Below are 72,089 nucleotides of genomic sequence, written 5' to 3'. Positions count from 1 at the left end.
ATTTGGATGTTGTCTCCTGCTTTGTTCTGTACTCCCAGCACTGCTCTATGGAAAAGAAGACAGGTGACCATATAACTCCTTTTGCTTCAGAGGATAGGCAGTAGTCACCGGATTCCTTCACTGTTTAATAAAAGAATACTTGGCTCTTTGGCAGTCAGAAATACCTATCAATTCAGTTACTCACTAAGTTCTAAAAGAAAATATACTTACCAAACAGTATAGAGTAAATTATATCAATTGAAGCTGATTCATAATTTGAACCATTCAGGTTTATTCCATTAGTTCCAGAAATCTCTGGGCCATCTTCATTCAACTCAATCTTTATTACATATTCATCATATTCATGTATCAAGACCATATAACAGTAAATGGCCATGGGATGGCAATATTATTCTCCAAACCAGCAGTATTTATATTATTTGTAAACAAAATGTTTTCTCTCTAAGTTATGACCAACTATCATACTGATAAAGTAGATACTAGTTAGGTTTATATTGTGAGGTGCTGAAGTCATCATTTCTAACAAGCCCCAAGAAGTTGTTAGTACCACTGTTTAGTGTGAAACACTTTGTTCCATTAAAAAAAATAACACACTGAAAAAAATTACATTAAATAAATAAACATCTACTTTGAAGGTTTAGACTCTTATGTTTGTGTTCTATGACCAATGTTAAATTTTTGTGGTTACCTGATGCCATACAAAGTTAAGGTAATATATCTGTTCACATTTATATTGACTTAATCGATAAATTAAATGTTTAGACTGATTATTTTTATGCTTTATTTTATTTTGTCAATCTAAAAGGTATTTTCCAGAAGAAAAAAAGAATATTATGATAATAATAAAAATAAACCTGGATTTCAAACCAGTGCCACTAAGTTCTGTCCTTCTGTAACAAACTTTAAGGTTTAAAGTACAGCAAAGTTTTAAAAAAATACACTTGGTAATTCCAGTAGCATACACTATAGTTCAGGAGCAGTCAAACTGGTATTTCACAACATATCTACCCTTTAAATAACACAGGTATAAAGGATTGGAGGAAGCATACAATATTAAAACTATGACAAGAAGAGAAGGGTGGCAGAGAAAGAAGTGTCAAATTGTAAAAATATGCTTGAGTTGAAAAGAAACATGTTCTCAGTAAGGGTACAACATGATGGAATCGTATTCAGCAACACAGATGAATAAGGGATGAGATGAAAGATCCTGCTCATAATTAATTGAACTTATGAACTCCTATTTTTTTCTTATTCAGCACATTGATACATTTTTAAAATAAAGAGTCCTGAAGGGGAGAACAAAAAACATACCCACAGCTATCATCCTTCCCTTGAACTGTGATTCTAAACCAAAAATGAGAGAGAAATGCCAAGTCAGTTGTGCTTGATTCCATTTGGTATGACAGGAAGAGGATTAAGTGACTGCCTCTCTTTTTAATTTTTCATCATAAAATAATTTTAGATTTTCTGTGAGCAAGGATAATATACAAGTTTGTTCTTAATGTATTTAGCTGCATTCCCTAAAGTTAATCTCTGACATAACCATGATGATTTTATCAAAAACTTAGAGTTGGTATTGGCACTCTACCCTGAGCAAATTTGCAAACAGCATTTGACTTTTACTAGGCTTTGTTGGAAAAATGAATATCCTGTCTCAGAATCTAATAGTTTGCCACACTGCACTAATTCATTACATTTCCTTAGTCTGTAATTTGTGGATGATTTTAAAACTTTCTCTTCATTCAACATCACTGGTTATTTTTAAGAGTACTGGCAAGGTATGGTACAGTGTATTTCTCAATGTGGTCTTTTACTTGTCAGTCTGATGTTAGGTAATTTTTAAAATAATGACTCAGGAGCGAAGATGCCTATTTAAGAACATAGCTCATTATTGCCTATGCTCAACTTCACAGCTTGCTACTGCTGCTTTCTGTCTCATTTCTCTGCTATGACATTATTTGTTAAAATATTTTTTCACTATTAACATAAATTATTTCCTGAAACTCAACCACTCCTTAAAAGAGGACAATTAATTAATATTCACATCTTGGTGTGAAGAGTACTATAACTGTTAGAATAATAAATATTTCTGTGCAGGTATTCATATTCACATCTCTATAACAAATGACTTTTTTTACCTATTGATGGTATGTCTCCTTTGCCTTTATTTTCTTTTTTTCATGTTTTTATAACTTTTTATTTAAAAAAATTTTCTTTCCTTTTACATACCAACCCCTGTTCCCCCTCCCTCCTCTTCTCCTGCTCCCCCACCTACCTACCCCCATCCCACTCCCATCCCCTCCTTAGAGAGTGTAAGGTCTCCCTTGGGTACTCAACAAAGGCTGGCATACCAAGTTGGGGCCAGACTTAGACTCTCTCCCCTGCATCAAGGCTGAGTAAGGCATTGCACCATAGGAAATGCTCTAAGAAGCCAGATGGTGTACCCGGGATAAGTCCTGATCCCATTACCAGGGTACCCACAAACACATCAAGCAAGACAACTTTCACCCACATTCAGAGGGTGTAGTTCAGTCCCATGGAGGCTCCCTAGCTGTCAGCCTAGTCCATGAGCTCCCACTAGAGTGGGTCAACTATTTCTGTGGGGTTTTTTCCCATTATTATCCTGACACCCCCCAAGACCCCAGTCTTCACTCAAGAATTTCTCCTAAGAATTATGGGGTTTTTGTTTTGGTTATTTTATTTTTAGGAATTATGAAGAATGGATCCAGGTAGAATTTTTGCCTTGACATTTCCCACAGCTGTTTTTGTTTTGGAGAGAGTTCTCTGAACATTATCCCAATTTTCTCAGTCATGGAATGGAAGATATTTTAAGCAGTCAACACATGAAATCTTCCCAATATATTTACCCTTGTATCATGAAGTAACGATTTGGTTTTGTTGCACCTTCTGATACTCTCCTAAAATTTATGATAAATTTTCTTTGTAACCTCAATTCCTTGTTTAATTAAAAAAATATTACTATAAACTTTGTCAAGAACCTATTCTTTATGAAAGACAATCAAGGACATGCTTTTCAGAATGTTGTCTTTGAGATAAATTATGTAGTTTTCATTTCATAAAAAAATACTGAATATGCCTTAAATTGCAAGTGTTCTTTGATACAATTTTATCATAATAGTGGGACTTGAAAAATACATGCTTCTTCTTCTTCCAAATACCTTCACTCCATTCCTATGGGATGTGCATTGATTGGTACAATACTGATATATATATATATATTATTAATATATATCCTATTAATAATATAGATTTAATATAAATATTATATAAATAATTATATCACATAAAACATTATATGTTAAATTATATATAATGTAAAATATTATATATTTTTCCTTAATAACGTAATAAGGACCTAAAAGGAAGATGGTTCAGTGAGTTAAATGCCTACTACACAGAAATGGAGATATAAGTTTGGATCATGAGTACTGATCTAAACATCTATTGGTGGGGGCACACCTTATAACCCCAGTGCTAGGTAGATGGATACAGGGCAATCTTACACCAGGGAGATGGAAACAAGTGGATCCCTGAAGGGTTCTTGTCTGAGAGTCTTTCTGAATTGATGAGCTCCAGGTTCAGTGAGAGGTCCTTCCTCAAAAATTAGGTAGGAAGTAACTGAAGAAAACAAAGACACTGATCTCTGCTTCTAGATGCTACACAAATGTATACCTACCACACACACACACACACACACACACACACACCCTTGCACACTTTAACACACTCTCACACATACACCAAGTACACATCAAATATGCACTCATATATCATATGCAAAAAAACATGTCAATGTGATAAATTTATCAAATGAATCTGTAGAAAAGATGCCTACTTTAATCCTAAAATACCTTCAAGTCTTCACAAATATATTCTGTAAATCAAACCAGTATTTTCAAATTAATTAGAGATATCTGAGATGTTATATGCAATCTCCAAACAAACACGTTGTTAAATTCTTCCAGTGCATTAAGTGCTATGAAAAGTACTGCTGGACTCATGTCTTCCATATTAAAAATGAATAGCCATTCCTGTTTTGATTGCCCTTTCTCCTTTTTTCTGGACATCCGAGATTCCACGGAGAGGTGATCTGTGGAATTTAAAATAGCCTATATTTGGTATCACTGAGATTTTGGACTTTCCTGGAAATTAAGTGGCTAGGCAATGTAACTAACTAACCATTACTATGGACATTTTTAAAAGTCAACCTAAAGTAGAATGATCCTGTGTTATGCATGTTATGAGAAATAGATAGAAAACACAAGAGTAACAAATAAAAGGGATTTTCTTCTGACTTTTGTAGATGTATCCAACAGTCTTATTAAATAAGAAACACAGAACCAATGTAAAAGAGAAAGCCGAGAGGTCAGAGCTCAGAGCTAAAATCTCACCCTTCCGCCTGCAGTGTCCCAGCTTTCCGAAAGAGAGCTATTTCCTGTGTGTAAGTCGATTTTCCAGTCATTCTGCCTTCTCATTGGTTGTAAACCCAAACACGTGACTGCCTCGTCACTGTCTGAATGTACAGCCCCCTAGGTCTTAAAGGCATATGTCTCCAATGCTGGCTGTATCCCTGAACACACAGAGATCTATGGGATTAAAGGCGTGTGCCACCACCACCACCACCACCACCACCACCACCACCACCACCACCACCACCACCACACTCTGTCTATGGCTCTAGTAGCTCTGACCCCCGGGCAACTTTATTTATTAACATACAATCAAAATCACATTTCAGTACAATTAGAATACCACCACAGACTTTCATTAGACCATTGTAGTCTTCTGACTAAAGAATAAACTTCAGCTATCCAAAAATACTGTGGCATCATTTTCACAAAACACTATGATAAGTTTTGTTACTGCCTGTTTTCCATTGTATTTCTCTGCCCTCAGTTTAGCTAGATTCTCCTGAGGTTTAGGTGCTTGGAATAAGAGAAGATAAATAATTAAAAGTTGGATACTAACAATTAAAATAAAATAATTAAATGTTGCATAATAATTAAAAATCAAATATCACAAGTAAATTGGGTTTAAAGCAGGATTAAGAAATATGTCAATGATTTTGTTTTGCTAAAGTTGAGAAGTTATTTAGTCACCTTAATTTTTTTCTATCAGAGAATCCAAAACATGGGCAGGTGATTATCCAATGATTAATTATTAATCACTTACAATTATAAAGTGTCTTTTAAGAGTCATCATTTATTTTCAGAAGTTTCTTAGAAATGTCAATTAACACAGTTTGCCAGGAAAAGGGAGACAATTTCCATATTCTCATTACTTTATTTAAACTCCTCATGGATTGTATTTTATGTTCACTTCTGAAGCATTTTGGTGATGGCATGTAGTCACACAGTCTTAAGAGACTTTTTTCTCCAAGTCCTAGCAACCTCTGCATTTGGCTGTGCAGAGTCTTCTATTGCTTTAAGGCTTCCAGATTTTGAATCAGAGATGCCTATGGCATGAAAATCATGGGTTGCCCTCCAGGGATTTGTCGTACTTTATTTAGCTCAAATGTGGAGTCAGAAACCTGGAAAATGGACTCTACTTGACAGCTTAGCACATTTTTTTTGCAAGTAGTAAAGTTCAGGCTATCAAAGAAGTTTTCAGTGTGACAATTATATAACACAATATTGTGACCTTTACAACAAAATTTAGAATGGGAAATCTATGCTGAGGGTTTCCCTTCAATGTTATCTGCTTCCCTTCTTTAGCACACAGTTAAAACAGAAAAACAGCCTGTTTATATGTCAAACAGATGTTTTGTATCATTGTATGTAGAATTTTAACATGACAAAAATATTAATGTGGGCTTACATTACCTGATAACTTGAAAGAATTATAGCTTAAAACATTCTCTTTATATAGAAATGGCAGCAATTAAAGATATATTCAGAATGACTATTACTAGGTGGATGGCTACTTTATTTTGACTATTACAGAGCAGGTGGGCTGACTTGTCCTATGAGAGATAAGAAACTAAGATACAAAAGGAATGTAGGCTCTACTAAATGAAGGAAGTCAGTCACCTCACTGCCTAATGAGAGACATGATTGATTAAGGATAGTTGGTCTAATCTTTCATAGGTAATATTTCAGTCAGATTTCATAAATATAAATTAAATGTACCAAATATTAAATATGGGTGTGTGTTGATTGCTAAGCAGTTTCTTTTCAGACTTTTAAATTTGTTTACTACTCTCTATTTTTATTTGGTTATTTTTTTCTAAGTACTTCTTTGAAACTTCACACAATATATTTTTTATCATAATTACCTTCTCCCTGCTCCTTCTAGATCCACCACCATTTCCCTAATCATTCAAATTCGGATCTCCTTTTATCTCCACCATATCAAATTTATGAAGTTCATGTATTTCTGGTATGAGGCCATTCACTTAAATATGATTGACTGACTAGGGCTATATCCTTAAGTAAAACTGATTTTTTCTCTCCTAGCAGCAATCAATTATCAATAGATCCTTAGTTAGTGGTCGGACTTTATAACTCCCTCCCATCTCCATGCTGAAATTACATTTGGCTGCTGTCACATCTGCTGCTGTGTTTATAAAGGAGGACATGGGAATAGTGGAACAAGAAGGATTAAATGGAGTAAATTGAAGAAGTGCGGTATAGAGAATGGAATACAGGGAGAGATAACTAACACCAACATCCCTTTGTAAAAGTCATATAGAAGCCTACTACTGTTAGAACCTTCCTCATATATATATATACTAACATATATAAACTGTCATGGGATGTCTTTCTTTGTGCTGTGAATATGTATTGCTCTCATTAGTTGATAAATAAAGGTGTTTGGTCAATGGCAAGTTAGAACAAGGCTAGGCTCTGCATTCAAACTGAAGCTGGAGATGAAGAAGGATGGAGTCAGCCTGATGCTTTGAGCTACTGCCAGGAGAAGCAAGATATAAGAAAACAGGTAATACCACAAAGCCACGTAGAAAAACATAGGTTAGGCCGGGCGGTGGTGGCGCACGCCTTTAATCCCAGCACTCGGGAGGCAGAGCCAGGCGGATCTCTGTGAGTTCGAGGCCAGCCTGGGCTACCAAGTGAGCCCCAGGAAAGGCGCAAAGCTACGCAGAGAAACCCTGTCTCGAAAAACCAAAAAAAAAAAAAAAAAAAAAAAAAAAAAAAAAAAAAAAAAAAAAAAAAAAGAAAAACATAGGTTAATAAGAATGGATGGAAATTAAGTTTAAAGGGATAGCTATTACAAACTGGAGCCATTGGCCATACACTCTGTAATTAATATAAGTCTCTGAGTGATTATTTTATAAGCGGCTGCAGGACTGTGGGTGGGAGAAATTTGTCCTGACCATGGGCCTGGGTGGGACCAAGAAACCTCCAGCTACAATAAACCAACTTTGAATGCAGTTACTCTACAATACAATAATGCCCCCATTAGATACAACATGATAGAAAATAAAAACAATTTTGTACCAAAAGTGATTTACTTATTTTGAAGTTGTTTTTTAGTGAGATCCCATAGACCCTCAAACATTACTGGATCTTGAACATGCTCTTAATGAACTTACAAAGCTTGACAGTAAGATCCTATTGCTGAAGACCTGAAGTCATGGATCATTGAGACTTTAAGCTTATGACTGACTTGGAAGCTTCATCCTTACTGGTGCTACAAGATACTATGCATGAAACCAGAGGAGAAAAGTGACAACCATTCTTACCCATCTGAACCTTGTAAGCTGCAATAACAGCTGGACAGGCAAGAGAGACCCAGCGGTGCGATAGTGCCAAGAAAACAATGGGAGCAACCAATGGCTTGTTGCTTGGATGTAAGCTCTGCTTCACAAAATGGAAACCATCCCTAGCATCATCGTTAATGCCAATAACCCATGGATAAACAGTTCATAGATCCTAGGGGAGAACCTCTTACTATTATTTTGTTGATAGGAAGTAGCAATACAATAATTCTTTATGACTTACCTTTTAATTGTAGATTAGCGCATCTCTTAACTCATTAGAGAGTCTTCTAGTTGTACTAGATGGTGATTAACACTTAGAAACACAGAAGTGGCCAAATTACAACTTATAAGTGAGCGTGATGCTTGTGAATTAAGTGTCTATATTATACCCTATCCTCCAAAGGCTCAGACATTATTGCAGAAAAGGTATTATAAAGACAGTAAATGCCAGATACTATGGGTTACTATAAGAAAATGGTGTTTTCTAAACACAACAGTTGGCAAAAACACATGGATTTTTTAGATGTTGAAATATTTTAATTAAAAAATTATATGTTTTTATATGAGTGAGGAGAAGATAATAACACACCATATTTCACATGTGGATGTCAGAAGACAGTCTTGTATGTCAGTTTTTGCCCCTTCACCTTGGTATGAGACAAGGAAACTCTTCTTCATTGGTGCAGATGCCAGGCTATCTGGTCCCCAAACTTGCAATGATTTTCCTACCTCTGCCTCCATGTCTTTGTACGGGCAACATGGGATTATAGCTATGTGAAAATGGATTTTGATTTTTCTGAGAGTTTGGAGTTCTAAAGTTGTGTCATCAGGCTTGGAGGACAAGTGCTGTACCCATGGAGACATCTCTCTGCCAACTTCATACTCTTTTTTGACTGTATGTCAATATCAACTAAAGAGTGACACTTGTTTATAATTTTTAGCCTTTATTAGGCTGAGGAATGATGTCTGTGGCTATTTTTCCTTAATATTATTTATCCAGAATGTCCTATGTGCAAGCATTTTATAAAAAAATATTTATTTTTGTGTATGTGGGTGTTTTGCATGTGTCTATGTCTATCCAACATGTGCAAGCCTCATACCTGCAGCAGCCAGAGAGATTGTCAAAGCCCCTGAAACTAGGCTTGCAGATGGTTATGAATCACTGTGTGGGAGCTGAGAATAGAATTTCAGTCCTCTGGAAGGACAACCAATGCTATTAACCACTGAGGCATCTCTCCAGTCCCTGAAGTGATATTCTAAGGTCACAATACATCACTGAAAAAATATTCAAAAACTCTATTTTTTTCCTTTTATTGTATAGTGTGTACCAGCTTGTTTTGTCTCTTAGTGGAACTCACAAATGATGACCATTTTTAACAATAAATAGCAAAAGAATCTAACAACTGTACACAGGAGTGGCTTCAGGGATGTTGAGGCCACGTGCATTGACAGCAGTGTAGAAGGAGTTCTGGGGGTTGCTTGCAGAATACTTCTCCTCCGTTCAGTCAAAGGCGACCCTGAGAGTCAAAAGTGAAAAAGTAAAGACAGGTGGTTTCTGTTCAATGAGCCGAGGGGTTTGTGGTTCACTCCTACAATTTGAGGTTCAATTGTATTGCACGCTGTAGCATTTTACAGAACCAGGGGTGATAGCAGAGTGACTCACAATAGAAGGTACCCGTTCTGAAAAATGTACTTTTTCTTCCTTTATCTTCTAGTCTTTGATTTTTTTTTCTGCTTTCAATTTCCATAGCCTTCCCCCTTGCAATAAAATTTGATTTTATTCTAAATGTTATTACATTTATTTGGTTTCTTGTAAAAATCAGGGAAAGGGAGACGATAATTAACTACAAACATACTTTGTTCAAAATGACACTGTGATACCTAGTATTTTGTATGCTAAGGTTAAAAGTAAAACAAATTTTAAAGTAATAAGTAGAAAAAAATTGATTTTGGTATGCCATAAAATACAAAAATAAAAATAAATACAAAAATCAAATTATAGGATGACTGCACTTAAGAATGTTTAATAAATGAACAGAGTTTCCATTCTAATTCTGAACATTATTATGTCATTAAAAATTAATGAGCCAATGGTGCATTGAACGTTTTGCTATGACAGCTGATTTAGTTGAAAAATTATACTGATATATTTCCATTCTAGTTCTAATAAAATAGAGATACCAATCCCTTTGTCAATTAACACGTGTCAACTACTCAGCATTTCTATCTCTCATAATGAATCAATATCTACAGAGAAACCGTTTTGACTTCAATATAAATATATCACCCCAAAAATCAAATTTATAATTTGTGGCATTTCTTTTTTAATTTAAGATTTTGAGAATTTTATACATAGGTACTGACTATTTGGATTTGGATAACTTGTCAGGGGTCTCTCCCTGGAGAAGACTGAATCTTCTATGCTCAGGAGTCATTAACTATCTGAAGCTTCTCATCTAGGAGGAGGGTCCTTTGAGATTTCTTCCATCACTCTTTACTTATCAAGTGACATTGTACTTGTTACTGGTGTTGTTATTGTTGTGATTTCATGTCTATAGCTTCTGTTGGCTCTCACTGGACACCCTTGGCCTCTGTCTCTTACAATCTCTCATTTGCTATCTCCCACAATGTTCCTGAAGGCTTACATGCTTGGGTTGTATTTTTTTTTTACGTCATTTTAGGTTGGGCACCCCACTAAAGTTTGTTCTCTGCATTTTGACAGTTGTTAATTTCTGTAATGGTCTCTGTTCACTGGAAAAACAAACTTCTTTGATGAGAGGTCAAAGCTACATTTATCTGTGCATAGAAGGCTTAAGTATTTAGAATGTAGTAAGAAATCATACTGTTTTAGGAAAGTGTGAGTAGTAGGTTTTTGTCTAGAGCCCATGATCTCACCTGCCATGTGTAGGCTAAGTTTCAGCAATGGACATTAAATCTTAACCTTGAGCATACCCTAATAGCAATTAGACAGTTATGGGTTATCCCCCAAACAGGAGTCTCTGTCGTACCTTTGAGAATATCTTCGAATTGTCGTTGTTGTGATTCACAAGCTTCACAGCTAAATACAGACAGTTGACTGTGCTTCTCACTTGGCAGCATGCATAGCATCTTCAGACACTATCAGGTCTATTTTCAGAGCAAGGGCTTCCAGGGTGTTTCCAGTTTGATTCCTACCAAGTTCTGTATTTGGAGATTGTTATATATTCAGCCATAGGTTGGTACCTCCAACTTCTGGGAAGAAATCGAGGACAAGAGCAACAGCCTGTATTGTATGGATGTCTCTTACATTCATTTGACCAACAAACCTAAGGGTAGTTTCTCTTGTCTGCACTGGGGATTTTGTTAGTCTTTGACTCCTGGAGGGAACTTTATAACCCAAAATGATGTAAAGTCATTTAAATTATATGTATGTATGTGTGTTATGTGTACATGCCTCTTTTAAGTACTACATGTATACATTTTATATAAACATAAAAGCATATGTTTTCCTAGGGATTTTTTAAAAAAATATCCTTATTATATGTTATTCTCCCCTTTTGTCCTACAGAATAGCTAGCTCCCCTCACTCTTCTCAAATTTCCCCAGCCATTTCTCATTTTTCCCCTTTCATGGCACCTGTGTTCTACTATGCACCTTTCTAGACCTCCTTCTTCTCTTTCTCCATGGTCCATGTTTACTTTCCTGGTGTGTGTGTGTGTGTGTGTGTGTGTGTGTGTGTGTGTGTGTGTGTGTGTGTGTGGTGTGTATGGTGGCTTCAGGTTATAACTCATGTCTAAAGATTCTGAGTTAAAATCCAGAGAGAACATGTGTCATTTGTTTTTCTGGGTCTTGTGTTTATACTTCCATATAATACTTTACAGTTCCATCTATTTATCTTCAAATTTCATTATTTCATTTTCCCTTTATAGCTGAATAGGGTTTCATTGTACATGTGTACTGCATTTTCATTATGCATTTTTATCAGTGGAAAGGAATTTGGGCTAATTCCACTTCATAGCTTTTGTGAACAGAGTGGAAATGAACATAGCTGAGTAGTATCTGTAAAGTAGAATATAGAGTATGTTGGGAATATGCCAAGGGATGGTGCTGCTGGTTTCTGTAGTAGCTTTAGTCTTAGATTTTGAGATGTCTCCACACCTATGACAGTAGTGACTGTACCAGTATGCATTCTCACTAACAGTGAAGGAGGGATCCCTTTTTCCTCACATCCTCATCAGCATTTGTTGTAACTTGACTTTTTAGATATTATTTTGGATGGGATAAAGCTAATTTCCATCTCTCTAATTGCTAAGGACATTGAACACTTCTAAAATATTTCTTAGTCATTTTGATTTTTTCTTTTCAAGACTCTATTTAAATCTCTAGCATATTTTAAATTGTTTGATTTTTTTATTGACTTTAACTTTTCAGCTCTTCACATGTTCTGGATAGTAGTAATTTATCAAGCATATATCTGACAAAGATTATCTCCTATTCCGTGACCTTTCTCTTTACTCAGTTTGATTGTTTCCATTGCAGCACAGAAGACTTTTGGTTTTATGAGGTCCCATTGCTAATCAGAATTAGGCAATTGGAATTAAGCTTAGAAATGGAAACCTATTTTGAACACCTTTCCTACTCCAAATATCATGTTGTGTATTGCTTATCTTTTATTCTAGAAGTTTAACATGATGTTCTTGATTATTAGAAGTTAATTTAAGGTGATAGGTCACAGTCTAACTTCATTCTATTGTTGGAGATTTTATCTTTTTATGTAGCATGCATGTTTGGCATTTTTATTAAATAAGTAGCTATAGTTTTGTGCACTTATATTTGGATCTTATAATTTTTCCATTGATCTCTATGTCTGTTTATATACCAGTGTCATGCTTTTTTTAAAAAAAATTACTGTAGCTCTGTAATATAGCTTGCAATCTGATGTGGTGATATTTTATTTGTACTAAAATGTTATTTGTATGTTAATAAATAAAGTTGCCCAGGAGTCAGAGCTATTAGCAAGCCATAGGAAAGCTGAGCGGTGGTGGTGCATGCCTTTAATCCCAGCACTTGGTAGTCAGAACTAGGTAGATATCTGTGTGTTCAAGGATAGAGCCAGCATTGGAGACACATGCCTTTAATCTCAATACCAACCATAGAAGACCTGGATGTCTATACAGACAGGCAGTGACTAGGAGGTCATGTGGTTGGGTTACAGCCAATGAGAAGGCAGGACAGAAACTCTATTAAAAAAAAATAGACACAGGAAGTAGCTCTCTTTCAGAGAGGTAGGACCACCACGAGAGGAAGGGTAAGGTTTTTAGCTCTTAGTTCTGACCTCTTGGCTTTCTTCTTTGCATTGGTTCTGTGCTTCTTATTTAATAAGACAGTTGGTTACATCTACAATCTGACACAGTAATGTTGCCAGCCTTGTGTTTTTAGCTCAATATTGCTTTGTATATTCTGAGTCTTCTTTACTTCCATAAAAATTTAAGATGCTTTTTTTTTTCTATTTCTTTGAAGAATGTGTCAGTATTTCTAAATATCTTAAAGAGTTCTTGGGTATATAATTGATAATGATATATTATTGAGATTCATCTGAACAATAAAACCTAATATTTATCCAACTGCAAAAAGTCATGTGTTAATAATAAATGAAACTGGGGACTTTCAAGAAAACTAATGGTAATGGTGTTTGTCTCTAAGCTTCTACACCAGAGGCCCTCACTTTGATCTGTGGAATCCGCATACAAGAAGATTAGAATTGACTCTTGGAAATTCTCTTATTTCCTCCACAAGTGAGCCATAGCAAATATACCTAAAAGCAAAGACACTCACACAGACACACACACACAGACACACACACACACACACACACACACACACACACACACACACATATGTACACACACACATAAATTTAAAAATCCAAACAGCAAATGAAGTTTATTTTATTTATTATTAACATTTTGATTAATAAAGTGAAGGCTTTCAGTTTTATGTCTGGATAAAGCACAAAAGTGATTTATTTAACATGGAATCTTCAGCTTGGCAGCATAGCTTCGCTTATTTTATAATATTTGTATTCTGAAAAAATAAGACCTACCAATGTTGTATTGCTTTTAAAAATCTCTAAGTATAGAATGGTACCTGAAATATGTCCCAGGTTGTCACATATGGCCACATATAGCCAAAAATATATAATCCTGTATTAACTTTAAATTGTGCAACAATTTTTAAAAAAATTAGGGACCCACCCTCAAGTGGACAATGTGCTGAGAGTGTGAGAACTTGGAAGAATTAGTCCTCTATGGGATGTCTTCATCTAACCTCTCCCCATCGGTATCAGGGATCTATCCCACATAGGAGAAAGAAGGAATGTAAGAACTGTAATTGAAGACACCGAGTAAAACTTCCTTTCAGGCACAACAGAACCGACAAGTCTTGCATGAACAAGATCTTTACAGGTCTAAGCTAAATGGGGTCCTAGTCCTGAGACAGGAAGCAGATATAAGGCCCCATCCCTAACTCAGAAGCTATCTTTACGTGTCAACCATTTGCAAAGGAAAAATTTATTTTTTCCAATGGAGTGTAACTGAATTCTTCATCAGACTTAAGGGAAGCCCCAAGCCCAGCAGTAGATAGCCAATACAAAACAAATTTAATCTAATTTCTAGGAGGTTTGTTTTCTCATAATGCTCTGGGCATTTTATTACTTTACTGATCTTTTGTTTATATATTATAGTTTTTTATTTTGTTTATTTCATGGTGTTTAAGTGTGTGTGAGTGTGTATGTGTGTGTTTCTTTTTTCTGTTTATTTTGTTTTAGTCTTGTTTGTTTGCTGTTTTATTTGCCTATTTGTTTTTTTTTAAAGAGAGAGAGAGAAGAAAGCATGACGTTGGATGGGTGAGGATGTGGGGAGGATCTGGGAGGAGATGAGGAATGGGAAACCCTGATTAGCTTATAGTGTATGGAAAATATAATTAAGAAAATGATGACAGTATTTTTTTTTTTTGTAAAATCTGCCTTTCAAGTTGTAATCAACTAAATGTGTATTTTCACAACAAAGTCTTAGATTTGTATGCAAAGAGGAATAATAGAGTCTGGCTAGCAGAAAATAGCCTATGCCAAAATTAAACCAATAACAAACTAAATATCCCCAAACCCAAACACAAGATGCATACATTATTGGATGAGATGAATCCTAAAAAGAACCTGGAGATAATGTGTGGGGAAAGATGTTGGTGTGGAATGCAAATTGTTTGCTAACATTTATCCTTTATTCTACTGTCACTGTTCTTGCCAAGATTTCAGATGTTGGAGATGACAATGTTTCCGAATCCTTTGATTATTATTTTGCATTTATTTCAATAATATGCATTTATTGGAATGTCTTTGGTTCCTTATTAAATCAAAGTATAAGAAGTAAGGAAGATGGAGATATCAAAGAGGTGACAAACAAATGCTTAGAATCTATCACTGCATTATTGAAGCCTTCCAACTGAAAAATAAGAAATGTACGGCAGGCATAGTATTAATTTATTTGACAAAATCAAGCTATTCTCTGATACTTAACATAAACTATTGAATATATATTTGCATGCAAATATTTACACACACACACACACACACACACACACACACACACTGAATTTTGATCTCTTTATTCTCACATTCGCTGTGCACACATTCAGTCCCTTTCGTCTTCTACTGAATTCCATGATCTCTAATACAGTGTATCTTAAAAACAAGGTAATTTAATTAATATTCAATAAACATCAATTACTCTTCTATCTATTGTTAAGTCTTATAATTGTATCTTTTGATTAGGGCATAGCAATCAATGCACACCAAAAACAAAATTATTATCAGAGCTAGAGAGTAATCCTTACAATGAATCTGGAACTTAGTAAATGAGTAAAATGAAATATTGTCAGCATTGAAGAGGGATATTCTGTAAGAGGACAGGAAATTATTTGATCTGGATCACCTAAAATGACTTGATAGACCTCCTTAAATTACAGTTTTTAAAGAGTATTTTGTGTGAAGATCCTGTTTCAATTCATTGATCAGTGGAAACAGACCCCTTAGGGCAGCTCTATGGGCTCTATTTTTGGACACTCTCACACAATTTAATAGTGGAGAGACATAGTGAAAGAGAAAGACTGGTTGTTCATGGGCTGCAATATAGAATCAATACTAACAGAGTTCCCTTAACAAATCTTACTGATGGATATTCAGATGTTACTAAGTATGGCTTTGTGTGACTTCCACCGTACCATAGTCCACAGCCTTAAAACACCAAAGATGTCAAGCACAATAAATATGTGCCCTAATGACATTGCTTGTTTTTTAAAGGTCTTAATATCTTTTTTAAATTTTATTTTATAATTTAATTTGATTTTACATGTCAGCCACAGATTCACTTCTACCCATCCTCCCATCTCCTCCACCCTCCATACTCCCCACCCCCTCCCACCTGCCTTCCTCCAAAGCACAGGGACAAATAGCCAAATGAATGGAAACCCATGAACTATGAACCAATAGCTGAGGAGCCCCCAACTGGATCAGGCCCTCTGGATAAGTGAGACAGTTGATTAGCTTGATGACATTGCTTTTGAGTAATAGCAGATATACACAATGATGTGAAATGTGGAGGTGATTGGGAGGGCTTCTGTTGTTTTTATGATAATACTGTACTTCACTACATGCCAACATATATATTGTTTAATAAACAATTTTGATAAAGATATTATATTTTACGCATTTAAGATTTAATTTCTTGAATATTTTGAAATATATATATATACATATATATATATTTCCTAAATTTCTTCTATATTATAAATATTTTTAAACCAAATATGAATACTCAATGGACCAAAAAAGTAACACAAAAATGATTCTTTGGTTTATATTTTATGTAAAGTCACATTGAATGCTGTTGCAGAAGGTTTGGAAACTACCACATATACCTCTTATTGAGAAGTAGATAAAGAATGTGCTAAATTATTAAATTGCAGTCTCCTTTACCTGAGTATTGATGTATATTGAGTAACTTGTGATGACTTGAGTGAAGATGTTCCCCAAAGTTTCTGGCATTTGAGTACTTGGTCTGCAGCTGGTGGTATTGTTAGGGAGGTTTAGGAGGTATGGCCTTGCTGGAAGAAGTATGTCATTAATGGTGAGCTTTGAGATTTCAAAGCCAGGAATCATTCTCAGTTATTTCTCTCTTTCTTGCTGTAGCTTGAGATGTGATATCTCAGCAGTCCCTGCCACAATGCCTGCCTGCTCCTATACTTTTCCACTGTGAGGTGATTGAATCTTAACACTACATAACCACAAGCCACATAAAACCTTCCTTCTATAAGTTTCCTTGATCACAACGTTTTGTTTCTGCAATAGCAAAGTAAATAATACAAACCTAGAGGAAGGTTAAATATTTTGTCTCTGTAAGACGAAGTTGTTCACAACTCATATAGTCTAGGATATAATACATTGCATTATAATATTTAGAAATGTTCTGGATGTTCCTTTATGTAAACTTGACTCAAGCTAAAGTCATCAGAGAGAAGGGAATCTCAATTAAGAAAAATGCCTTCCTAAAATCAGGCTGTAGGTAAGCCTGTAGTGCATTTTCCCTAGTTAGTGATTGATGGGAGATGTCAAGCCCATGTAGGTGGGACCATCCTGTTATTGGTGTTTCGAGCTTCTGTAAGCAAGCAGGCTGAGCATGTAAGGAGGAGCAAGCCAGTAAGCAGCACCCCTCCATGGCCTCTGCATCTCTCCTCTTTCCATGTTCCTGCCCTCTTCAAATCTCTGTCCTGAATTCCTTTGATGATGAACTATGATTTGGAATCAAAGCCAAGCTGAATAAATGTGGTGATGTTTATAATCTAAGAAATAAAGCTTGCTTGAAAATCAGAGAACAGAGCCACCCAGAGAGTTAAATACAGAGGTCAGGAAGTGGTGACACATGCATTTAATCCTAGCACTGGGGAGACAGAGATCCATGTGGATCTTTGTAAGTTCAAGGCCACACTGGGCTACACAAGATTGATCCAGTCTAGGAGAGAACAGAGCCAGGGAGTGGTGCTGCAGGCCTTTAACCCCAGTATTTGGAAGCACACTAGGAAGGTTGAGATAGGAAGTGAAATGGCTGGGCAGAGAAAGGCATACAAGGCATGAGGAGACAGGAACTGGAGACCCTTTCGGCTGAGGACTCAGGAGCCTTCAGTCTGAGAATTCATAGAGATCACCTGAGGAGTTGGCGAGGTGAGAAGTAGCTGTGGCTTGTTTCTCTCTGATCTTTCAGCATTTACCCCAATATCTGGCTCTGGTTTTTTATTATAAGACCAAAGTTGCTTTGGTCATTGTGCCTCATCATAGCAATAGTATCCCTAACTATGATAAGAAACCTCACCAATAAAGTTAGATCATTTACCTAACAGTTTTAAAAGATAACTGATAATGTTGGAAAAGATATTAGATTATAACTTTTAAAAAAAATGTTCCACTACACCTTATTTTTCTGACATCTTGAGTATAATTAAATTGTGAAGTCAGTTAATTTTTTATTTCTCATGTTTTGGAGAGTACTATATGCACAAACTCCAACAAAGAATAAATATCACTAAAATCCCTTTAACAGATTCTATCGGATATTCAGTATCTTGTTTATTCCTGAACTCTAAGTTGTATTATGATAATAATAGAAAATTTTAATCAATTATCTAATCCAGTGAAGGCAACTGGAGTGGATGAGTAAATTAGTTCATATATCTAAAATAATTATCATTGTAGATGGAATATTTATTATTATTTAAGAATGACAGTAGATATAATCATTTTCAAAACTACAGATTTGATCAATAATATTTGGGTCATTTTTGTTGAAAGTACAGTATAGACAATGCATGTAATTCACTTTATATTGATATTCCCAGAGAGGAAATAATGTCCTTACACATATGGAAAGGGTTAGAGTAATTAACATTAAAGGTCCACGTGATGAAGCAGGTACACTGCTTTTCTCTGAGGCATTAAAGTATGTCACACAAATGTATAAACATGAATATTCAATGTTGATTTTACTTCACTCTGAAAAAAATAGCTACAGAGTGTTCTGACTCTAGAGAATAAGGTTACACTCACTGAGATATAAAGTAATATCTATTAATACAACTTGGCAGTGTTTCAGTTAATATATTCTGCTCATTTGACATATAGGATAAAGCATAATAAAAAAAATCACATTAACAAAATCACTTCAATGTGGAGTAGTACTAAATAAATAATACCACAATGCAGTTTCAGGTTTAAATTTAAAGAAAAAAATGATAGTTGTCTTCATTCAAAATGAAGCCAAGAAATATTACAAGTAACTAACAAATGATAAATTGTATTCAATATATTACTTGATAATGACAAATTTTCCTAAACCTCTTCTTAGAATTCATTACCTTTTTTTTTTGTTTTGTTTTGTTTTTTCAAGACAGGGTTTCCCTGTGTAGTTTTTTGGTACCTGTCCTGGATCTTGCTCTGTAGACCAGACTAGCCTTGAACTCACAGAGCTCTGCCTGGCTTGTCTCCTGAGTGCTGGGATTAAAGGCGTGTGGCACTGCTGCCCAGCTTCATTACTTTATATAAGTAAAAAATTATTGGTTTTGCATACTTCCAAGTGACTTTTAAAGAGATTATCTGTTGTTATCTTACAGAAAATATGCTCTATATCTCTTCAATTAGATTTTCTATTAAAGATAAAGATATAGCAACTATATCCTAATTAGGTAACCTTAATTTGTACTCATTAATTTTCAGTAGAGCATATTGAGCATTATACATTTAATAACTTATTTTTGAACATTTAACAAATGTTCCAGGATATAGGTCCTTAAAAAGGTCTTTGTGTTAAACAAAAATAAATATTTTCTAAACCATTTTAATCTTTTCATTTAACAAATGAATCCACAACTCTGAACCCTAATGTATTTAGCTTTTTCCATTGTGTTTTTTATCTTTTATGTATATTAGTTCACACATTCAATATATTAACTACTTTGGGATACTAACAAGACATTATTTTATTTTAAAAAGATTTTGAAATTCAACAATATTGATAAATAATTGAAAATTTTCTCTATATCTTTTTAACTATGCATCTTTATGAGGTATAATGTGCTTCAATAAATGAAGAAAATGCAAAATAACCTAATCAGGAAAATTAGCATTTCCATTTATTGGTCATAATTTTGGGTATGGAGTTCTGAGGTACTCTGTTCTGCCACTGGGAACAACACTATTCATGCTCATGATCGGCGCTGCTCCTGGCTGCTATGGGCAAGAAAAGCTCTTTTGCAGTACTCTGAATAACTGCAGATTCATAACTGAAAATGAGAGCCATTGAAGACTTCAGTAACAACAATACCTATTCCCCTCACCCCCCAAAAGAAACAGTTCAGACAGGAAGTTATTGAAGAGAGTCCTTAAAAATGGTGATAAAGATGCTGACGTGTAGCTCTTCACAGTTGATGGCTTCTGGTGGTGGTGGAGTAGAAGGGAGTGGGGAAGAACTCAACGCTCTTTAAGGGTTTAGCCACTGGTGTTTGAGCATGCTCCAATGAGTATGTGCAAAAAACAAATTGGACTTTGGTGAGTGTTGTTTGTAGGTTGGTTTTTATTTCTTTTCTTTTTTTTCTATACTTTTTGGGGGGAGAGTGGGCACAAGGATGTAAAGATGTACCTGGGAGGAATGTACATGAGTGTAATTAGGGTACATTATATAAAATTCACAAATAATTAATAAAAATATATATTAGCAAAAAATATGCATAGTATAATATGTGTTACATTCATCTCTCTTTCAAATTGGGAGTGATTTTTGATAGAAAAGTGGTTATGCAAGTGGAAAATGAATAAACCCAAACGCTGCCACAGATCATAACATAGATAATAGGTGAAAGATCAACTGTCGAAGAGAAATTATCAAATGTGTCAGCAGATTAAAAACTTGAGAAGGGAAAATGATTCAGCTGATTTCCATATGAGCTTGAGGACTTGGTTTCAGATCCCCAGGATCCAGGCAAAATATCAGACAGAGCAGCATGCCTCTATGATTCCAGTGTTTGGAATTGTCTTGATGGCCAGCCAGTCTAGGTGAACTGGCAAGTTCCAGGTATAGTGAAAGATCTTATCTTCAAAAGCATAAGATGGAGGCTGATGGATGGAGACAGCCATCATGGGTTCCCTGTGCACCTAGAAACATGTACATGCATCTGCTCAAACATATAACACATACTGTCCTATACACACAAATTTAAAAAAAGAAAATTTTAAAAATTACAAGTCAGAAACATTTTTTGGATCTTATTTGGAAAATATTGACTAAAATTGTATTATCTTTATAAAATGTTTCATAATTTTGGTTATAAATATTATTTCATAGTTTTTATTAAATGTATATAATTTAAGTATAAAGCTAATATTGTACTAATAGAATGCATCTTAATTCTTTTCAAGAATATATAAATAAAATGTGCAAATGATTGAAATCACAAAATAGTCGAAGAAATTAACAAAAGATGAATACACATGACATTTAATTGTAATCAGTGAAATACACATAAAAACCAATATTACATTCCCTTTGCTTTTGTCAACCAGCAAAATTTACAACTTGCAATGCCAAGTGTTATGTATAATTAATTTTAGTAGAATCTCCTATATTCAATTAAAGCCAATGTATATTTGTTTTCCTTAACTTGATTATTACCCATTCCACAAAACCAAATCTTTGGGGTTTTGTCAAGGACTTTTTTATACTGTACAATGAAAGGCAGAATTTTATGTTAATAATGTTCACAGTAAAAAAAAAAAAAAAAAAAAAAAAAAAAAAAAAAAAAAAAAAAAACAAGAAGCTGAACACAATTCTAAGTGGTCCAGAAACATAACATCTAAGTCCATTGTAACAGATTAGGCAATGACATATTACAGCATCTAAAGACTGAAGTAAAATATTGTTTGAGTCTTAGTGCAGTAATACTAAGTGAAAAGACATGCCTCAAACACATTTTTTAACTGAAAAGATTCTAAAACTATAATTTTCTCCACAATAAACATAGCTGAAAATTTAGAATAAATAACTTGGAGATTAAATAGGACAAAAGTCAGAAGCCACTTAGCTATATTTTATCAGTTTCTTACATTTATATTTTTGTATGGGGTTGAAATTTGCTTATTAGACAATTAAAATGAATAAATCTATGCCTAGGAACATGGAAAGCAGAGGAGCCGACCAGAGATAATGAAAACGGCACAGAGGAGCTAATCCATTGGTTTACTTGCATTTGATGAATAAATGTGGATGTAGATCTCTGTCATTCCACATCTCAATAACTTTCTGGTTGGTTTTGATTCTGACTGAGATGTACAGACTATCTGCATTATTCCTGGCACTTTTTATACAAAAGGAAAGCTCGTACTTTTACAAAGTTGTTCATATTAGTTCTATATCCACTTTTCCTCTCTATTTTGATAATTTTATTCCACAAGTTTCTCTTGACATTAAAAATCGATTATGATAAAAGGGAATATTTGTCATACGTAACTACTATTTCCAGTTATGGGGTTCCAGGTAGAGTGGTGCATGTAAGTTAGGTACTTGGCATAAAAGTCTTCTGTTCTATGTTCAGTCTAGGAACTATTGAAGAAGCTTATGAAACTGCTTTGGAGATTTATGCTGTATGAATCATTTTTTTAGGTTTATGAGTCACATATTTCTCAAATCTGGTGTACCACTTTTGTTCTTAATTAGCAGATGTTATATTTAGATGCATACTAAGTTCACAGAAAGTAAGCATGAAGTACAGAGAGCTGTACTTTCAGTTCCCTTCATTAGCCTCCTATTCTTTCAATTTCTCACAGCATGGTGGCATCCATTGCAGTCAATAAACCAAAGTCCAGTTTGCAGTGCTTTTCATCTTGGCATGGTACATTTTATGAATTCTCAAAAATCTATCATGATGTGCATTTTCCTGTATTGTATAACTTAGAATACTTTCACTGTCCTAAATCACCAAGTAACTCATAACAACCACTCATCTTTTCATTATAGCCATAATTTTGCCTTTTCCCCAAAATCACATAGTTGAAATAATACAGTGAAGCAGTCTTTACAGATTGACTTCCTTCATTTATACATATGCCTCTGGAGATCCTTCTGGATTCTATTTGTTTGAGAGTCCAAGCCATTTCTTCATTGATTATCTGTATGTGCTAATGTTCTACAGGTTTCCTTTTTATCCAGTGCAGGGCTATATAATGGATAATCTTAATCATCATCTTGACTGGATGTAGATTCACCATAGAAACATATCTCTTGCCTTGTTCATGAAGGTGTTTCTAGGAAGATTTAACTGAGACTAGAAGTGTCCTGAGTGTGTGGAGCAACATCCCATTGGCTACAGCTGAACTGAACAAAAATGCAAAACCTAAGCTGAGCATCAGTAATCATCTGTCTGTGCCAGTGCAATCTGTCAATATAATGGGGTCCCCAGCTCATGTTCCTGGCATCATGTCTTCACCATCTAACTTGAACAGTGAGCCAAAATAAACGATCCTATATTTAAGTAGTTTCCATTAGGTGTTTTGTTTCACCAAGGGAAAAATGACTAGAATGGACATTTTCACTTGTGTAGCTTTTGGCAATTCTACTATTAGTTTCTTTAAATAGCCATGTCTGATTGGATAAGTGAATTTGGTAACCAAGATTTGTCATCACAAATGCTAAGAATATATGTAGTTCCTAGAAATGACTGAAATATCTCATAAAAGAATAATTTTGCATTTCATTTAACAGGGAATAAAAATTCCTCTAACTGTGCATACTTGGTGTGGCTAATGTTCCAATTTGGGCTATGTCCAAATCTTTACATTCTACTTTTAGAGAAGTAGGCTTGTTTTGCCTGGTGGGTTAGTATGATACCAAGCAGTATCAACATTTAGGCAAAGTTGGTGATGACTTTTCTCCCCTAGCAATTGTATACCATGTTCTAGAATTCTGCTAAGCATTGACAAGAGAAAACTTAGTTTTCTCCAACTTCCAAGGGCATCTTGCTGTAAACACAAACCACACTTAAGGGCAGGTTCCATCCTTAGCAGTAATATTTTTGGATTTTTGGAGGGTTTTTTTTTTGTTGGTGGTGGTGGCAGTGTTTTGGTTTTTTTTATTTTGTTTTGATTTTTGTCTCATAATGCATTGTGTGGATGTTTTTGTTGTTGTTTTGTTCATTTGTTTTTTAGATTGTTACCCTACAAGCCATTTGATTATATATTATGGTTTCCAATGTGGTGTCTTTATGGAATTTCTGTGTGTGCAAATATATGTGTCTCTGTGTCTTTATGTATTTCTTTGGATTTATTTCTGGCTCGCTTTCTTTCTTTCTATCTTATTTATTCATTTATTTCTGTTCATTTGCTTGTTTTTCCTATGAAGGTTTGCTTGTTCTCCCTTATGTTATTTTATTATATTTTTCTTTCTTTTTAGATTTCTGTTTTATAACGAAAGAGAGAAAGAAGGGTGTGGATTTGAGTGATCAAAGAGGTAGGGAAGGTCTGGGAGGAGTTAGGGGAAAAACATTTTAAAAAACAACAACAAAAAAGAAAGTTTGAAAATGCACTGGATACCACTCAGGGTGCCTTATATAAATTAACATATTAAATTAATTACAGTGCTCCTAGGAATTCAGGTACTGCTATTGATATCAGCATCTGAATCTGCAGATTAGCGCAACAAAGAAACAAAGGTAGTACAACAAAATAAGATCACAATCTAGTGGCAGGCAGTATATACAAGAGCTGCACAGGGATAAAGTAGATAGGACGCCAGTATTGGAAGGAGGAATTGGACATGAGCTCCCACCCCTAACCAAGAAGTGATCGATAATTGAGAATCCACTTACAAAAAGAAAAAATTAGTTTTCTCCCATGGAATCTCACTGGTGACACAAACCATACCTAAGGGCAGTAGTAGATGGTCAATAGAGAGCAATCACAGTGGTATTTTTGGAGACTTATGTCATATTGCTTTTTGGTCTTTTTTTAAAGCTTAATATTTTTTGTTTGTAAATTATACTTTCAGATTTTTTGTTTTTATTAGTTTGTGGATATGTGAGTGTGTGACTGTGTGTGTGATGTGTCCTATGTATTTCTTTTTCTTTCTTTTTTTTCTTCTTTGTTTTGTAAAGAGAGAAAGGAAGAAGGAATGGAGTTGGAAGGGTGAGGAGGTGGGGAAGACCTTGGAGGAGATATTAAAATAAATATGAAAAGCATTTACTTTCACTAAAAATAATTAATATACAAACTCAACCAAGAACACTAATTCTGATGGACTGATTTTGAGATGAAATAAAGTGCTAGAGAAAAATAAATAGTACAGTCTATAGTCAAACTCACCCTGAACCCGTCCAGTTTCATCTAATATAAGATTACAGAGTTAGGAATTGGAAGACATTGACCTAGCCAGTGTGACTTCTAGGGACATTTATATTTCTTTGAACTGCCCTTTCCAAAGCTTCTTGTCATCCATTAGTTCATCACCCCAACTAAACAAACAAACAAAACAAAACAACAACAGAAACATCTAAATAGGAATCTACCTGGGTGTGTGTGTGTGCAAGAGGTGTTAAAAAGAGAGGAAAGGATAAAAGTTCCAATGTGACTTTAAAGTAGAAAGATCTCTGGCAGTGGGACAGCATAAGCAAGGAACAGAGGGGAACAGGACAAAGGACAAGAGAAACAGAAGTACAAACATTATGAAACCCACTTCTTTATATGATAACGAAAAGTCAGAAATACTACTTCCACTCACCAAAAAACCCCCCAAAAACCTAGAAGTTTCAATTGAAGTACTCTGAGTAGATGGACATAGCTCTTCCCAGAAATAATGTTTTTAAGTCAAAATCACATAATGTCAATTTCACTGAAAGTTACTGATGCTAGCAAAAAGTACAACTATGAAAGATGAGCTATTGATATTTTCCTTCCTAATAGTGAATTGGAAAGTCCCTCTTTCCCAGCAATGTCTTACATTCCTCTCCCTTTGTAGTGAGAAATCCTTCTCTATGTCCCTTTTCATAATTTCTTACTACAGTATGAAATGTCTATAAAATTTTCTTATTTGGATTATGTGTGAATGCTTAGCATCATGTAATTTTCAATTTAGTACATTTGTGGTTGGTATTTCTTGTACCATTGATCAAACATAAAACAATATTTTGCATGTAACGTGGTAAGAAATTTCTTGCTTGAATTCATGCGGTACTTCATATTATCCCCAGCACTACAGAAGCCAAATAAACAGCTAGATGATCAGAGCAGCTATAATGTATGAGCACTACCACATTATTGAGGAAAGATAAGATGGGGATTTTGAATGACCTTAGAATTGCTCTGTTTGGTTTACAAAGTTACTTATGTGAATAATTTATGTGAATAAAGTCCTTCCTGATCTTCAAAACAAAGTGTGGCTGGACCAAGCCTGTTCTTTTTAGGTTTATAGAAGTGTAATAATTTTATCATTTTATATTAGTTCTTATGTGTGTCTTGATCATATTCTCCCCTCTTCTCTACTCCTCCAAGATTTATCTCTACTTCCTCACTCACTCAAATTTGTGTCCAATTTCTTTGTCTAAGCTCATCAAGTACTTTTTATACTGCCCATATGCTCTTGGCTGTGTATTCTTCACTGGAGCATAGTCAACGCACCATGATCCTTTAAAGAAAACTGACTCTCCCTCTCGCAGAAGTTCTAAGTTGAGACTAGCTCATTAGGTAGGGACAGAACTTCATTACTCCTTCTCACCATCCACACTGGCCTAGTTTTAGGAGGATAGTGTGTGCTATCTTATGAAGCTGGAAACAATCATTTCGAGTGTGGTAAATAGATGCACAAAGACAAATGTCATATGTTTTCTGTCACTTTTGGATGTTATCTTCACATCTTTTGGTATGTGTGTTGCATTTGAAATATTCATAGATGTCACAAAATTTGTAAGGGCCATGGGAGTTTATTTAAGTTAGGTCAGCCATATCTGAATGATATAAAGAATTAAAGGAGAATAATGAGACTTGAGTATTTTCACTCTTGGGTGTTAATTGCTTTTCTGTTGCTGTGTGGTGAAAGACCCAATAAAATGCAAATTATGGAAGAATGGGTTTATTTTGAAGTAAGTTCCAGAGAGAATACAGACCATTATGGAAGGCAAGTCAGAGCAGCTGAACTATGTAGCTTACCTGGCAGTCAGGATACTGACTGATCATGTTTGACCCACAAGCAGAATGCAGAGAAAGACAGCAGGAAGAAACACAGCCAGGTTACAAACTTCAAAACCTGCCCTTATTGATTCATTTTTCTTGCCAATGCTCTGCTTTCTAAGATTTCCATATCTTCCTCAAACAGTGAAATCAGCCAGAGGTCAAGTGTTCAAGCAAGCACTGGACACAAGAGAGGCATCTTTCACTCTCAAATCACTCCATCAGTAATGAGTAAAAATATCTTTGACCATACAGAGAAAGACCATGTGATATAGGTTATATAACATTTATTTTATTTTATTTTATTTTACAATATAATTTAGTTGTACGTATCAGCCACAGATTTCCTTGTTCTCTCCCTTCCTGCCCCCCTCCCCTTCCCCCCAGCACACCCCCCATTCCCATCTCCTCCAGGGCAAATCCTCCCCCGAGGATTGAGATCAACCTGATAGACTCAGTCCAGGCAGGTCCAGTCCCCTCCTCCCAGGCTGAGCCAAGCGTCCCTGCATAAGCCCCAGGATTCAAACAGCCAACTCATGCACGGAGCACAGGACCCAGTCCCACTGCATAGATGCCTCCCAAACAGATCAAGTCAATCAACTGTCTCACCCATTCAGAGGGCCTGATCCAGTTGGGGGGCCCTCAGCCATTGGTTCATAGTTCATGTGTTTCCATTCGTTTGGCTATTTGTCCCTGTGCTTTACCAACCTTGGTTTCAACAATTCTCGCTCATATAAACCCTCCTCTTAATCGCTAATTAGACTCTCAGAGCACCACCCGGGCCTACCCGTGGATCTCTGCATACAGATCCCTCAGTCGTTGGATGGGGTTTCTAGCACAACTATTAGGGTGTTTGGCCATCCCATCACCAGAGTAGGTCAGTTCGAGCTGTCTCTCGACCATTGCCAGCAGTCTATTGTGGGAGTATCTTTGTGGATTTCTGTGGGTCTCTCCAGCACTTTGTTTCTTCCTTTTCTCATGTGGTCTTCATTTACCATGGTCTCCTATTCCTTGTTCTCCCTCTCTGTTCTTGATCTAGCTGGGATCTCCTGCTCCCACAGGCTCTCTTTCCCTTGACCTTTGCCCTTCATTACCCCCACTCATGTCCAGGCTGTTCATGTAGATCTCACCATTTCTCCATCATTGGGCGATCCCCTTGTCTTTCTTGGGGTCCTGTTTTCCAGGTAGCCTCCCTGGTGTTGTGAGTAGCAGTCCAGTCATCCTTGTTCCACCTCTAGTATCCTCCTATGAGTGAGTACATACCATGTTTGTCATTCTGAGTCTGGGTTACCTCACTCAGGATGATTTTTTTCTAGATCCATCCTTTGCCTGCAAACCTCATGATATCATTGTTTTTCTGTGTTGAGTAGTATTCCATTGTGTATATATACCATATTTTATTTATCCATTCTTCAGTTGAAGGGCATCTAGGTTGTTTCCAGGTTCTGGCTATTACAAACAATGCTGATATGAACATAGCTGAGCAAGTACTCTTGTGGTATGATTGAGCATTCCTTGGGTAGATGCCCAAGAGTGGTAGAGCTGGATCTTGGGGGAGATTGATTCCCAATTTTCTAAGAAAGTGCCATATTGATTTCCAAAGTGGTTGTACAAGCTTGCATTCCCACCAGCAGTGGAGGAGAGTTCCCCTAGCTCCACATCCTCTCCAGCATAAGGTGTCTTCAGTGTTTTTGATCTTAGCCATTCTGACAGGCATAAAGTTATTTTGATTTGCATTTCCCTGATGATTAGGGATGTTGAGCAATTCCTTAAATGTCTTTCAGCCATTTGAGTTTCCTCTGTTGAGAATTCTCTGTTTAGTTCTATAGCCCATTTCTTAATTGGACTGTTGGCATTTTGATGTCTAATTTCTTGAGTTCCTTATATATTCTGGATATCAGCCGTCTGTCAGATGTGGGGTTGGTGAAGACCTTTTTCCATTCTGTGAGGGGTTGGTGAAGACCTTTTCCCATTCTGTAGGCTGTCGCTTTGCCTTGTTGATCATGTCCTTTGCTCCGTTTCAAGAGGTCCCATTGATTGATTGTTTCTCTCAGTGTCTGAGCTACTGGTGTTATATTTAGGAAGTGATCTCCTACACCAATGTGTTCAAGACATTTACAGGAGGCCAGTGTCTCAGATTTGAAGCAAAGATTTGCACAAAAGTCTATGTAGAGTTGTAACTCTGTTTAAAAAAAAAAAAAGCTTTCCATTGTTGTCTACTACATTTAATAAAGGGAATTAGGGCTTAGCATGGCTAACAGGACTTGAGTGATTGAGCATGCAAAGTCCATGTCCAATTCAGACATCAAGATCTCCAGATGGGCTGGCTTAGTTTCACTTAGTTGTGTCCCAAGCTAAGCATTGCTGAAAGCTTGGATGTGGTGAATATCCTATTCAGTACCTCTGAATAGGATACTGTCCCTCAAACCTTTTGCAACTACCCCCATTAAACCTTGAGGCTATATAGACTCAGTAGTGCTCCGAACAGTTTTCCCTAAACACTCTATCTTCTCTAATATAGATTGGAGCTTACTGTTGAGGTCTGTCTTTTTTACTTGTCTCAATGCTCTGAGAAAAGGGAGTGCATTTTTTCAACTCACAACTACACCACCAGCACCTTACCATTTTAATGAATATATGTATGATGAAGAAATGAATTCAGTAATACTTCTGAGTTCATATTAGAATTCATTATTTTGCCACTTTGCAATTTTAGGAGTTGTCTTATAAGTCTAAGTATTAAAAATGATATTAAAATTGCACCGCTGCAAGCAACACAAACGCATTGGTCTTCTACCAGTATTGCTTTTACAGACCGCTATAGCCCTTCGGCACTTAAGAGAGACATTTAGAGGGACTTTCAATCACTCGTTACTGGCCTGCATGGCAGGCAAATATGAGTATCCAGAATTGCTTCCCAAAGTGTCTATATATCCACTGAGTGCCATGCTGGTTGTAAATAGGAGACATGATGCTTGCAATCTGCCTGTGGAATTACTACTTCCTGAGTAGCCTCAGTAACAAGGTCAAACCAAATTTCTAGATTGGTTAATTAGCCCTTCACAACACCTATGGTAAGTAGGCTAAAGTGTTAATAACAGAAAATATACTGAAAATGATTCAAGAGTAAACATAGGGCTCAGATGTTTTATGATTTCCAGTCATGAATATTCTAGTTTTCTCTAAAGAAAGGGGATACTGTGCTAAACTTTCTAAGGTTTCACCCTACCCTTAAATTCTCTCTCTCTCTCTCTGTTTTATTTTACTTTCTACTTCTCTCTTTCCCTAGCAGACATTTTCTCTTTCCTTAACTATTTCTTTGCTTTAATTCATTGCTGATTTGATCACTTGCAATTTAGTCTTTTGCTGAACACTTTATACTAATCACATAGATCATAAAAAAGATAATATAGAAATGTATATCATACATATATACATATAAATGTATGCATATATATGTATACTTTATATATGAAAATATATATGCATGGATATATATATAGAAGATACATAGATATGTAGGTACATAGATGGATAGATAGATAGATAGATAGATAGATAGATAGATAGATAGATGATAGATATAAATCAGAGACTTAGATTTACTGTTTTCCATGTACATGAATGCTGTGGTGTGTGTGTGTGTGTGTGTGTGTGTGTGTGTGTGTGTGTGTGCATGTATGCTTTTGTTAAGTCTATTGGACTATAAAAAAGTGAAGAATGAAGTGTGAAAACAATGCCTGAATACAAATCAAAAAGAGAAAAATGTTGCTTTGATCCTGCACAAAATACCTGCGTGATATTAATTCAAAGGAATAAACTGTCCAGTAGGCCTGCTGATATCAGTAGTGAGTAAGGTCCCACATAGGGGCCTAGAGATTTCTCACGTCTTTTTTAACACTGTCCTATTTGAGATTGTTGGTAGGATGAAAATAAAGTTTGAAAATACATTTTGTATCAAAACAAACCTCTAGGGCTTTGGCTTTCAACATGAACTTGTTATTTTATATCTCGCATGTCAGGCTTTGCTTCATAGTTCAGCTTTTTAGCCTTTGTTTTCTGCTGTCCCCAAGTGCCTGTTTACTTCTACATTTGATTATTGTAGTGTTAATTTATGATTAGCTTTCAGTCTACAATTAGGAAATGTAAAAAAAAAAACCACTGAATTAGACAAACAAAGCAAATATATTGCAATATAATGGACTACTACATGAAAATATAGAGCCACACAGTTCTACATAATTTAAAGCTACAAAAAACACATAGATTTTTGATGGTAGGGCTAATATTACCACATATACAGAATTCAACCATCTATGCAATTTAAAAAAAATGATGGAAGTCTAACAGAAAGTTAATGATGCATTGATTGTTGTAATAGAAGTAGATATTATGCCCATCATTTAAATAGTTATAATATTTATTTTTTCTAAAATCTTTAGGTTCAGTCACATTTGCCTACATTTTACACGTTTCTAGTATGTTTAATCTTAAATTTCTTTACTCTTTCTTTAAAAATATGTTTATATCCTAGGTCAGTTGTAACATTCATTGCAAAATGGCAAATTAACAGAAGGTCCAGTGATTTGTTATATCCTTTTTGCCTGTTCTGATTATCATTTTTAATAACAGAAGGAGATGTTTGTTATAAAAAAATTATGTTGTCAATTCATTATCACTATATAGCTTACTATTGGGTTTATATTTTTTTGGCAATTATGCAAATAAATCCCTATTCTTTGTATACTATCTCTTACATATGCTTTAAAAAATCATCTCAATTCAACTACTCTAAATAACTGTATCTGCTATTTAATATTTTCACTATTATCTCATGAGCTTGTCGCTTTTTCTCATTTAGGTGCTTTTCCTGTCATTATGCTGATAAATGTAGGCTAGGAATAATTACTTTCCACACTTTACCAGCCTCAAAAAATGTCAGGATGCTTAACACTAGAAGATACTTTAATTGTGTTTACTGACTGAGTGGGCCATAGATATTGCATATTGCTACAATTAATTTTTATATATTTGCTTAGTGCAGAGATATCTGCCTGTAGTCTCAGCTAACTTCTTGGGGACTAAGACAGTAGGACAAGTTCAAATGCTGCCTTGACAAGTCAGTCAAGACACTGAACCAGACTGAGGGAGGTGGAGAGACAGACACAGAGACACTGAATCAAAATAAAAAATAAAGACTTCAGGTCAATGTAATTTTATCATAAGAAAAAAATTTTATATTTGATTTTTTTTCTTCCAATTAAGCAACAAATGACACCAAGGTAAAATTACTTAATAGTAAGAAAAATAATTTCTTGTTAAGGCTATTTTTAAAAATACCTTGTTCGAACAATTTTAAAATGATAGATGAAGAGACTAGAAAAGCAACAGAAAGTTGTTGATTGTGAAGTGTTTCCTATGAATTTTCTTCAATTATTTCTCTTGTGTTTTCAGATTATATTATAATTATTTAATTTCCCCATTTTTTTATCCCTCCAAACTTTCTATATACCATTACTTCCTCCTTTTCAAATTCATGGCCTCTTTTCACTTAATTATTATTACATGTATATATATGTTTGTATATACATATTTATTTCTAAATATATCCTGCTCATTCTTTTTTTTTTTCTTTTGGTCTTTTGAGACAGGGTTTCTCTGTGTAGCTTTGTGCCTTTCCTGGAACTCTCTTTGGAGATCAGGCTGGCCTTGACCTCACAGAGATCTGGTTGCCTCTGCCTCCTGAGTGCTGAGATTAAAGGCGTGTGCCACCACTGCCCGGCAACCTGCTCAGTCTTTATAATAGTTATACATATGTTTTCAGGTAAGACTTTTTGGTATTGGCTAATCAATCAGTGTGTTCTTCCCTGGAGAAGACTATTTCTCCCTCTTTCAGCATTCCTTAGTTGTCTGAAGTTCTTTGTTCAAAGTTGAGGCCTCTGGACTTTCCCAGATTCACTTTGACATATCCACAAGCATTCATAAGAATAATCTTTGAAAATACTGCAGTTACACCAGTCACGCTTGTTTCCAACAGCAACCTGGGGTTCTCCTGGGTAATGTGAGCCTAAGAGACAGAGTTGCAAACAGTGACAGACTCTGCCTACAGCACTTGCAAATCAAAGAACTGTCTCAATGTGGTATGTGTGCAATGTGGACAGGACCAGTGTCTACTGATGAAGCCATTCGACTCCACACTCCTTAGAAACATCAGTCAAAAACAGTAGCACTGTTTTTTTTTGTTGTTGTTGTTGTTTTTGTTTTTGCTTTTTTTGTTGTTGTTGTTTTTTTTTTTTTTTTTTTTTTTTGGAAGAAGGGCACAGGGAACATTTTTCTCTCTTTGTTTCCTGCTTGCTTACTGTGAGACTCTTCCTTAATAAATGAATAGTAAGCTAACTGCTAGAAATAGTGAAAGTCTAAATAAGATAGCTTAATTTTTCAAAATCAATCTCTGTTGCTCTGTTTGACCTCTACTGAAGACATCTGAATATTACTTTTTTTTTTCACAATGGCAACTTGTATGATTTTCCCATGAACACATTATAAAGAAATCCTGTCTTGAAAAAACAAACAAAATAACAATAAATACACAGGTGTGTTTTTAGAACAGGAGAATGTTAAATCAAAGTTATCACTGTGGAATTCTCTAACTTGCAACCTATGTTCTAGATCATATTCTCTGAGACTCTGAGGAAAACCAATTCCATACTTTGAAGAAGAGACTGAATTGGATAAAATTCACATATTGAATGCTCCCCAAAAGAAGATAATGAGCCCATCCATATCATTTCTAAGCATTTTAGTGTCTGAAAATAAAAGTAATAATATATTCTTTTTTTTGGTATCAAGTCTCACTTTATTGCTTCTTAAGTAAGTTTGTGATTTTTCTTCAAATTGGGAGTACTGGCTCTACTTTTTTTTTAATTTAATTTTATTTTATTTTACAATATAATTTAGTTCTACATATCAGCCATGGATTCCCTTCTTAATAAGATAGCACTTTCCATTTTCTTAAAACTACTAGGGGAAAATAAATTGAAAAAATTCATTTTGGGAAAAACGTTATTCCAAAAAATCATTTGGAAGAAAATTTCCCTTATGTAAAAGTAATTTCAGAAGCAACTAGAAAAACAAAAGGAACATGGCTAACTTTTAAGTATTTTGGACATCTGTTACTGTGTAAGTGATTCAGAACAGTTAAATATTTCATAAATAAATAACATATAGCACAGGAAGAATACTCTTGGCTTTTTATCAGGAACCCTGTGTTCATATTGTTAGTCATAAAAGCCCAAGAAACAAATAAATCAATTTGTCCTCAAAGAAGTCACAGCCTACTAACAGAAGATAGATACAGTAACCAATTAAAAGAAAGTCTTAAGAAATGTTATCTGAAGAAATATTTCATTTCTAGGACCATAAAATAGCATTTCATGTTTCACATGTATTATGGAGAGATGGTAGTTTAATGAATAAGGTTTCTTGAAGCCAAAATTGTAGGCCCAATTCCGACAGATGAATCAGATTCTTTATTATTAAGATGGAGGGCAAAAGGTGTGTCATTGGGCCTTCAGGACCTGGGGTTATGACTCTAAAGGAAATAAGAGTATTATTCAAACTGAATTTGTACATTTAAAAGTGGGCCAAACAAGTCAGAGGAAAAGATCTTGACAGTAAGTGTTTTCTTCAAATACGTGGTTTGTTTGTTTGTTTTTGTTTGTTTTGTTAAAGTATACCTTGCTTCTATAAGATTGCAATATGGAAACTCTCATTGTTTTTTGAATGTAGAGAAACATCATGGTTATAAAAAAGAGTACCAGATAAGAAGTCTGGAAAGCTTTAGTTGGGGCAGGACTTCAACAAATTATGAGCTATATTCCTTTTGAAAGAGACCTTAACTTTGGCCATAAGATTTTACACCAGCAGCGTGGCAATTGAAATTCTCATTCACAAGGAGCTCATGTGGCATGGAGAAGTTAAATATCTGAGAAACAGAAACATAGAACACAAGTAAAAATGTATGTTATGATGTAAATTTTGGACTCGCCATTGTTTTTATGACTTGTATAAACATTAATTCTAATTATAAAATGGTTTCTTTAAAAATTTTCAATCTCTTCTAAATGTGGCTATATTTTAGTTATAGTAAAAATAATCTTAAAGTCATTGATCACTTCAATTTTAGTATCTATACATGAATTTACTTATATAATGTTTATAAAAAATACTACAGTAGAAAATCAGGGGAATAAAGAATAACTGGCTAAAACTTAAAATTCAGAGTTAAAATCTCCTTGCTTTTCAGCTTAGCTTTTCTAGAAGTGTATAGATACTCTTTAAAGGAACCTTTGATCAAAATGTATAATTTTGCTAAGTTGCTCTAAATTTGATGCATTTTACTTAATTAAAAATTTGATTTGAGCAGCAGTTCTCAATGACCCTTTCTAGGGGTATCTGAAGACCACTGGAAAAGACAGATATTTATATTATGACTCATGGCAGTGGGAAAATTACATTTATGAAGTAGAAACAGAAATAATTTTATGATATGGGTCACCACAACATGGGAAACTGTATTAAAGAGTCACAGCATCAAGAAGGTTGAAAACCACTGGTTTAAAGTGAAGCACAAAAATCTCAAGAAATCATCATGGCACTCACACCTACAAATGCACATGTATCTAGTTAATATTTTATTGATTAGAAAACCATATAAATGGGAATAAATACTAAGATAACAGTCCTTGAATACAGCACAGAGAAATACAACAGTAATATGTGTTTATCCTATAAAGCATGATTTGAATGATCTCAAAATTATAATTTCTAACCTTATTCTAAATATTTATTCTTATTTTTTTCACACAAATGCATCTCTTGTTCCTCATCAAAAATCTTTGTCTTTTTAAATTCCAGCAGCCACTGTTTAGTACAGAGTTACACAGATGGCCAAAACACAAAGAAAAAGCAACAATGGCATGCTCCGCCCTAGTTGGAACATTTGCATTGCAAACTCAACGCAAAAGGTGGAGAGAACATTGAGGCAGCAGAGTCAGAATAAGAGCTAGACAACCACGAGACCTGCTGTTAAAAAATGTCATGATAGGGACGCTGTACTCATGAGATTTCAGTAACATTTTTGCCCAAATAAGGAGTACATAATGACAATACTAGTCAGTACACCACTGTTGATGGGGAACTGTCACAAGGCTGCACCTTTAAATGAAGTGCTTTAAAAGCAACCAGAGGCTGCCAAGCAAGACCAAAATCAGCCTTCTCCAGGAAAGAGCTCCCCCTACATGTTATCCAACACCAAGTGGTCAGTCCTAAATACATGGAAATACAGAAAACGCTAAAAAGGCTCAGCCAGTCATGTATGTACTTGCGTAAAATGATTAAATAAGAGGTCTTGAATTTAAGGTAGTGTGAAAGGATATTGGAGGGAGAAAAGGAGAAGTAATATAAATATTGTATTCGTTCATGTATGATATTCTCAAAAATCATTAAAAATACTTTAAGTGAAACAAATGAAAGCTTAATATGATAATGGAAGTAATAAACAATGTGGACTTATTTTGTGCTGATACTATAATCATAAAGTTGAAATAATGTTATCTCCCATAATCTCCATTTTCCAAGAAAAAATCTGAAATGCAGATGTTGAGATCACAAAGACCATGCAGAAGGATCAGTGTGAGAATGGAGATTTATCTGATTCCAGTCCAGGAGGGGAGCTCAGTGTTCCATCCTCTCCTATTTGTTCTGCGATATTACTGAACGAAGAAGCAATGCTCTTCAATTTTGACGGTCAAATCTTAAAAGTTATATAATAATTCAAAGTTCTCTTGGAGCCCCATGAAATCATCTAACACCTGGCTCTATTCTCATTTTCTCCAGGGAGCTACACTGCCTGTTCCCCAAGAAGTAAGGATTTCTATTCTGCTATTATTGTGGGTGTTTCTATTGTTCTCTTCCTCACAATTTGTCCCAACATGTTCCAGGCTCCTTCTATTTTAATGATTGCTCTAAACAAAGAGAGGTTGTGGCATTCTTTAACCATGGGTGAGCACTTGCCTGAATAGGCTTTATGTTTGTATGTTCTTACTCACTCTTCGTTTTTACTTGCCTTCCTCTCTAAAGCTAGGATAGATTTATTGGAGAACATTTTCAGATGACTTCAAACATTCTATATCTTTTCATTCTCCAGGAAATTCATTCTATACGATCATTAGTACTAGAATAAATCTTAACATACTAATTCTCATTATCTGAGTACATTTCTTTCATTTCCATTTTTCTTATAGTCCTTTAAATGATACAGGTAACTTAGATGTGGGGATTGGTAGTCTAATTATGAATCTCAGTGTGTTCTTGTATTGCTAGTTTACTAGGGCCAAAAATACATGTTATTTCAAACCCAGTCCCAGAAGTTCTGAGTATTCAGTTTATGGTCTATGAATAGGAACCCTGTGAAAACACTACTGTGTTCTCTCCTCAGTCACAGAAGAACTTGATAATGCATAATTTCAATTGCCAAATATTAAACACAAAATAATGTATATTTCACAGATTTACAAAAGTATTACTTAACATAAACTGCCTTAAGTCTAGTTATCAGTGTCAGTAAATGAGGCAAAATATCCTAAGACTGTTAAAGTATATTGTACAATGTAATTCAAGACTTAGTCCTCTGTCAGATGTGGGGTTGGTGAAGATCTTTTCCCATTCTGTAGGCTGTCGCTTTGCCTTGTTGACCATATCCTTTGCTCTACAAAAGCTTCTCAGTTTCAAGAGGTCCCATTGATTGATTGTTTCTCTCATTGTCTGTGCTACTGGTGTTATATTTAGGAAGTGATCTCCTATGCCAATGAGCTCAAGATTACTTCCTACTTTCTCTTCTATCAGGTTCAGAGTAGTTGGATTTATGTTGAGGTCCTTGATCCACTTGGACTTAAGTTTTGTGCACGGTGACAGATATGGATCTATTCGTAGCCTTCTACACGTTGATATCCAGTTATGCCAGCACTATTCTTTGCCCTGGAGGGGATGGGAATGGGGGGTGGGCTGGGGGGAGGGCGGGGATGGGTGGGAGGGGGGAGAAAGGGGAATCCATGGCTGATATGTAAAATTAAATTTAATAAATAAATTTGAAAATGAAAAAAAGAAATAAAACCCAAAAAAGACTTAATAAGAGGAAATTGGTTAATGTCAATAGCTATATTTTCTGTTTGCATTTAGAAATGATGGATTTCGAGGGAAGTATCTGATATTATTAGAATAAATTAATGGGTTGCATTTGATTACACTAAATTTTCCCAATAAATTCAAAATTTATTGAAATCATGATTTATTTAGTCATTACTAATTGGTCTAAAAAAGAAAATTTCACCTTACCCATTTCATTTGAAATATCTTTAATCTAAGTTCTATAATTCTACTACAAAATAGCTATTGTACAGAAATAAAATGAACAGTTCATGAATTGATATTCAAATAAAGAAGTTAAAGTAATGATGAATTGATACTTTGATCCTTAAAACAGATACAATGTTGTACATTGTATGCTTTATTTTTAGTTCTTTTGAATGAGTTCTCAGCAAAGGAACTTCTAACCATATCAGATCACTTACAAATTAATTATATCAATATTTTCAATTAAACTACTACTGACTTTATTTTTGTAGAGATCACTTCTTGACAATTATACTATTCTACAGCAATGCTCATTATTACTTATTTTAAGATATTACTTGTACTTAAATATTGACTCAACAACTATTACAGTGAACATTGTACATGTTTAAAAAAAACAGAAAAGAAACCATTGTCTCTGAATTCGGGATGCTTATTCAGTCAATCAACGACTAATTGCATAAGATGGTGATCCCATCATTTTATTACATAGTTCTAAATGTTTCTCTTCCTGTGAATTCATAGCTGAGGAAGCAAGAGTCAAAGACACTGAAAAGAAAAAGAAAATCCTCAAAGAAAATTCACAATAAAGAGTTTAACTGAAGCCTTTATTAAATTCAATGAGCTCCTTAAAGTTTTGAATCCTTCAACATCAAAAGACTTTCTTTTCTCTGTTAACATACAAGTGTGTGGTGTGTATGTTAGTGTGAATGTATATATATGAACATGTGTATAGAGAGGCAGGAAGTTGACAAAAAAAGTCTTCTATTGTTTTGATGTTTTCTTTTGAAGTGTGCTTCACACTGAATGTTTGGTTCACCTATCAACAAGAATGGCTGGCTAATTAGCTCAAGAACTTTTCCTGCCCCATCCAGACATCACTGTCAGCTCCCCTGAAGTGCCCCCTTCCTATTTCCTTCACCTCATTCCCCACCCTGCCAACTCCCAAGACTAAAGTCACCAATAACAGCTTTTACGAGTGTGAGTGTGAGTTCTGGTTATCCATATTCAGATCTACAGGTCCTCATGCTTGTGTGACAAGCACTTGACTGGGTGAGTCATTTCCCCTGATCCTAAAGACTACTTCATTATCTGTCTATAAGCAATTTGTGATGAAATTATCAATGAAAATAAACTCACATGTGTGCATTTCTTAGAACCCTGACTCCTGTTGTTGAAAAATACCAGGCATGTTCAACAGGGGAATTGCAGAGGGTGGTGCTGGAATCCTGAACGGAAACTTATAAATTCTCACCTGAATGCCTTATAGTGGGATGAGAAGTGGAAGGGGGGAACTAATAATTCATAATCCAACCTTTAAGAAAAGGAGTAGGTTGATGTTTTTGTTTTTGTTGACACATTTAAAAATACAAAATGCAGCCGGGCGGTGGTGGCGCACGCCTTTAATCCCAGCACTCGGGAGGCAGAGCCAGGCGGATCTCTGTGAGTTCGAGGCCAGCCTGGGCTACCAAGTGAGCTTCAGGAAAGGCGCAAAGCTACACAGAGAAACCCTGTCTCAAAAAAAACCAAAAAAAAAAAAAAAAAAAAAAAAATACAAAATGCTTGGCTTTTTTCAAATAGAGATAAGCTCACACAATAAGAAGACAAAGACATTTTCCTATTGTACATTGTGCTTTAATTATAAGGTAAGTGATATTACAAAGGCCTCTGAAACTTGAAAACTTAAAGAGTATACAAAATAAAAGTCAGAGTTGCTTCAGTGTGGTGGTGCAGCCGGTCACGTCCCGTGCGTGGTCACTCCGCAAAGATGCCTGAGGAAACCCAGACCCAAGACCAACCCATGGAGGAGGAGGAGGTCGAGACTTTCGCCTTTCAGGCAGAAATCGCCCAGTTGATGTCCTTGATCATCAATACTTTCTATTCAAACAAAGAGATCTTTCTGAGGGAGCTGATTTCAAATTCATCAGATGCTCTGGACAAGATCAGATACAAGAGTCTGACGGACCCTAGTAAACTAGACTCTGGGAAGGAGCTGCACATTAATCTTATTCCCAACAAACAAGATCGAACCCTTACTATTGTGGATACAGGAATTGGAATGACCAAGGCTGACCTGATCAATAACCTTGGTACTATTGCCAAGTCTGGTACCAAAGCCTTTATGGAGGCTTTGCAGGCTGGTGCAGATATCTCTATGATTGGCCAGTTTGGTGTTGGTTTTTACTCTGCATATTTGGTTGCTGAGAAAGTGACTGTGATCACCAAACATAATGATGATGAGCAGTATGCCTGGGAATCCTCAGCAGGGGGCTCATTCACAGTGAGGACTGACACAGGTGAACCAATGGGCCATGGAACAAAGGTTATCTTACACCTGAAAGAAGACCAAACCGAGTATTTGGAGGAACGGAGAATAAAGGAGATTGTAAAGAAACATTCTCAGTTTATTGGCTATCCCATCACTCTCTTCGTGGAGAAGGAACGTGATAAGGAAGTCAGTGATGATGAAGCTGAAGAAAAAGAAGATAAAGAGGAAGAGAAAGAAAAAGAAGAAAAGGAGTCAGAGGACAAGCCTGAAATAGAAGATGTTGGTTCTGATGAAGAAGAAGAAAAGAAAGATGGTGACAAGAAAAAGAAGAAGATAAGAGAAAAGTACATCGATCAATAAGAACTCAACAAAACAAAGCCTATTTGGACCAGAAATCCTGATGACATTACTAATGAAGAACATGGAGAATTTTACAAGAGCTTAACCAACGATTGGGTAGAACATTTGGCAATGAAGCATTTTTCTGTTGAAGGACAATTGGAATTCCGGGCCCTTCTTTTTGTCCCAAGACGTGCTCCTTTTGATCTGTTTGAAAACAGAAAGATAAAGAACAACATCAAGTTGTATGTGCGCAGAGTTTTCATCATGGATAACTGTGAGGAGTTAATCCCTGAGTATCTGAATTCCATTAGAGGAATGGTGGATTCTGAGGATCTTCCTCTGAATATTTCCCGTGAAATGTTGCAGCAAAGCAAAATTTTGAAAGTTATCAGAAAGAATTTGGTCAAGAAATGTTTAGAACTATTTACTGAACTGGCAGAAGATAAAGAAAACTACAAAACTTTTATGAGCAGTTCTCAAAAAATATAAAGCTTGGAATTCATGAAGACTCTCAAAATCGGAAGAAGCTTTCAGAGCTGTTGTGGTACTACACATCTGCTTCTGGAGATGAAATGGTTTCTCTCAAGGACTATTGCACCAGAATGAAGGAAAACCAGAAGCACATCTACTTTATCACAGGTGAGACCAAGGACCAAGTTGCTAACTCGGCCTTTGTGGAACATCTCGGAAAGCATGGCTTAGAAGTAATCTATATGATTGAGTCCATTGATGAGTATTGTGTGCAACAGCTGAAGGAATTTGAGGGTAAGACCTTGGTGTCAGTTACCAAAGAAGGACTGGAACTCCCAGAAGATGAAGAGGAGAAAAAGAAACAGGAAGAGAAAAAGACAAAATTTGAAAACCTCTGCAAAATTATGAAAGATATTTTGGAGAAAAAGGTTGAAAAGGTGGTTGTATCAAACCGACTGGTGACATCCCCATGCTGTATTGTCACGAGCACATACGGGTGGACAGCAAACATGGAGAGAATCATGAAAGCTCAAGCCCTCAGAGACAACTCAACAATGGGTTACATGGCAGCAAAGAAGCACCTGGAGATAAACCCTGATCACTCCATTATTGAAACCCTACGGCAAAAGGCGGAGGCTGACAAGAATGACAAGTCTGTGAAGGATCTGGTCATCTTGCTGTATGAAACTGCACTCCTGTCTTCTGGCTTTAGTCTGGAAGATCCCCAGACACATGCTAACAGGATCTACAGGATGATCAAGCTTGGTCTAGGTATTGATGAAGATGATCCTACTGTGGATGATACCAGTGCTGCTGTAACTGAAGAGATGCCACTCCTGGAAGGAGATGACTACACATCGCGCATGGAAGAAGTAGACTAAACTTCACCAGAACTTTGACGCTTACCTTCATTCCTTCTCTGATAATATATTTTCCAGGATTTTTGTTTATTTTTGTTAACGTTTAAAACATCTGTGTGGCATGTAAACTAAGGGGAAGGTAAAATTTCTTTCTACTTGTGATACTGTGATACTATAGGTTTAATTCAACAGGTTGGTAGAACGTTTGTTGTAAGACGTAATGTAACCTATTAACTTTGTGGTCTGAAGTGTTTAGCTGTTCAGAAGCTGGATTCCTTAGTAGACCAAATAATTTGTCACTTGGGAGTATTCTGAGATTTAGCTTCATGTTTAAAAGGGAAAAAATTAAGATGGCTTAAGTTTCATCTTAAAAATTTTCATCCCCTGTAGTCATTCTGCATGTTGTAGTCTTAGTAGAACACAAGCTAAAACAGAAGAATTCCCCATGTGGCTTGTTTTCCAAAGTACCGAGAACAAAACCCTACTCTTCCCTAGGTCTTGTAACCCTTCAAGTCTGAATGGAAATATAGTGCTTGGTCATATTCTACTTTAAAAGGTAAATACAGATGAGATAAAAAAAAAATAAAAGTCAGAGTAAGCAATTATGGTTATAATAAGCCAATGGAATTCTTTATTATTGAAGACATGATGTTTTTTAAAAAAAACATACTGCAAAATCTACCATGGTGTACATGAAATAATGTCTTAGGATTTCGTATTCACTCTCATATGATATCACTTTGAGTAAATTCCAAGTTTTCAAGCTACAGTCAGAATGCTTTATAATGCATTTTATAATATACTGTAACTTTGTCATGATGCTAGAGTTGTCTTTGGTAATTGGTACTGTAATACCTTCTTGAGGCCTGTAGTCTAAAATCAAGCAAACAAAGAATGTAGTCAGTCATTTCATAGAGGTTTGTGTGGATGTATTCTGTAACATTCAAAGCAAGGAAAAAAAAAACCCTAAGATCTAAATACAGAACAAATCCTTATAATTCATTGACAAATGATTGTATGGATATATGTTTAATAAGATATACAAAGAAGAAAAACTGAGAGGATTTGTATTATTCTATATAAAACAATTAATTTGTAGCCATCACAAAGGTTTCTATGAACTCTATAATTTAGACAGTAATAATGAATGGGAAGAGAGTAATAATGAATGGAAGAGATCCTAACTCAGTCAAGTTGATTAATCAAGTTATTTTGCACAGAAAATAATAGGAATTTTCTAGTGTGCATATACATAGTTTAGATATATTTATATAAAGGTAACATGTATATTTTATGATCTATATGATCATCTACTCATTCAATATTATACACATAAGAAATTGAGTATATTTCTATTATAAACATTGTAAAAAACTGTTTAATATTGTTATTTAAATTGCTTTGAGCCTGTTCAGCCATATAATACATCTTTAAGGGGAGACTACACAAATTTCTATGACATTAAATGCATATATAGGTATATGATATTTAAATGCATATATAGTTATATGCATTTAAAATATCCAAGAATATCCAACATATCTGCAAGTGCCATGTTGAGTGGAAGACTTTCCTAGAACCAGGCATAATTTTCACATGCCTCTGCTAACCAGTGATCTCTGTGAGAGTTCAAGGGTAGCATGGGCTACAGAGTGAATCCCAGGATAGGCTTCAAAGCTACCCTGAGAAAACCTGTCTTTTATCTCCCCCTCCCAACCAAAAAAAGAAAAGAAAAGAAACAGCCATATATGAAAGCTAGAGACAGATTTTCAGCTTACCTTAGTTTTCTGATGGTAGTAAATTTAATGTCACCAATTTTCTGTTCTAGTTTCTTTATATATTTGTTCCATAAGCAGGAAATATAGCAGACTAAATTACGGTGATTCTATTTTATTCCTGTCTTTTAAGTCACCATATTGAATTTTACTTAATTTTAAGTACTGTTCTCAAACTCTATCATTCAAAAGTCTCAGTAATTTGATAAGCCTAAATCTATTAGCTAAATCGAGTTTCTTTTCAGACAATGTCATTTCAAATATCATATGTGAATCTAGCACTTAAAATAGTATAGAAAGGCAATTTATTCTTACCTAAGTCTGGTTTTTTTCTTGTAATCCTTTTGGGTTCCAAAAAGCAATGCAAATTAATTTTGTGATCATACTCTCTAATGTAGATCTATGGTTGCACAAAGATTAGTGGGAGAGAAAAATTATGTACTTATATAATAAACAAAAATAAAAACAATGTGAATTATTTATCTCCTAAAGTGATATGCAATGTATCATTACTTAAATTGTAAGCAAGTCATAATAAACATTATTGATTCATTTTTGCCCATATATAGTTCATGAACAGCTGAAATAAATACATTATTTTCTTTGAATTCTTGAATGCACTGGCCCTGTCACTTCCAGAAAACAGCATTTCACAGTACCCAGTCTATGAACCCTAACTGTTCTACCTGCTCTTCCTTAGTGTACTCTGACATTGGAAGAGCAGGGTGTGATATAGATGTTTCCTTTAGAGCTAGCACCCCACAATCATATTCTTGAGACTTTGACTTACACGTGATTAAACCATTCAGTACTCCAGCTTGGATAGGGGAGGGGCTCATGAGGCTGCACACCTAGCTGAGGAGTTATTGGCCGCTGACGGCTACTGGGTGAGGAAGATAAGTTAGTTATGACCAGGTACATGGCTTGTGGTGTGTAGCTTGATTGTGTTCATTTCTGTGGTGTTATACCCATGCACACATGTGCAATAACTAACTGGACTCTGTGGGTCTTTAGAGCGGACCAAATAAGAAGCAGGTGTGGTGGTGCACACCTTTAATCACGGCATGAGGGAGGAAGAGACAGGTGGGCCATTGAGTTTGAGATCAGCCTGGTCTAGACTGAGTTCCAGGACAGCCAGAGCTACATAGAGAAACCCTACCTTAAGAAAACAAACAAAATAAACAAATAAAAATTTTTAAATGAAATAAAATAAATAAATAAAAAGAGATGAGGACATGAAATGGGAGGGGCTCGGATAAGTTGAGAGGTATGTTACAAGCTTGGGTATTAGATGACTACATTATATAGATGGACAAAGTTCCTAAAGTATAAAATTATATATGCTGCTTTAAAAACCAAAGCAAATAGTTTTAGGAACACCTCTCAAATATGTAAGATGCTTTATAAGCAGCATTTCCTCACAGACACCAATTTGTATACACATATCAGCTAGTGACTTTTAGAAATGCATAATGTCAGCAATATTGTAACATGGAAGACAACCTGATGGTGAGGATTTATATTGTAAACATTTATTCTTCAAAAACCATTTTTTCAATGTCAGAGCAGCTAAAACAATGTATTTGACAGATGAGAAACTATCAAGTAAATATTGAGCCATGAAATTAGTATTACAATGAACTTCTCTGTGGAGTCTGATCCAAACTTTAGATGAAACACATCTTTTCATCAACTGATATAATTTGTCCTTGAGAGAATAAGGAAAAGTGATTTTGTTTACGTATTTAAAGTGAAAGGCTATGTATATTTTTTTTCTGATAGTGAAAGTTCATTCTGACTTGTCAAACTGAGGAAGCATCGATAACGAATGTGACTCTGCTAAACATTCTTAGAAGCTGACTCAGAAGAAAAAGTAGGCAGGGAATGCTAGGTTCTTTTCTCTAATTTCTACGAAAAATATTAACAAGAAAAATGAGTTGGAGAAGAAGCAGAGATGACGTATCTCACACTGAGTTTATTTTTTCTTTTTCTTATCAAATGGTGCCAACTCAAGCATTTCCTATGTCCTAACTACCAAATTTAGGATTGTGTGATATTAACATTCAGCTTGACCACTCATGGGTGTAAATCTTAAGCCAGATAAGCACTAGTTAATGTGGCTTCCTTTGCCTTATATTCCTTACTCTGTATTTATTCCACTAACTTCAAATGTAATATTTTACAGTGACTAATACTATATCTCACCGGTCTGACATTTCCTTTATTCTTCCATTTCTGATTGTTCAACCACTGACATTCTGTGGGGAAGGTGACACATAGATGTTTAAGCAGAGCATAAAAATGGAGACCTGTTATCTAAGCAGTCTCAGTGATCACAACAAATAAAACATACTGCAAAAATAGATAACGTGTTTAGTTTAATAGAAGCTCAGATCCTAATTCCCCAATGACCTTCTCAGCTGAAAGGATTACCTTGGGAGTAAATACTTTAAGACAACACTTTCTTATAGACAGTGGTTATACAAAAGCAACAAAATTTTATTTAATATTCTTTAAATAATGTATTTGATTAAAACCTGGAGGCTTATGAGTAAGTAAACAATAAAAATTAAATTCATTTTGATTTACATGCTTAACTATCATTTTTTATTCTTGTCACACATAAATAGCTTTCAAGCTCTTTTGAATTTCTTCCTATAATTCAAGAAACTGTGAAACATAACGTACTTAGTACTATAAATTCATCAGAAACACTAAAAGACAATGTTTTGTCCAATGTGTCACTTGACTTTAAATAACAGTATGGTGATTTTTAGTTAAAAGGCATTATATTCTTGACACAAAGAAAGGTAGTATTAAGCATGCTAATAAATAATAAATAAATAATAAAGAAGAAAAGAAACAAATAAAATAGTAGCAATATTTGTTAAGTTTGCTAGGGGAATCATTTATCAGTTCTATGCATTACAAAATATCACCTATACTTTTAAACAATAATAAATAATGCTTGCTAATTTGAAATATTGACTTTCTGTTATATGTTTCAGTGTAATGTATCTGCTAGCCTCTGAAATGTTCTATAATTGTGCATAAACTACAAATATGTTCAATTTGCTAAATCTTAACCGCAAAAGTATGGTAATAAATGTAAAGTATTGTATTTTGTTTGTTTTATTTATTTTTATTCCTGAGAATATGTACCTGTGCTCGTGTGTGCGTATGTGGGTGTGTGTGTGCAAGTGTCTTTGCTGTGGGTGGTTATTTTCATGTGGAACTGTAGCTGTGGTAGTTAGAAGAGGACTAGAACATTTGCAGCTGGTGTACAGACAGCTGTGAGCCAGTCGACTTGGGTGGTAGGATCTGAATTCAGTCTTCTGGAAAAACAAGAAGTACTCTTAACCTATCAGCCCTCTCTACAGCCCCCTATAAAAATATTTTAATGCATGTACTGCATAGCCAATCACGAACAAGGGTGATAGACTTAGCACACTTTCAAAGAAATTTATAGATTTTTGTGCAAATTTTATATTTAAAAAAAATCAGACGGTTCCAATTGGTTACTAAATTGACCATACAGCATGCATGTAATTTATCCAATATGTCGACAACTACCGATTTGCATTTATTTGATTTTGTACTGCCCCAAGGGTAAGAGGAATAAAGTTATACACACACACACACACACACACACACACACACACACACACACACACTTTTCTGTCATCCATTAAACTATTGAAAGAGATGTGGATATCTTTATACATGGGTATTTTAACAATGCTAACTGAACACTTATCATCACTTTAATTGTTTGGTATTCTTTTACTTTGCTTTTTCAAACTTATTAAAAAAAGTCTATCAGTTAATGGATGCCAAAGGAAAGTTCTGGTATCTGCACAACAACATTTATTTTGACTGCAGCTCAACCACTAACTGCACAATTTTGTGAGACTGTTTATATATGGTGTGAGTGTTGCTTTCCCCTAAAGGATTTTGCAATGATTCAGTGGATTTATAGCACAGATAATAAGACATTGGGAAGGTATAAAATCATCAAATGTTATAGAGAAGGAAAAGAGCTCACCCTACATTCAGGAGTAACCCTCAGGTAGTGAGATCTTGCCTCAGATACCATCCTGTATTGCCTGTGACTCACATGGGCTGGAAAATTTCCAGAGCTTACTAAGAAGCTCTCTCCTGCCAGTATACATATTAAATTGCACTTCTGCCTCCCACCCAGAACTTTGATAATACAGATACATTTGATATATTATAATACTTTTTGGCCATTTACTTTTGCATGCTTTTCTAATAACTATGCCATTTTTAAAAATAAAAGCACTCATATATCATTCAAAAACATCAGTGATCTCTTTTTTTTTTTCAGTAGAAATGTATCATTAAACAGATTTTAGAGTGGATAGCAGGCCGAAAATCGCTTCAATTTTATAATCTTTCCACATTGGTTGTCAGAAATACTAGAAAATGGAAACACTTAGATGTCTATTAAATGAAACATCACTGTGTTATAATATAGTTTCATCTTTTAAAAGTTTCCATATCCATTAGGAAAGAAAATGGGTTGGTTGACATTGTGAATAGGGAACAATAAGATCTGGCTATCAGGAATAGTGTTTTGTTTCAAGATCTTAATTTCAATTAAAAAAAGGCATTTTAGAATAGAACAGCACAATATATTTTACCATACTCAGAATTCATATGTTTTGTTTCTGGGAAACCATGAAAAGAAAAGGGCAACAGTGCACATCAATCCACAGGGAGTCATAAGTTACAGCTTGTACACAGAATTATGGCTTGTCAATACAGGATTCTTTATGGTGCTCTATAAACTGGATTTTCTCACTTTGGGCCTTAGATTCTGATATATTGAAGAAACTTCTTAAATAAAATTTAAACTAATAACTGAACAGCAGCTGAAAGATTTTGATATCTAAAATTTTTAAAAATATGTGAGACCACTATAAATTAAGAATGGTGTACATTTTCTATGTTTAACCATGAATCAAATACAATTGCTCTGTTACAATGATTGACTTTCATTTCTCTTATGTGTCAGTCAGAAACTATACTCTGTTGGCTAAGAATGGAAAAGGCAAAATAATAGACTAAACTATTGTATATACACACTGCAAAGAAAACATCAGTGTGTTCTGTCTCCTTTTTGTATATTAGTATATCTATTACATAGTTTCTTTTGTTCCACCATAAGCTTTAAATCCTCAAGTGAGTACTATAGAATTCTTTCCTTTCTTACAAAACAGTCACAAAATGTTTTCAGCTAACGTTCATGAATAAAAAGAATACCCAGGGTCTTCTCCCCATGATTTTACCTATCATTAAAAGAACTGTGACACTATTGATTGAAGAACTTGATATAAAAATTGTTGTTTTATAAGAAACTTTGTTCCAGAAGTTAAGAAACATCTGGAATTATTAAATTTCATGGTAACTTTAGCATATCATCATCAAACTCCTGTTTTCTAATGTTTTAAATCTCAAAAGAACATTTTTTCTTAAATGCCTAATGACAAAAGAATATACTTTTAAAATTTACACTCTGTTTTATTAACATTTATTAATATTCTTACTTATCAACACTATGTGTCATTACATTATGAATTCACTTGTCCTTAAAGCTTTTTAATCTAGGAGAAGTAATGCATGCTCATGGAATTTTGTTTGGCTTGATCTTGTGCAAGTCTTGTGCATGCAACATTAGCTAAATGTGAGCTCATGTATACAAAATAGTCACACCAGGTTCAGAAAACACTTTTTTGTTTTAGTCACCTTCTACCATTGACTATTAAAATATTTCCACTCTCTTTTCTGCAATGATCATTGAGCCTTAAGAAAGAATGTTGTTGTGATGTAAATGTCCTATTTAGAAATGTGCTCTTCACAGTTTCTTATTCTCTACACAATGAGCAGCTGTGGGACTCTGTATTGTCATCTACTATAAAAAGAAATTTCTGGGATGTGGGTTAAGTAAATGTTAAAAAGACAAAAATTTAGGGAGCAATTTAACGTATAAATATATAAATGTAAACTGCTGAGCCTATTTATTTTTTTCTGTATGTATATTACTTTAGGGCTGACCACATGGTACTAGATAATTAATTAGGGTTTTTATCCTTGGGGGTGGGAGCTTATTTTCAATCTCTCATCAATCACTAATTGCCTGTATTTTCTTATCCAAGGCTGGTGTCCTTCTGAGATACACTCCACCCATGTTGGCATGTCAATTGGTGTTGTTACTATTCAGGACTCATTTAGGAATCCAGATTATTGATATTTCATGAGTGTGGCTAATATAAAGAAAATATCAGACAACAACTGCTGGTGAGGATGTGAAGAAAGGCTAACCTTCACTCTTAGTGGAACTGTAAACTTGTACAGCCACTTTGGAAATCAATATGAATAATTTTCCAAAAGCTAAAACTACACTTACCATATGGCTGAGATATATTACTCCTTCTCATATGTCCAAAATATCATATCCCACAGATATTTGCTAACCCATGTTTATTACTGATCTATTCACAGCTAGATAATGAAAACAAGCTAACTGTTCTTCAACTAATGGACAGCTAATGAAAATGTACATAAACAATGGTCTCCTCTTCAGTTGTGGGAATAAATGAAATTTGTAGGGAAATGTAGGAAAATAGAAAATATTCAGGGTGAGATAGCACGGAATGAGAAAGATAATGCTGCACATTTCCCCTTACTTGTAGATTAGGTACAGCAAAAGGCACCATCATTTGAGTGAAGAGATGCCCTGCAGTGTGGTGATATTGTGTTCCCCAAAATATTGTACACCCTAATAAACTTATCTGGGGTCAGAGAACAGAACAGCCACTAGATATAGAGGCCAGAAAATGGTGGCACACATGCCTTTAATCCTAGCATTCCATCTGGATCTCTGTGAGTTCAAGGTCACACTGAAAACAGCCAGGCATGGTGACTCACACCTTTAATCCCAGAAAAAATGGCTGGAAGCAGAAAGATTTTTAAGGCACGAGGACCAGGAACTAGGCTGGTTAAGCTTTTAGGATTTTAAGCAACAGTTCAGCTGAGATTCATTCTGGATGAGGACTGAGAAGCTTCCAGTCTGAAGAAACAGGATCAGCTGAGGAATTGGCAAGGTGAGGTGGCTGTGGCTTGTTCTGCCTCTCTGATCTTCCAGCATTCACCCCAATAACTGTCCTCAGGTTTGTTTTTATTAAAAAGACCTGTTAATATTTGAATTACACTGCAGAAAGGGGAAACACCTTCACTAGCTTTATATCTGACAGAGGGTTTGTATATAGATTACACAGAGAACTAATTAAAGCTAAGCATCAGAAAAAAATGTCATGGCATGTGAAAGAATCCAAGCAGAATCATACTTATTACCACGCATAAAACTCAACTCCAAATAGAAAAAAACCTCACCATAAAACATTGAACATGAAAGAAGAGGAACTAGGAATAGTCTTAAATTCACTGGCATGGGAGAAGACTTTCTTATCAGAACACTGTTAGCACAGAAACTAAAAGTAACAATTAACAAATAGGACCTCATGAAGCGGAGAAGCTTCTGTATGGTAAAGGGAATCATCATTTGAACAAAGTGGCAGACTACAGAATGGAAAGGTCTTTAGCTACTACACATCTAATAGAGGAATAATACATAAAATACATAAAGAACACAGGAAACTAGATATCAAGAAAACAAAGGACCCAGTTAAAAATGGGGTACAGATCTAAACTGAATTGTCAGTAGAGGGATGTCAAAAGAATGAGAAACATTTAAATAAATGTTCCATCAGGAAGCTGGGAGGAACCACCACACTTATTTTTGTAGTGACTATACAAGTTTTCACTCCCACCAATGGATGAATGTTCCCCTTTCTTCATATCCTCCCCAGAGGGGGAAAAAAGTGTATTTACACAACAGAGTATTACTGTCTTTTTTCTCCAACATGAAATTTTCAAGCAAATTAATTTCAAAAATTTAATCATTGCCTTATTCAGCCATTATCAGAGATGTTTCCTCTTGTAGCAGATGGGAACAACTATAGAGACACACAGGGAGACATTTCATACAGAGACAGAGAGGTGGATGAGGGAAAGAGAGAGGGAGCCCTAGAGACCATGAATAAGACAACCTGAAGGAGACATCTCTACCAAATCACTCTACACCCCAGAGCTCAGAGACTCTCAATGAAGAAGAGGTGGGAAGAATGTATGTAGTATCAAAGGGGACAGAAGACACACACACACACACACACACATACACACACACACACACACACACACACACACACACACACACACGCACGCACGCACACAAAATAAGGTGCTCTAAATAAACTCGAGCAAAGCCCATATGAACTCAGAGTGACTGAAGCAATATCCAAGGGGACTAGACAGTTTGTACTATATCCTCTGTGTATGCATCAAGGCTTCCATATGGGTGAATTTATGAGGTTCCTTATTGTGTGGAAGGGGGTGGGCTCTGCCTCTTTTGCCTCTTCTCGGCCTCTCTTTCTTGTGTGCATTTGTTGTTTCCAGCTTCAAAGTGATCCTATTTTTTCCTGTTATTTGTATTTATAGTTTAAATATTGTCTCTCTTAGAAGCCTTTTCCTTGTAATGAGAAACAGAAAAAGAGTGGATCTGGTTGGGGAGGGAGGTCAGGAGGCAAGGGGAGGAGTAGATGGAGGGGAAACTGTAATCAGGAGATATTGTGTGGAAAATAATCTATTTTCAATAAAAGGAAAAAATGTTAAAAAATTGTGATGTGAAACTAATATAAGGACTCCAAAAATGAGAAATAAAAATGGCTGAGAAATACATTTTCTCATGCACAACATCCTAAGCAACCAGCAAAATACAAACCATAACTGCTCAACTGCTTTACATTTTTTATTACTGAAGAAAACTACAAACTTATGTTTTAATATAGATTTAACAATGCAAAAGTGAAAAGAAGTAAGTATAATCTACATATATAAAATGGATTTGGGACATAAAATATGTTAGTGCCTGGGAATATTCTTGTCTTTCATTAAGAATTACATATCTCCTGCTTCTCTAATTATCAGAGAACATTTATTTAAATGACAGAGATTTATTTAAAAGTCATGGGCTGAAACTCTTAGGATTTGTAACAGTTAACAAGTTGTTCACAGAAAGTCAAATCCAACAGTATTACTCATAGGCTTTTTCAAATAGAATAAAACTTATTAATTTTAAATTCTATTGTGAAAAAATTAAATACTTCGAAAGCTATAGAATGAATAGGATAGAAAATCAGAAATTCCTATTCAATGGTAATAAAAATGTCCAGTTAAGGACAATTTGTTTCTCTCAATAATCTCTGGAGTTAGCTTGAGATAAATCATCAATGAACTAAGTAAGCTACAAGTGCTCTACTAATGCAACTACATTGAATCAATGACTAAAAAGAGTTCCAGTTATATTTCATATGTATGTATATATATGTATATAATTTTTTTCACAAAGATAAATACATATATACACATGTAGCATCTTCAAAATATAGTTTCTCTTCCTTAAAGTATTAAATGAAAATAATTAATGTATCATCAATTTGTTATCACTCATAAATATCAATTTTATCTCAGCTACGTAGTAACATGATTAGTTGATTGTTGTGGAATATTTGTTTAACTATGCAAAGATGTGTTTTCATTTGCTTAATTATGTAAAGGTGTGCTGCTGTTTAACCTTGCTGCCTAAGGCACATGATTAGTCTAATAAAAACCTGAACAGCCAATAGAAAGAGAGGGGGTATAGGCAGAACTTCCAGAGAGGGAGAAAAAGTAGGAGAAGGAATTTAGGCTTGAGGGGAGAGAAAGAAAAGAGATGAAATGGAGATGCCAGGGGCCAGGCAGCCAGACACAGCGGAAGAATGAAAGTAGGACATAAAGAATGAAAGAAAGGTAAAAAGCCGTGACACAAATTGTAGATGAATATAAACAGGTTAAATTAAATTAAAAGAGCTAGTGGGACAAGCCCAAGCTAAGGCTGAGTGTTCATAATTAATTAATAATAATTCTACATATCTTTACTTGAGAGTAGGTTGATGTCCCAAAGAAAATTCTAGTTAGAGTTGAAAAATAATTTATTGTAACTCTTCCTATCCTGGAGATTTCATTATACAAAGGTAGGAATAAGAGGAAATGAAAAAGCAGTGATGATAAATCATGTATAAAATATCCACAGGGGCATTTATGAAGACTAAGGCAGGAAGAATTAAATATAAAATTCCCAACTCATTTTTTCCTCAAATCTTTTTATTCTGCATGAAAATTACTGCCTCATGGAATAACTGCACATATCCATACCCATTTTTGGAGGTGCTACATGTCTACAAATTTCATACAGATTTTCAAATGAGTAATTCAATAATTTTGAACATAGTCTTTCACTATGAACTTTATTTTGTTGACACTTACAAACTAGAGTCTCTATTAACATAAGAAATATTTTTATAAATTACAAATCAATCAACCAGAAAACACAAAATACACCAGTATACCTGTTTCTGGGCTGATAGCCATACAGCACTGGCATTTTCTGCATCCTGTTTATTAGAATAATACTCTCTTGAAAATCTAGGTGTCATTCTATGAAGAACTTTTAACAGCAACTTAAAGAAGTGTGAAAGGATCGCTAAGAACTACGTCCAGAAGTAGTCGCAGGTGCAGTTGAGTATCAACACCTATTTATGTGGCATGTGAAGGAACCATCTCAAAAAGTCTTCAGGACAAATGGACAGTCTGTATTCCAATCTGTGTAAAACAGAGAGGCCAATTATCTTAAATTGTGGTTTCGGGAATTAAATAATTTAGTCTTTGTTGTGTTTTAAGCAAAAGAGTCTTACTGTTAGTCAGCACTAGATTGTCTAAGATGGATGTATTTCGATGTAAATTTCTTTAGATAGTTGGGTATCTTGGGGTGACAGAGCTAATTTTGAAGTACAATCTACTTTCAGACAACTAGTGGTCACTAGAAGACCAAAGTATGCGTTGAATGATACTGGCCTTCTTGTCCACATAAACTACTCTTCAAAAGCAAAAACCCTGTGCACACTGCTTTCCTCGAGTTTAGAAAATCTCATAGTGTGTATCTAATATATTTCCAGTCTTATGTGATCTGGTGTCAAGCTCTACTCTGCAGAGAATATAAAGCTTTTGAAAATAAGAACCATGGTTTTATCCCTTAAAGGATAATATTTGTCACATAATCAATGTTTATTTTTGAATGAATGAATGATTTAGCACTCACTTGCTTATGGGACTTGTTCAGTGAGTGTTTATAGCTTTCTTACTACTTAGATATAGCATAGTGTCATAAGTTTATGAACTCTAATCTATCTTTTTGAAAATACACTTACTCTCAAGTAGATTATAATGAAAATGATCCATTTTCAGTATAACAGTGAAATACAAAGCAGTAGGCTACCAGTAGGACACTGTTTCCTTACCTCTGTAAAATAATACAAATCAATCCTATTATCCTGTTTTATAAGTGAAGCCGCATTCTCAAGAGGTTGAGGACAGATAAGAGTCTGCAGCTTCTCTATCTAGCATCTGCCACTTAACTGCCAATAACTAGGAACTGACAGCTTGAAATAAACCTGGGAATATCAAGAAGACTCCAGTCAGGAGGTGAGAGGCAATATTGTCATTTGTAAAAGATCTAATATGAATAATTTTAACCAAGTGAAGTGAATTGTAGTGAAGGTAAAGGAAACTCTAAGCTAGAAATTATAAAGCATAACTGCCACCATTATTGTGAAAGGAATTAATTGCTTGACCTGGCATCTTGGAAGAACTCGAAGTTTCGTCTTTTGTGAATTGGAATGAAGGAGCTTATTTGGTGACTATAGAAAGAACTGACACTTAAAATCTACCTATAAATGAAGGAAACAACTGCCATACTCAGGAAGAAGACTCTGTCAAGCTCTTCTTATTCCTGTGGTATCTGATGTATCTTTTAATACCACTTCTTATCCAGGGACAGAACAAAGCTGTTGGAAAAGCAGAAATATGTTTTCTAGCATCCCATCTTTCCCCTTTCATGGCACCGTACTGATCCAGTTTATGTGAACATTTTACATCTACGTGGACAGTCGTCCACCCAAAAGCTAAAGGCCAGCTTTAAAAAAAAAAAGCAAACAACAATATCAAAATAAGAAGCCCTCTTTTTTTTTTTTTTTTTTTTTTTTTTTTTTTTTTTTTTTTGGTTTTTCGAGACAGGGTTTCTCTGTGTAGCTTTGCGCCTTTCCTGGAGCTCACTTGGTAGCCCAGGCTGGCCTCGAACTCACAGAGATCCGCCTGGCTCTGCCTCCCGAGTGCTGGGATTAAAGGCGTGCGCCACCAACGCCCGGCTGAAGCCCTCTTTTGAGTTCTTGGCTAGTGTCATATGAGCAACTCACAGGCATGCAACCCAGCGCTCTTGCCTTTACTTATTTCCAGGAAGTGAAAATTAAATCACTAATACTGAAGACAGGATGTACTGCAGAAATAGGATGCAGAGACCCTGAGCTGGAACTGACCTGAATGCCACTTCCCTGAGAACTACCCTTTAACCAGAGGGCACCAAGCAAGCTTTCAGACGAGGTAGGCATCCAACAGTGCTACATATTTATGACATCCATGAATCACGTCAATGATAGCATGGCATGATGAACCTAATGGTGCAGTAATGGCATACCTTGGAGAAAACCCGCAGCTCTCTAACTGGACTTAGGACCTGCTCATTGCCTGGGACCAGCAACCTAGCCTGAGAATGGTCCAGTTGTTAGCTGGACAAATCCACAATCTGCATGTCACCCTTATCTGTCTGGGTTCTGTTACACTATCAATAACGGACTCTTTCCCGGGTTTCTCTTAGATATCTTGTTGTCCTGTGTTGTAAAGATCCTGCAGGTGGGATTTCTAGGATTGTCCTCTTCACATGCTCCAGCAGTTCATGGATGAGGTGGCTGCTGTTGGGGTGGACCAACACACAGCCCTGGTTCTGGGCCTGGGTGGTAGCTGGGTTTGTCCACCCACCAACTTTCCTTCACCAGCACTACCCAGGCAAGCGCTCTAGCCCTTGGCTAGCTCACTCAATGCAGCCTGCAGCAAAAGATGGGGGCAGTTATTTTGTTCTCAGGTCCTAAGATGGCTCAACCTCAGTCATATCATCAGGGCCAGCTCTACTGTTTTTGCCCAGGCAAGTCCAGGGCCCTCTCTCATTTGCTGTATGGGCATAAAATGTGGCGGGCAGGGTCAAGCTCTCATGTTGTCATGACCTGAGGGCTGGCTCACCTACACCTATGACATCAGGGTCAGCTCTAATGTGTTGTCTAGGCAGGGTGCAGGGTCCACTATCCTGTGTGCTGCAGCTAGTGAGGGGCCCGGCTAATTAGTTCACTGTCATGACCCGAGGGCCAGCTCTCTTGCTTGCTGCAGGTAGCAAGGGATGGAGGGGTTAGGGCATCTTTCCCTCACCTGGCAGACGAAGGGAGGGAGGGAGTCAGTTCTGCTGCTCTCATGCCCGCCGGGCCTGCTGCCTGAAATCCCTGACAACAGGGTCAGCTCTAGTGTGCTGCCAAGATGGTGTGCAGAACCTACTCTCTTGTGTGCGGCAGCCAGTGAGGGGCAGAGAGTTCTCCTGATCAGAGGTCATTTCTCTCACCTGCTGCGGATGGTAATAGATGAGTAGGGAACGACATCTTTCTCTCACCATGCTACCACATGGCAGATGAGGGGGTAGTAGGGTCAGCTCTCCTGCTCTCCTGCTCTCCTGCTCTCATGCCCTCAGAGTCGGCTCACCTATGTGGTGGTATTCTAATTGTATTGAAATGTGATTTTAATTGTATGTTAATAAATAAAGTTGCCTGGGGGTCAGAGCTATTAGAGGCATAGACAGAGCATGGTGGTGTGGTGGTGGTTGTGGTGGTGGTGGTGGTGGTGGTGATGGTGGTGGCACATGCCTTTAATCCCATAGATCTGTGTGTGTTCAGGGATACAGCCAGCATTGGAGACATACGCCTTTAAGACCTAGAGGGCTGTACATACAGACAGTGACGAGGCAGTCACGTGTTTGGGTTTACAACCAATGAGAAGGCAGAACAAAATACTATGAAAAGACAGACACACAGGAAATAGCTCTTTTTCGGGAAGCTAGGACTCTGCAGGAGGAAGGGTAAGATTTTAGCTCTGAGCTCTGATCTCTTGGCTTTCTCTTTTACATTGGTTCTGTGTTTCTTATTTAATAAGATGGTTGGTTACATCTACACACCTATGCTCCCAACAACAGAATCAGCTCTAGTGTGATGCCCATTGAGTTGTATGAATATTATTAGGGGTGGGGCCATCTTTCCTGAGTACAGACATGGTCCTCAGCAGCAGCCCAGTCACGGATATCCCCCGACCACAGGTAAGCAGCTGTGGAAACTAAAATCAGCATGGTTTCTATGGCAGCATGGCTCTCAGACACAATCACGGCCCCAGGTGACATCACAAACAATAGGGTTTGCATGGTCCTCAGTGGCAACAGGAGGTGTAGACATCAACACAGGCTGCTCAGCTACTTCAGGGCCTTGGACCAAAACTTGGTTCTTGGCAATAGCCCAGGCTCGGACATCACCTTGGACTCGGGTGGCAGGGATGCCATTCATGACAGCCTGTTCCTCACCACCCTTACCTCTTCAGATCTGTCTCTCTCCCCAGCCTGTAGACTGTTCTGCCTGTCTCACTCTCTTCCTTTCACCCACTCTCCTTGCTCACTGGTATGGTTCACTGATGCCTGGCAGGCTCCTTGTTGAGTCACAGGTGGCACTCAGTTGAGTCCTGCCCACCCCAGCTGCAAGGCATGTCATAGAGATGTTGCTTTTCATCTCTCACATGCCTGGGCCTAGAAACCATAGGCTTGGTATGATGATGGCTTCTGGTTTGTTGTGTGCCCCCAACTGCACCCCAAACCAGGGGGCCTGGGAGGGGGAAGCCATCTGTGTCCTGTGACATTCAGGCTTAGAATGTGTCAAGCCACTCCTAGTTGATTGTGCCTCCCCAGATCCCCTTGTTTGCCTTGTTTGGATGGAAACCGTCTTTGTCCTCTGCAACTTAGGTTTGGGAAGTGCCAAGTAGCCTCAATTTCAAGCTTCTATTTTTTTCCCCCAGAAATTGTGTGTGTGTGTGTGTGTGTGTGTGTGTGTGTGTGTGTGTGTGTGTGTGTTCCTGTCCATCCTGGAATTCTCCCTGTAGATCAGACCATCCTAGAATTCAGAGATTTGCCTGCCTCTGCCTCAACAGTGCTGGGATTAAAGGCATATACAACCACCACCTGGTTCAAGCTTCTAATTTTAATTTAAGGATTTTATCCAGTTATGCAATGAAGAAGCCTTGAGTTTGTATCAATTTGTCTTTTTGAAGTTTTTATTTTGAAAAACAAAACAAAACAAAAAAACAGATACCAGAGACTAAGGAATGCTGAGAGCAGGCGTCTTCCCCAAGGGAGAGAACAGCAATTGGTTAGCCAATATCACATGGTGAGCCCTGCAAACAAACTCAAAAAGTAATATACAGATTGGTCAGACAACAATTTTGCATTTAAGAACATATAGGTATGTAACAACAATTAATGAGAAAAGAGGCCATGAATTTAATAAAAATATAAGGAGTGGTATTTGGGAGAATTCAGAGGAAGTAAAGGAGAATGTAAATGGTGTAATTACAATCTTAAAAAATAAAAGAACATTTTAAGGTATAGAGAAAAGTACCTACTTAGCCACAGGAAGTACCACTGCTTGCTTATTTTAATTACACCTTAAAGTTTGCAATATTTGAGAAATGTATAATTCTAAAATGTTAGTTACTCCAATGATGAGAATCGGGGAGAACTATGAAGGGGCTCTGATTTTGAAGATTAACGTGTGTGTGTGTGTGTGTGTGTGTGTGTGTGTGTGTGTGTGTGTGTTCTAGTGTGCACACACATTTGTATGTATGTTTATGTGTTTGCCTGCGGGTGTACATTCATGTTCTCATGTGCCCATGTAAAGTGACCAGCTATCCATCTAAGTTAGTCTTTCTCTGTAGTTAGCCTTCAAAGATTTGACAGTGGTTCTTTTTGATCTGGAATTTATGGAGTAGTCAAGTATGGCTGACCACTGAGTACCAGAGAGCCACATACCACTGCCTTCCCAGATCTAGGATTATATGTCTGTATAAAAATGTCTGGTACTTTATGTGGGGTTTGCTGATTGAACTCAGACCTCTAAGTCCGCATGGCAAGCACTTTACCAACTAAGGTATCTAATCTGTCCATCAAGATAAATCTTTAATAGTGACACAGTCCTCATTGTTTAAATAAAAAGGAGGGGAAACAAAGGAAAAGAAAAAGAAATGAAAGTGAAGCAGAGAAAAGGGTGTAAGAATAGATATAGGATGGGTTAAGTGTATAAGAATATTAATAAATTAAAGTTCAGTAATGTCTGGGGTTGTACAGGCTGCATGTCTGAAAAGAAACTCTAAAATGACAGAAAAAATGATTAGTGGAGGTTGATGTATTTTGTATAACTGAATTTTATAATGATTTTAATCAGGGTATAATTTCTTGTGCATGAAGCCATTCTGATATTTTAAAGAGCTTTACATAAGTATTTCTATTTTTCCAGATTCTAAAATTTCACAAAAGCCTAGATTTTGCCACTTTTAAAATACTCAGCACGTTGTAAATTAATGCATCATTTTCTTGTTAAAATCAGCCTTGCATAAAATGATCTGTAGCTGAGCAGGAGCAATAGCAAAGGTGTGAACCACTCCAGGGAAGTGCTAACTTCAGAGCCCAAACTAGAACATTTAAAGCCGAAAATTTCAGCAACAGCAAACAGATGTTTCTGCAAAATATCATTTTTTCCTGCCTGTTTACCAAACTCCTTTTCCTACACACATTTTTCTCTTCTCTCCATAACTTGGACTTTCCTGCCACTTTACCAATTTTCAGTGCCCACTCATCCTTGAAAGGCTTCATTTCTACTTCTCCATTTTACCTCCTCTCCGGTAATTGCCATGGAAGATGGGTATGTGGTTCTGTCCTAAAAAAAAAATGAATTCAATATTAGTGACACTCACTGGGCTGATGACATGGCGAATTGAAGGCCTTTGTTTAATCACAATAACCTAAACACCAAACAGTGTACAAAACACCAAAGAGTACTTCACAGTTGGTTGAATAGCTATTCAGTTCTATCCTCAGAGAAAGAATAAAGATTAACTTTTTGGCTTAAAGGACAATTAGTATTAATTTTTAAGATGACTACATGAAATAGATATTTACTTGAAAAGACATATTGTATTGATGATACCAATCAAATAGCCATTAGGCACTATTGAATCTGGATGGCTCACTAAGGCAGACACCTGCCTACTAATTGTAAGTCCCAATTAAGTCTGTGATTGCATAGACATTAACTCTCAAAAAGAGGATAAACACATATTTCAAAGGCAACTTTAATAGTTGCAGTGTGTCATTAGCAAATTCCCTATTCCATGGGACACAAAAATTTCTAGTAATGTGTCTTCTTAAACACAAAGCTGTCCTTCCCTGTCTTTAAAAGTTTAACTGGTATAGATGACGTGTTAACTCTAGAATGGGATTCTTAATGGCAGAAACATCCTTTCATCCTAACAAATATCTGATCATGGTGGCTTCAAGGAAGAATACAACCAAAAATATGTAGCCCTCTATGATATTCTAAGAATAATGTATCTTAAAAGTGAACAAAACCCATGAACTTCATCATTTCCTGAATTACTCAGAGACTCCCTTTTGTGATAATAAGCTAAGGAAGTGAGCCATTTACAGAAACTCTGTATTCTTTTAATGGCCAGGAGTTTGGGTTGCAAAGTAAAAATCCTATGGAAAATTAGAAAAATCTAGAGTCATAATCAGGGCATACTTAAATGAATATGAGCCCTCATGAAGAGTTAGGACCTTTCTAAAATGCAAAGAAGCATATAACTTTATGTTATATTTAGAACTTAAATAGTTCATGCCTTAACATGTTTTGCTCACTGAGATTACTGTTTAAACATAAATGTGAGAGGATACAAACAATGTTATTTTGGTCACGGCCTGTCTTGGTTGTGGCTCTATTGCTGCACTGAAACTCCATGACCAAGGCAACTTATAAAAGGAACCATTTACCTGGAGGACTGCTTGTACTTTCAGAGAGTTAGTCCAACATCATGGTGGGAAGGGAAGCAGCAGACAAGCAGGCATGGTGCTAGAGCTGAAGCCCAGAGCTCCTATCTGATCTGAATCTTGTAGGCGGAGGTGGGGGGTGGGGGTGGGGGTAGAAGACTGGACCTGTCATGGGCCTTTGAAACTTCAAAGGCTGCTCCTACTGACACATCTCCTCTGACAAGGCCATAACCACCCTAGCAATGCCACACATACTGCAACAAGGCCACACCTTCTAGTCTGTCACAAACAGTTCCACTAGCTGAGGAGCAAACATTGAAATATGATGACTGTCTGGAGGGCATTCTCATTCAAACCAGCACACTAGCTAATAGAGTATCATGGACTGGTTAAGGAAAACATACAAGATGCAGTCAGACGAAACAGATTGCTAGATCTTTACCTTTAACAAAGAGGACTAGAGAAAGAAAGAGAATCCTTATCTCCTCCTAACTTGTTTGGTGGACTAACTAGATTATCAGTGAATTACCAGATAAAAATGTAAGGATAGTGACAAAGGATTTGTAGCTAGTCATTCTTATAACCTCTTAGCATAGATATCAATCTGCAAAGAAAACTTTTCTTGTTGTTAATCAGCAGTCCATTGCTCCACTTCAGTAAATTTAAAACAGAATTTTGAATATCAGTAGAAAGTTTTGGAGAAAAGATCCTTCCCAAATGAGCTCATATTATCACAAAGTTTACAATCTGGCTCAAACTATTAATAACCTCTATTGAGTATGAATTGTAATTATCAGATATTATGAATATCCTTTTAATTCATACTATTTTGACTGCCTAAATCACATCTTATTGATGAGTGCCAAGTTTATGCATATGAAGGCTTGATTTCATCTCTTCTAAAAGTTAAATTTAGAAGATTATTTTTTAATTTTGGTCAGAACGCAATGACAACATCATTAATAACATGTTGCTAATAATGCTGAGCTAAGAACTTGCTACTGTGGGTATTAAATCATAAAAGCAGTTGATCATGTGTTATTTTAATTTTAGTGGTGAGACAACCGATCCTCAGAATTTTTAAAACACACCCAAGATCATAAAGTTAGGATGTGGTCAAGATTCAGTTTTTCATGATTTCAGAATCTCAGTCTTTAAACTACCAGCATTTCTTCTGTATGATAATTAATATGTGTGGTACTCCTTTACTACCTTCAAGCAAAGATATTTAAAAATAGAACAGACTGGAGTGATATAAATGACACAAATACTTTCTTGTACAAGGACACCAAGGTAGATAAATTATCCCTGAACCTTCTTTCTGGCTTTGCAATGGTGAAGATGAAATGAAAGAGTCATTTTCATACAAAGAAGACATTTTCACAGTGTTATTAGATCAGAAAGGTGCTGCAGTCACTAGTTACAGAAGACTGTTAAAAACACGATTGATTTTTATCAATCTGATATTACTCAAAGGAAATCACCATTGCTTAACAGAGAAGAATGAGCTAAATTGCCTTTGAGTTGACTTCATCTATATAAATACCAACTTCAAATTTTAACGACTGTTCTTGCAGAAGATACATACAGTGAACATTAAAGTAAAATACTCATGGTCTTTTCAGTGATTTTACAATTTTCTTAAACATAGTAACTCTGCCAATTTGCTAAAAATGGGAAAAATTTTAAGAAATTTCAAGCTCTAAATTCAAGGCAATGAGAAAAGTCTAGAATTACCATGCATAACTCAAGATGGTTTCAAATTTACTGGATTGAACATTTTAATTCTCTGAAATAACTAACATCTTGTTGAGTACTAACCTAAATTAAGAGTCAATACCATATGAATAATTGCAGTTTCCCATTCATTAATTCATCAGAGTATAAAATCTGCGTTCATTTGGGCCCAAGAGATATATAGTATTATTTATTATTTTATTGTAATAAGGTATCAGAAAATATTATATTAAATACCAGCATAAATATTTACTTGCACAGGCATGAAATCATCAGTTCATTCAGAGATGAACAATTATATCCAGATGAACAATATATACCTTAGAAGCTATATCCACTCTTTGAATGTTTGCAATTTTATTGCTGGCTTTCTAATGCCACATAATATGAACCTTATTCAGAAAGGCCTTTTGCAGCTAATTAGATAAAATAAGATAGTTTTTCTTAACAGAAACTAAGGAAGAACTATCCATATGTCTTATTACCTGATCAAATTTTAAAAAATTTTCAAAAATTTCAACATTAGAAATTAATTTAAAACTCTTCTCTTTTTCCTTCTCTCTCTCTCTCTCTCTCTCTCTCTCTCTCTCTCTGTCTCACTGTGTGTGTGTGTGTGTGTGTGTGTGTGTGTGTGTGTGTGTGTTTGTGTGTTTGTGTGGGTTTGTGCATGTGTGCAATTGGGTGTGGAACAACACCACATAACCCCATGAAGATGGCAGGAGACACCTTTGGATGTCAGTCCTTGGCCCCCTCACTTTTAAGCAGTCTCTTGCTTAGATATAGCTGGCCTACAGTTTATGGATATCCTCCTATGTGTCCCCCAGCTTGCAATATGAGCAGTGGGATTACAAATGAGTGCTATTCTCTGCAGTTCTCTGTGGATCTGGACCCTCATCTTCATGATTGTGGGGAAATATTTATTGACTAAACTATCTCACCAATCCAGTGATCATGGGGGTTTAAATTTTTATTATCTTCCTTTATTTTAATGGAGGAAGGGTATATAAATTTAAAAATATGACTTTCAGGTACTGTAAAGGTCTCTAGTTTGGGTTGTCTTGGATTGTTCATAGGACCCATGACTGAAGCTTAAATACTATCTCATTGATTTTTTTTTCCTACCTGAGTTGTTGATACTATATGATAAATTATATTTATTTTCAGAAAACTCCTGAATGAAAGCCTTCAGAATAACCTAAAGGCATTGTAATTGTCTTTATGTGTTTATTTTTCCTTTGTAACTGATTATTTTTTAAATCTTAAGAACAAGTAAATTTAAGGAGAATAAGATATTTGTGTGAATAATAAAGTAAATAAAATAAGAATAATAAAATGAATCAACAAATATTTATATAATATTTGGGGAGTCTTTTACAATTTCAATAAAATACAATTGTAATTATATAAACAAAAAATTAGATTCTTTCCAAGATGTTGTATCCACAATCAGCAAAAACAAAATATTCTTCAAGCTACAGTTTTATCTAAACAAATCTTGCATTAAAATGTAAACATTTTTTCTATACTAGCACACTTGAATATCATATTTCATCCAGTTATCTGATAATAATAGTAATAATAATAATAATAATAATAATAACACATGCTCTATAAGTATATGATTTGAAGTCTGTTGGTAAGGATTATAATTACTCAATATAGGACAAATTATATAACCTTTAAGATCAGCCTTAAAACATAACCTTTTACCAAATACTGAGAGGAAATACAAATGCTTGTCAAATTCTCCCCACTGGGAAGATATAACTATTATGGGTTTACTTAGAACAATACACTGTAATCAAGTAGATTGACATTTGCCAACAAGGAAGCAACTGATGATAGGGAGTCAATCTCTTCTTAGCTGTTCAGCATAGGAGGAGCTATTTAATGTTAGAAATAACAATTTTTGTTTTATTTCCTTACTTTCTTTTCCCTTTTTCATTAAATTTATTAATTTGTCTCTAAACCCTTGTGCTGTTTTATTTACGTGATAAAATATATTGGCAAACATTAAACAAAAGAAAGAGTTTATTTTAACTCTCATTTCCTTGCTAAGGTCCATCACAATGTGAAGATCACAATTGTAGCAACTTAAAGCAAATAGTCATATCACAATCACCAACTGTAAAGAGCAGACAAAAATGAATGTGCTTATGTTCACTGACTTTGGTGCTTGTGCTTACCTCAATTTCTCCATTCTCATAATTTCAGGATACCCAGCCCATGGAATGCTGCTGCCCACAGAGATCTGTATTATCCTGTGTCTATTAACTTCAGTCAATTCTAAACAGACATGCTCAAAGGCTAACCTAAGGTAGAGAGACCTTCACTCCTAAGGGATTATTCATTGTGTCAAGTTGACAATTAAAGCTAACAATCAAAATTTTAGATAAGATATGCAATATGAAGAAAAATATAATAGCTTTGATCCTTTTATTTGGTGTTCAATGTCTAAGTTAAGAGGCAGAGTTCTGCGGAGCATGCACAAAGACATACATGTATTCATATACATATATAGTAATATATGTATATTGCTATTGATACTCAGAACATTAATTTGGACAATGATGGCTTCTTTGTGAAAAAGGCATGGGAATTGTTAGTTGAATAATAAGGTGATGTCCAAGAAGAATGGTTAGTCCTAGAGACATGGCTCAGTGTTTAAGAAAATTTTCTACTTAAGTAGAGGACCCGGGATCTACTCCCAGGACAAACAAGGCAGCTACCTAATGTCTGTAACTCCAGTTTCAGGGAATCTAACGACTTCTTCTGACCTCTGCAAGCACAAGGCACACATACCATCAAAACACTCAAACACATAAGATAAAAATTTAAATATTAAGTATTTACTTAAAATAGAAATACGGCTGTGCTTATGAAAGATAATGGTTCATCTAGCAGAACAACAGGGACGGCATAAAAGAATGACCAGTGTGAATAGGAATGCTCTGGGTTCAAATGCTCTGGCTGAGAATAAGAGAGAGCATACCATGCCTCTGTGACCATCACATTAAGGTGTGTGAATTCACATTCACATAAAAAGAAGGAAACACTTAAGATATAAGCTAGAAGTCGGCTGGAGAGATGGCTCAGAGGTTAAGAGCACTGACTGCTCTTCCAGAGGTCCTGAGTTCAACTCCCAGCAAACACATGATGGTTCACAACCATCTATGATGAGATCTGGTGCCCTCTTCTGGCATTCAGGCATACATGCAGGCAGAATACTATATACATAATAAATAAATAAATCTTTAAAAAAAAAAAAGATATAAGCTAGAAGTCATTGAACATACTTTGTACTTATTTGTAATATATCTGGACTTTGTATATAAAGTAAATATAGACCAGTGGGGAAGATGAGTAGGTGACCTTATAAAATCAAACATGTAGGCTGATGGTGGTAAGAAGTTCAAATTTCAAGTGTAGGTAATATATTGGACAGAACATAAGTTTGATTTAGGAGCCTACTTTACCCCCATAATGATTGCATATTAATTAGTTGCAGTTCCAATCATTTTCAAGTGCGGTCCTATTCTGAACTATGAGTTGAAGCATCTACTTTTATTGTGGAAAACATAAGTCCTATCAAGCTTACTACTAAGGGACAGATTTTGGCATATGTGACATGGGTTTCTTTTGGTATAGCTGCTGAAGGAAGTTTTGAAGTGTTTATGAAGAACATGTCAGTCAGTTTTCCCTTGACATCAATAAAAGAAAATGATATGAAGCAAGAACTTTCAACTCTATTTTAGGGAATATGATAAAAGCCAAATGATCCTCAGGATGAAACATAATTGTTGATGTTTGTCTTTACCTAGTCATTAGTTAACTATTGATTTATGTCAAAATATTATGCAATAAAGCAAGGGAAAGCAGTGTGTCTTAGATTTCCATCAAATTTTCAATGTATTGTTTTTATTAATGATATTGTTATTTAACTTAAGGGCCTATATTTTTTAGAACCTCAATGTTGAGTGGCAGTCATTTTTCAAGATTAAAGGGATTATCTATGGCCAATTAGGTCTATGTTTTTACGTATATGCTGGTCCAAAGGAAATATCTTTTATTGGGATCACTATATAAAAAGTGAAATTTTGAGACAAATCTTGTTATACAGCCCAAGATATATCAAACTTAAAATACTCCTGCCTCAGCCTCCTGAACCTTGAGATTAGAAGCAAGCTATCATTCTTGGCTTAGACTCTGATTTCACAGTACAAAACTAAGAAAATTATTGCAGTGACATAAATTTGGAAAATAAAATAAGTACGAAACAGAAATAGAGAAGGTGTAATACATATGTGGAAGCAAGAAAATGGAATTGTTTTTTTTACAATATTAAAAACCCCAATTACAGAAGAAATAATAAAAAAACAAGACTATATAAAAAGTACTCACAATACTGCAAAGCATGTGATGAGCTGTTTTAAAACTAATTGATCCCACAAATGTTAATTCTTACATTTATAATATAACACGATATTTGTGAAACAATCAGATTTACAAAAACCAAAGAGAAATGACTAATGTAGAAAGAGGTTAGGCAAAGAATTTATTTTTAAGTCTATAAGCATGCAATTAAAATAATATGTTATCATAAAGAAAGCTGTATAGATATATTTAAAGAAGCCATTCAATTCAAGTCCCTAAATTTTTAAGAAAACTAGAGACTTTTTTTTGTGCCCTATCCTCTATTATTGTTTCAGTAAGGCTACCAACAAGGGCAGAAGGGATTTCACCACACAATTTTCTTAGAAGAAAGGTGTTGATAGAAATTGTGGGGTGCTCCTGTGGAGCATGCTGGCCACTTTGAATAAAATCTAATTTCAATATAAGGTACACGCACAGGCGTGCGCGTGCGCGCGCGCACGCACACACACAAAAACAAAACAACTAATGTATTCTCATTATGATAAAATATGCTGATCCAGGTTTCCTGCTTTTTTATATTTAATTTATCATTATGCTTATCTTGTCCAAGATCTTTTAATCTATTGAACATTTATGTTTAATTTTTCAAAGTTAGAAATTAAAAAAGCAACTGCACATGTTTTCTCACAGGCCTAGTTGACTAGTGGTGAAAATTTACTGGAGAGCTAAAAATGGAGACATGTGCCTATAATCCCTGATCTCTGAAAGCTGAGCAAAGAGATTATTAAGCTTGAGGCAAGCCCAGACACAATAATACCCTGTTTCAAATATAAATGGATGAATAAATAGTAACAAAATAAGAAAACAAGTGCATTTTGTGACTTTATTAACTTTCATAATACAAAGAATTGTATATATAAAAATTTTATTTGTGAGTGGGTGGTAGGTGTAGGTGTGTGTACTCTGTCTTTTCATTTGAGTTCTCAAATATCTTAACAGTAGATAATTTTTACTCCTGGACTTTTTATTTTAACTTGTTTTGTTGTTATTGAAGTAGGACAATATGCAGTATATTTAAAGGCTAGCTAAATATGGAAATCTACAATGCATGTTAACTTCATAAACATGAATAACTTAAACAATTTATGCATTTAAATTAACATACTGATTTTTCATTTTATTTAAAAAATGACTTTCTCATGATAGTACATAAATAAGACAATTCAGAAACAGCCAGATGCAATTCATTATGATATAGTTAATGCAATGTTCTGTAAAACCCAAAGTTACAGCAGATGTAGTGAGTATATACTCTAGTGTTTAGGAGAGGAAAAGGTCAAATCTATCGCATAAGCAAATTGGGTAATTTCCCTGGCTCTAAAAACTATCAAGTGAAGAAACAACATCACACATCGCTGCTCCTTCTATATTGTATGCAATGAAATAAGCAGAAAAATAACAAAAGCCCAGGGAAATATGGTTTCACATTTATACCATAGAATTCTGAAATACTTCATAAGAAAAATCTCTAGAATTATGGAAGCAGAAAATCTTTTCCCATCATGTCCCTCTGCTCTGCATAAAGCTGGTTTGAGGGAGGAATTGCTCAGTTAATAGTTTCTATAGAAGCAGTTTAACCAGTTTCCTAGGGAGCATGGTTGCTTAGGAAACTCAAATATATTATGGCACAGAGGCTGTGACTAGACACCTGCTGGCACACACAGCTTCAAGCTGCCATTTTTACCCACTTTCTCCCTCTCTTCTGGCTGCGCTTTCATATGGCAGAGGTACAGAGTTGGAAAACCAGAGTGGTTTTTGGCTCAGAGCAAAGAAAGAAAAATTGCTTGTGGATTTACCATAAAGACCACCTTTGGTAGATAAGTTGTTTTTGATGGCTGATTGGGTTCCAGTTTCCTTCACTATAAACACCTTACATTCACTTTTGGGATAATCTCAGAGGATTTAGGATAATCATATTTTCTGGAAGCCCTAGCACATTAAGAAATGGCAATTGAATTTTACAAGGGCTGTTTTTTAAAAAAAAAAATCTGTCCATTTAAGAAAAAGGGGAGGTGGTATCAAGGTCATTAGTATACAGGACCTGCAATAAACATTAGGTTAGTTTCAATTTAAAAAACAAAACAAAAATGATGATGTGTTACCTTTGAAATATATGACATATACAAAAATTGCATGTTGTGCCTACTCCTTTGGGATTTTTTGATCCAATGAATAATTCTTGTGTTATCTGCTCTTTATTTGTATATATAATGAGGAATGTATGAACATTCAATTTTGTGAAGTAGTGGTGGCAAGACTGGAGCATGTACTGGATATGGGATTCGTGGTCACAGCACACTAGGCTGGCCCATTCAGCATCTGTTCAATAGACACGAGGCACTCAGCAACAGAATCAGAGCCGGGGGACTGGGGACCTCTAGATGACACAGCATTGTAGAAAAAAATAGAAATTCTAAAAATCTAGTTTGCAATTAACCACAAAAACAATCCCTCAGGTCAATGGCTCAGAATTATTCTTGGCTTCTGTATTCTGTGGCTCTTTTAGAGTGGACAATGAGCAATCATGACTCTTCCTACAAATATTCTCTTGTAACAGAATAAAGTAAACTTGCTTACATTTCACCAGGTAAGAGGATGAAGCTATTCAGGAGAGAGAGAGAGAGAGAGAGAGAGAGGCAGAGACAGACAGACAGATAGAGAGACAGAGAGATAGAGAGACAGAGAGATAGAGAGACAGAGAGAGAGAACACAGAAACAATAAAAGGATTGACAACATCACTGAGGTAATGTGAGAAATAAATAATATTCAGCTTTTCTTTTTTAATTAATTAAATTTATTCATTTATGTTGTATCTCAACTACAGTTTCCTCTCCCTTCTCTAATTTCATCTGCCTACCTCCATGCTGCCCCCAACCCCAATCCATTACTTCTGTTTCTCTGCAGAAAGGGACAGGCCTTCCATGGGAATCAAAAATTATGGCATATCAAGTTGCAGTTTGATGTAGATGAATTGCTAAACGGTCTTATTAATAAAAAACACAGAGCTAGAAATTGGGATTAAAGCTGAGAGATCAGAGCCGGGCGGTGGTGGCACACGCCTTTAATCCCAGCACTCGGGAGGCAGAGCCAGGTGGATCTCTGTGAGTTCAAGGCCAGCCTGGGCTACCAAGTGAGCTCCAGGAAAGGCACAAAAGCTACGCAGAGAAACCCTGTCTCAAAACCACCGACCCCCCCCGCAAAAAAAAGCTGAGAGATCAGAGGAATAGGACAAGCCACAAGCCAACCTCACCTCACCGACCTTCAGTCTCCGAAGAGATCTACTTCTTGTATATTCATGCCTATATTCCTTTCTGTTGTGTTAACTCATTTCCTCTCTCTTCCCACCTGTATCACTTCCTCTTCTTGCCCAGCTCTGTCACTTTCTGTCTGTCTGTGCAGACCTCCTTGGCTTTATGGCTAACTAGTGTTGGAATTTAAGGTGTGTGCCACCATGCCTGGCTCTGTTCCTAATGTGGCCTTGAATTCATAGAGATCCAGACAGATCTCTGCCTCCTGAGTGATAGGATTAAAGGCATGTGCTACCATTGCCTGACTTCTATGTTTACTATAGTGGC

General features: G+C 35.7%; 1 pseudogene; it reads left to right on the top strand.

Moving 5' to 3' along the window:
• The first annotated feature begins 40,149 nt into the window (after window positions 1-40,149).
• Window positions 40,150-42,968, top strand: LOC143267445 (heat shock protein HSP 90-alpha pseudogene; annotated as a pseudogene).
• Window positions 42,969-72,089: the final 29,121 nt, after the last annotated feature.

Source organism: Peromyscus maniculatus, chromosome 9, assembly GCF_049852395.1.
Source record: "Peromyscus maniculatus bairdii isolate BWxNUB_F1_BW_parent chromosome 9, HU_Pman_BW_mat_3.1, whole genome shotgun sequence".
NCBI classification, from domain to species: domain Eukaryota; kingdom Metazoa; phylum Chordata; class Mammalia; order Rodentia; family Cricetidae; genus Peromyscus; species Peromyscus maniculatus.
This window is presented reverse-complemented; position numbering and strand designations above follow the sequence as displayed.